The sequence below is a fragment of the Callorhinus ursinus genome, unplaced genomic scaffold (assembly GCF_003265705.2).
Source record: "Callorhinus ursinus isolate GAN/ISIS: 27379988/994484 unplaced genomic scaffold, GSC_fseal_2.0 scaffold23, whole genome shotgun sequence".
Taxonomy (NCBI): Eukaryota; Metazoa; Chordata; class Mammalia; order Carnivora; family Otariidae; genus Callorhinus; species Callorhinus ursinus.
The window spans coordinates 453,521-525,609 of NW_027397085.1; the positions used below are offsets into that span (position 1 = coordinate 453,521).

General features: G+C 41.4%; 1 protein-coding gene across 7 annotated transcripts; it reads left to right on the plus strand.

The window, feature by feature from the left end:
* Positions 1 to 23,486: 23,486 nt before the first annotated feature.
* MTX3 (metaxin 3) lies at positions 23,487 to 37,887 on the plus strand. Of its 7 annotated transcripts, XM_073905282.1 has the most exons (10): positions 23,487 to 23,582; positions 24,091 to 24,160; positions 24,531 to 24,607; positions 25,572 to 25,664; positions 26,223 to 26,405; positions 26,549 to 26,625; positions 27,118 to 27,275; positions 28,548 to 28,636; positions 30,409 to 30,619; positions 31,273 to 37,887. In XM_073905282.1, exons 1-10 carry the CDS (start codon positions 23,502 to 23,504, stop codon positions 31,278 to 31,280), a joined length of 1,047 nt encoding a protein of 348 aa, XP_073761383.1. In that variant the 5' UTR covers positions 23,487 to 23,501; the 3' UTR covers positions 31,281 to 37,887. The 7 variants fall into 7 exon arrangements, 6 of the variants coding, with proteins under 6 accessions (XP_073761383.1, XP_025748338.1, XP_073761381.1 ...); XR_012382008.1 differs by lacking the exon at positions 30,409 to 30,619 and having other exon boundaries at positions 27,654 to 28,636; positions 31,273 to 31,332; XM_025892553.2 differs by lacking the exon at positions 30,409 to 30,619.
* The last annotated feature ends 34,202 nt before the right edge of the window (positions 37,888 to 72,089 follow it).

Consider the following 72,089-nt stretch of genomic DNA (forward strand, 5'->3'; position numbering starts at 1 on the left):
GGAATTAGGCTCTGAAAGGAAATAGCCTTTGCCAGCTGAGCATGTGTAATGGGTCAACCCAGTGTACAGCCATATCTTGGAATGTGACCTGTCCTGATGAAAGATTTTAACACATTTAAGGAAAGACTGTGTCAGTCAGAAAGGGAATCGGTCAGACATTGCAGTTTGGAAATGGGTGGCATGGGAAGAGTCAGTGAGAAAAGGTTGGCAGTGGACATGTGAGTACTGTCCATGGAAGGGTTGTCCTGGCCCCAAACACAACCCTTCTGGTCCAAGAAGCAGGCAGGCCACACGGTGGAAATGGACGCATCAGGTTAATTACAGGCTGACCCCATTCAGCAGCACCTTTGCTGCTTGCCAGGCAAGTTGCTGTTAAATTGGCTTCCTTGCAGTTTGTCTAAGGATGTACTTGCCAGGCTGATGTGAATGTCAACCTCCTAAAAGACACCTTGACTTTTAATGGCAATACTGGCCATCTGCTGATTATTCTCCAGCCTCCCTCACACACTGACAAGAGAAGAGTTTCTATATGTCTAAGACTGAATCCTGGACGCTGGGCTCTGGCAGTTTCACCATGGAAAGGAACACTGCTCTTGGGGGCCAGTCTTCCAGTCTTCCCTGGGACACCTATCCTCCCCAGGGACCTTCTCCATGAATGTCCACAATCAGCAACCATTTTACTAATGATGAGGTTAGAGTTGTTACAATGAAACGCACGATTAGCAGAGGTTCCTTATCAGAGGGAGATATGTGCCCGAAGGCATAGGGATAAGCTCCCGAACATGAGTTCACCTTTCCTGGTACATCTCATAGAGGTACTGGTTGCCTACCCCCAACTCCCAAATGAGTCCAGCTTTAGGCCTTTAGAATGTGCCCCCCTACCTCCCCAGGGACTTGTAGGCCTCTATAGGAGTTTTCTTACTTGTGACCAAGCATGCCAGCCCCAGAAGGGCATCATTTGCCTTGGTGGCAAGGAAGTGGCCTAGATACCTGAATCACCTCAGGGAAGTCCATACCTGACATAGTCAACTCCTACTTAGCTTTTGGGGCCACCAACCTGGAGCTAAAGAAACTAAAACTTTCCCCATCCCCTAATTGAGTATTTGAATGCCCAAAAGAAAACATATAATACAGTAACACCTTTTTCCTTGTTTCATCTTTTCTCATCTAAATTTGGATAATGTTCTAAGGTTGAATACTGAATGTTAATTATTTTAAAGGATGTACTATTTCCATGAAAAGATTACTTACCAGAATGGTGACATTTCCAAATTCTTGGGAGTTACATATTTCAACTGGAAAAGAATGTTAGAGGGACCTTGGCTTTGTCTGAATCTGTTAGTGATGAAATAAAACCATTACAGAGTTCATTACCAGTTACTGAGTATGACTTTCTTCCCTCCTTTCTGTACATGGGTAAGCTGAGGTTCAAACAGGTGAAGGTGCTTCTCCAGAGAGTCAGTGGCAGGCTGGGATGAAAACCTAGTGTTGGGGGCTCCTGGTGCAGTGCTCATTCCACTTCCTCACTGAAATACGGTGCTGTAAACAAAGCTTTTCATTTGGCTCTTACAGGGATCCCAGATAATAGAAGCATACGCCATACCTCCTTGCCTATCTTCTTCACTCCAGCTCACCTCAGAGTCTCTTCTCCACTTGCCTCATACCCACATTTCTATGCCTTGGGCTATACCTGCATATGTTTCTGAGTGAATACTAGCAACTACTCCCTGGTGTCAGCCATTTTCTTCCTCTCTTCCCCCAACCACTGGCCAATACCACAGCCTTGGTCCCCAGCACCACTCGGTCTCAACCAGTCTCACACTGTTGTGGCTTCCCAGGGTCCTGCTGCATCCACAGAGCACCATTTATGCTTCTTTCAGAGATACCACCATGTCTGCTAGGAACCATTGTCATGTCTGTTGGAGATCATTGTTACATCTGTTGGGAACCATATTGATGCCTACTAGGTACTGTCATCATATCAGCTTGGGGACCACAGTCATGTCTGCTGGAAAAACCTGTCATCTTTGCTGGGTATCACCTCTGATGCTTTGGATCCTGTGAGATTCCAAAGCTGGCAGCATATTGAAGGGAAGGGTGAGGGATTACCTCTCCCCCAGTCAGGTGGAACATATATATATTGTAGGAATTTGTGGTGGTGCCAAAGCAACACTGCCTTGTACCCCAAAACCTTAATGAGTTTTTAATGAAATAGCTCTTTTCATAACTTACTTATAATCCCACCTCCACATGGAATTTGATGATGAATGGCTGGGGAGGTAGGTCAGGAAATGGAGCTAAGAGCTGGGCCCCACCAAACTGTATTCAGATTCTCTCCTTTTGAGTTTTTTTTTTTTTAACTGGGTCGAATCGACTTTTTTCTTACCTTTTAGTAAATTTCTGCCAAGGAGTCTTATTTATGGGGTAGCTACTATTACAGCTGTCATTTTGTGAGTACTTACTACATTCTAGACCCTGTGCCAAGAGCTAATTTTGCCCCACTTAATTCTTAGAATGGCCCTGTGAAGCAGATACTATCCTTATGTCCTTATTTTACAAATGAGGAGATGGAGGCTTAAAGAGGATACATGACTTTCCCAAGGCCACATAGCTAATACGTGGCAAAGCTAAAGTTTAAACCCAGATCTGTGGAATTCTGGAGACTGCTTTCTTAATCTTTATCCTATACTGCCTGGTACAAATACATTTAGGGCCAGCCATCACTACCTCCTACCACATGTACTTGGCTATGGCTAAATCCCAGAGATGGACATAGATGGGGCTCAAAGTAGTCCCTTCATGGCAACATCACTTTATTCTTAAAATATCAGTATGCAGAATCCTGGCAAAACTCCTCTGGAGTCAAGAAATGAAACATTTTTTTGGTGGGGGAGGGAAGAAATGTGGCCCATTTTGAGGATCCGTATGGACCTGCCTGTATGCAGCTAAGAAGTGCCCTGAATTCCAGCCCCGGGTGTGTGGGAGAGGATGGGAATCATAGCAGAGGGGAGAGGAGAGAGGAACACTTCTAGGAGTCCATCAGCCATTTTGAAGTCAGACTTATGGTACCCCATACTCCCTCTGTTTTGGTCTCTATAGTTTCACTATGATTTTCCTGTGACCGCATACTGGCTCCGCCTCTGTCTTGTTCCAACTGCACAAGAGGGTCACTTGTTTGGTTAGTCCCATGCTAGCTAATACAGTTCTGTTATTGGTAAGAGTTCATTACCAGACTTCTTTAGAGGTTGCTGATCTCCCTATGTTCAGACTATAGTGGTGGCTTTAATTTTAGATTCCAATCCCTGGTCCCCTCAGGAACAGGAAGCAGTGTGGCTGCTTTGTTCAGAAAGAGGGGGTGACAGGCGCTTAAGATTTTCTTAGTCTCCTTCCTTTCCACACCATTATGTTGAAAATCCAAGTACCTTTAGCAGAAAATGGTAAATTTGTATTAGTGCAATCTGATTTGCCTGATTTGGGTCAGAACAATTACTATATTCTTTATAGAATCAGAATCATATTTCAATGTACTTTTTCCACTACATTAAGTGACTTGTTCTGATATATAGCAGGTCTTAGAAAAGCATCTAGTCCCATAGTTGGCTATAGATAGAGCCCAAAGTAGGGCCCTTCATGGAGATACTGCTTTATTTGGTTTTCCTTGTAGCTTGGGGTTTGGAGAAGTAGATTGGAATTGAACCTCCAGGAACTTCTTCCTGCAGAGCTCTGGGGATATCAGTCTCTAGCTCATTCCAAAACCTAGCTAAGGTATGTGTAGTCATCACTATTCAAAGGACATCACTGGGTATAAGCAACCTCTGTTTTTCTTGCCCCATTTTTAGCTCTCTTTCTGCCTCTGTACTTTGCAGGTAGCTTCCTCAATGAAATAATTTTTGATCTAAAGTAGTCAATAAGCAGAATAAACTCAAGCAATGATTTCCTTCCCCCTTGTGATTGTTCCCCAATATCCATTCTTCCGTTCTTCCTTTTAGTCATAGCTAGGCACATGGCCTCTTAGCCAAAGGCTATATTTCCCAGTCTCTTTTGCAACTCCGGTGGCCATTCTAGACATTCTAGATAAGAAGCTGTAAGTAGAAGGGATTTGTGCAACTTCCAGGTCACGTCGTGTCCTGGCTGCTGGGCTGCACTGCCATGTAGCCATCCAGATGGTTGTTGGATGACAGCCCTCTTTAGGAATTGCCTCAGCTGAAAAGAGCCATCCCATCCAAGGTCATGTCCCATGCATGAAGCAGTTCACAGCTGATAACTGGTCAAGGGATATAAAGGCCCAACTTTCCATCCCACCTTTGAAGGGCCATCTCAGCTTCAGGACTCTCTAGAAGGTTGGCTGAAGCTTTGTCATGACTATCCTGCAGCCTAATTTCTCTTTTCTCAATTCTGCTTCCTCCTCTCCTCCTACAGCTGTTGATCTAAGGAGCACTCCCTAACCAACCTCCTGCATGCTGATCCCCATCTCAGAATCCGTTGCCTAGGAAACCAACCTGCAACACATCTTTAAAAGAGAGCTTTTGGCCTGACACTCTGCCCATCTCTCTATGGCTGGAGCACAGAGAGAGTGCCGGTGAGTGAGCTTTGAGCATATGGATGAGGGGAATGCCTTAGAAGGTGGAGGAGCAACAAGATAAAGAGTCTCTGAGCACTGGATCACCTCATGGATCAAGCTTCCCATGAACCCTGGGCCACTGAACACCTGCATAATTCTAATCTGTTATGTGAGAAAATAATTTATTCTTATTTGAGCCACTCTACTTTGGGGTCTCTATATTAGAGCAGCTTAGCCTATACCTTAGGAGCTGGAGAAAATGTGATCAACTCCAGTCAGATAATTTACGACCTTGTAGACCGCAGGAAGGATTCAAGACTTTATCTTAAGGGCAATGGGTCTTTGCTGCATCTTCAGACATTGTGTATGTTGTTTTTCTAAAGAAAGATCTGTAGACCAGAACTGAGGGGCTTCACACTTAGAGCAGAATTGCTTTGACACAACTTTTTAAAAAAAGAACATTGATACAGATGTAGTGAAAAGAAAGGGTACCTGCACCCCAATGTTCTTGGGAGCTATGTCCATAATAGCCAAACTGTGGAAAGAACTCAGATGTCCTTCAACAGATGAATGGACAAAGAAGATGTGATTCATATATACAATAGAATATTACTCAGTCATCAGAAAAGGTGAATATCTACCATTTACAGTGACATGGATGGAACTGGAGGGTATCATGCTAAGTGCAATAAGTCAGTCAGAGAAAGACAATTATCATATGGTTTCACTCCTATGTGGAACATAAGGAATACTGCAGAGGACAATAGGGGACAATAGAGGGAAAACTGAAGGGGAAGAAATCAGAGAGGAAGACAAACCATATGAGACTCTTGACTCCAGGAAACAAACTGAGGGTTGCGGAAGGGGAGGTGGGTGGGGGAGATGGGATAAGTGGGTGATGGGCATTAAGGAGGGCACATGATGTGATAAGCACAGGGTGTTATACGCAACTAATGAATCATTGAACATTATATCAAAAACTAATGATGTACTATATGTTGGCTAATTGAATTTTAAAAAAAGAACAGTAATAGGGATATTTGTCCCCTAAATTTAGTTAGAATGACTCCATCAAAAGACATCTTTTGCACTATCCTCACAAAATACGAAATTGTAGATTTCAAATTAATAAAGGCAGAATAAGAAGTTCATGTATTCTCTTTGGAATTTTGTTTGAACCACTGTTCTCTGAGTCTCTCTCCACTGGAAGTTGATTTGATTTTTCACTCCAATCTGGCAATCCTGTAGAACTTGAGTGGAAAATAGGATTATGCTGAAAATTCTTTGGAGGAAGGAATGATTAGTGACTCCCTATGTACGACCAAAGAACAGTAATTAGAGCCACAAAGGCTCGAGAGGTTAATTCTTTAAAAAATTCTCTGTAATATGTGTACCACATTACTTTCTTGATTTAGACAGCAAACTAAATTCATATGTTTTCTAGGGGAAAACAGAAGTAACGACACCATAGCAAAGTTTCCTCTCAAATTGTTTTCCAGAGATCAAACAGTAAACAGTTTTCCCCACTCTGGTTCTCAACAATCTCTCAGCAATTTGGTTTTTTTTGGATGCACACAAGATTATTCAGCTAGGTGGTCTAGGTTGGAATTTCAGTTATTGCTATCCAAATACAACACTCCTTTTCCAGAATCGGAAACTCAGGACTAACTGTTCTTTCAGAGCCTGGATGAAGGCTATGTTGGGAAACTGAGCCTTCTCATAAGTCCTTTCTGCTGCCCTTTTCTCTCAAAGAGGAAATCGAAGCTTCTCTCACAGAGCCTCAGATTGCAAAACAATCCCATGTCTACCAACTCCTCAACCACTTTCCATCAGTTCTCCATTGGTGTGTCTCCCAAGGTGCTTTAAAATGAAAACTGTATAAAATATGGCTTTCCCCTTCTTTCTTCAAGACCAGGACAGGAGGGTGCCTGCGTGGCTCAGTTGGTTAAGCGACTGCCTTCAGCTCAGGTCATGATCCTGGAGTCCCAGGCTTCCCCCATCGGGCTCCCTGCTCAGTAGGGGGTCTGCTTCTCCCTCTGACCCTCCCCCCTTTCATGCTCTCTCTCTCTCTCTCTCTCAAATAAATAAATAAAATCTTAAAAAAACAAAAACCACCAGGACAGGCTAGTTTTCTACCAGAAAACACACACACCATACTTACTTATAAATAAGCTTCTTCCCTCAGAGACAATTTTGTGTCCCAGGGAACATTTAGCAATGTCTGGAAATATTTCTAGTTGTTGCAACTAGGGGATGTTATTGGCACCCAGTGGATAGAGGCCAGGGATGCTGCTAACCATCCTGCAATGCACAGGACAGCCCCCATGACAAAGAATTATCCAGTCTAAAATGTCAGTAGTGCCAATGTTGGGAAACCCTGCCTTCAGTAAGATTTGAAATTGTATTTAATTACTTTCCAAATTAATTTGCCATCATATCCTTTGGTTTTATACAGGAACAGTGTTTGGAAACAAAATTGGCCCTTCAGATTATGGTTTCCATATTTATCAAATAAAAATACAGGAAGCTGAGTTAAAGTTTTTACTAATATAAAAATTATTTGTTATTCACATGAAATTCAAATTTAACTGGGCATCTTGTATTTTGCCTGGCAACCTTACCTTAGATGGAAACATTTGCCTTAGTTTTTCACTGGGAGAACCATTTTTATGTCTTAACTTAAATCATTGATTTTAGTTAGAAGATGCTCACTGGTCTTTAAAATAATTTTTTAATATAGTACATAAACAAGCTAATTATCTTTCACAAAGACTATATTACTCTGAACACAGCTTGAGTGTGTGTATCTTTATTTTCTTCTCTGAAGTTTATACCAATCTGATTTTTGTTAGCATAGTTGTGATGTGATAATAAACATTTTAATACTACTAAGCTCTGCTAGGATGGTCCACATGTATTTTGGACCTGGGTTCAGTTTGTAATAAGATCTTACCCCAAATATACAAATCAGGGTCTTACATTTTCTTTTCTTGCGGGGGCATCTATGGCCCTCTTCACTCTCAAAATAAAATGAAGTAGTTATGATTTGAAAAGAATATGAATAATTGATAGTGTTAATCTCAGACTCAACATACCATCCACATCACCGGAAGAAAAGTGACAGTAAGACCCGAAACAATAATATTTGTCTTTCATTAAATATGTGATACGTGTATGGGCCCAGGCCTGGTATCAGAAGACCTGCATTCTGGATGAGGTTCTGCTAGTGGGCTCACTCTGGGCCTCTCACCAATTCTTGGGCTTCAGTTTGATTCATAGACAAGTTGGGACCCTGAAGCAAATGGACCCCAAGAGCTATGTCAATTGACAGGATTCCAGTCTTGAGGTAGAATCAGAATGAGAACCAGGATCTGGGTAACACGTGTGTCCTACAGATAGGGCACACATAGTGGACGGAGGAGGGATGCCTGATTCTTGGGGGGGCTGACCTTGAACACTAGCCACCTGGCTTCATGGTACAAACTAATTTCAGGAAGTGCAGGATGCCCCTGCACTCAGCTCTGCTTTTGTTGACTCAGAGCAGCATGAACACTGTCCTTTCAATGTCCACAAACCTACCAGTGGGCATGGCTGGGACAAGTAAGAACTGACGCTAAATACTGGAAAGTTTAAAAAATTACTAGCATTAAATTAATTTAGTCCTTTTTAACCATGTTATTTTATAATGCCTGGGAAATTCATAAGAAAAAATAAGCTTAATTACTCCCTGTTCGTATCCAGTCACATTATGGTAAAGTCTGGGTCTGTGTATGTTTACGGGCTATGAAGTTATGAAAGAGGATGAACATCTCCTGGGCACGGGGCATCAGCCACTCGCCCTCCTATCTGATCCTTCTGGGACTTTGATGTCTTTGGACTCATATTCAGGAATGTAAGCACCACGGGAGAAGGAATTTTTGTCCATTTTAATTATTTATGCACCCCAAGCATGCTGAAGAGTACCTGGCACATAGTTGGTGCCCACTAAATGTTTACTGAATGAATGATTGGCCTGCCTCTTTTATTCTAAGCCAGCTCTTGTGACAATAGTGAAAACTCCTTCCTTGGCCATTCCCACTTCAGACTTTTGCACTCCTGGGGGCTCTGCCAGCAGGTCCAGTGAGGGGAGCAGCGTCCAATCTGACCAGGAGTGGCAAGAGCATTTGAGGGGAGAGGTCTTGTTCCAAAAAGAACTAGAGCAGAGGGACTGACCAACTTGCGGAAGTGATATTTTATAGCTATGAGGAAAAAAAAGTTGCCCCAATTCCTTCTCTGAAAACCGTTGCTTTCCAGGAAAACCAAAACATATACAAAACCCTTTACTTTAGAACAATGCCACAAACACAACATATACTTGTGCCCTTGTTCCAGGTTACAAACATCTCTAACATGCACTGTCTCTCTGGATTCTTACGACACTCCCCCAGCCAAGTAGAAGGATGACCAGTGCACCCTCTACACAAATCAGGACTCTAGAACTCAGAGAAGTAAGGTGAACTGCTCGGGCCAACATGTGGCCATCTCCAACTCACTAGAATTCACATCTAGTATTCATCCCCCAGGCCAGGCTCTCTCTATACCAAGTTTAAGGTACTTTGTGATTTAGGTACATTAAAATATATTAGGAATGACTTCATTTAATCACAAAATTGTCATGTCTGGTAAATTAAATTTTAAACAATAGTTAATTGAGATAACTGCAAATTTACTAATTAACTTTTAACTATACTTATTTTTATTACACATGGAACTCTAAGCCGCTAAACTTCGAGAAATCTGTAATCCATTACTTTTGCCAATAGTGGGGAAGCTGAAGAAGATGACAGTAAAAGTGAAGACATTTACAATACTTTGTGGATTTTCTAAAATAAATGTATGCAAAAGGAGCTAAGAAAAAGAACAAGGAAAACCTACCTTATTCCAAAATATATCGAGTGCTACTGTCCCACATGAACTTTGTCTAATTACTGTCATTTCTGTGCTCTAATCATTATTCTAATTTTAAACTGGTTCTTACCTTTTTTTATTTTTTCATTTCCCACAGTTACAGAATGCTAAAAGTTGAAGCTTTGCCCTAATGGGCAAATGCTTCTCTAAACGTTCATCTATTTGTTTATTTCTAGATTTTTCTGAATTTCTAAATCAAATCTACAGCCCACAGAGAAGGGAAGGCTCTCATAGGTGAGAAGGAAGAAGGGTTCAACCCAGTGTCCTGCAGAGATCTAGCCTGCATGATGTATCTGGCAGGATCTCAGATTCACCCCTGGAGAATGAACACTGAGAGATTATTTTCCATCACAAACATTTGGAAGCACCTGCACAGAAGGCAGAGTGCTGACTCCCCCAGGCCAGTTGAAGGCAGTGCTGATCCCATGTAATGAATTTGAACAATATCATTTACACATCTTAGTTGTCACTTTAAAATGGATAATCTAATAAAACCTTTCCATTTTCTCCATTTGGGGGGAAAAAAAACCAAACCTTAAGTCAGCCCTGAACGACACTTCAGAAAACCTAGCTTCTAGTTCTAGCTCAGCCACTGTGGCTAGTATTCCTTGTGAAAGCTACCTGCCATATGCTGAAAATCAGGGAGCTGAACTAGAAGATTTTCAAAGTCTTTTAGCTGTAAAATTTAGTTCCCTTTATCTTCACCTCTCTAGTAATGTGTCCCCTATTTCCTATTACATATTTCCCTGTACTCAGCTGCACTCTCAACTCTTAAAGAAATAGACTTGCAGAGAAATGTATAAAACCCACAATAGATGAAGAGCTTCTCCAGAATCTCCCCTCAAATCTGTTTCTGATGATAAATACCATATGCTACAGGAGAAGATTAACTATGCAGACAACTTGCATGTAAATTACACAGTAAAGGCAAAGAAAGGGTCTGGAGGGATATGGGATTTCATTTTGAACTTGGCTGAGGCATCTGCTTCTGTCCCCAAAGGGGAGTAGTTAGAGTGGCTTTAGGCTCATTTATACATATGTGTTCATTGTTTTTTCTTTTCTTCTCGAAGGAGCTGCATCTGCTGTCCTTTTTTTTTTTTTCCTCTCTTTTTGCCTTTGGAAGAACTGCTTTTGTGTCTGGGTTGTCGCAATCAGAATGCCAAGGGCAGCGGCTTGAGCCCCATGTGGGATGGGAAACGGTTAGAGAGCTTACTCTATCAGGGCAGTAGTTAATAGAGCAAACCACTAGCAGACAGCATGGAGTCAAAAAGCTCTTGTAGGTTCAAAAACCATCCCTTCTTGTCTTTTTCTATCTCTTCCTTATTTCTTCTCTTCATCTCATCCCCTGCCCTTTTGATCTCTTTCTTGCTCCCTCTGTCCTTTCTCTAAATATTGCCTGAAGCTCCAATTCACTTTTTAAACATATATAAAATGCTTCAGGCACAGACAGAGGTATAAGGAATAATACAACAAACCGTCGGTCCCACTGCTCAGCTAAGTCGATTATTGCAAATTACTGAAGCCCCTTCCATATCCCTCTCCTGGTAATAGCCACCCTGCATTCTCCATCCCAGGAGTTAAACACAATACTTAACATGCATGCATCTGCAACAGACTGTAATATGGACATTTAAAACAACAAACTTGTTCTTACTGAAAAGAATTACGTTCTTTGTTCTTATGATAAGAATTGGAGCATTTCATCAAAACTTTTAAAGAGAAAGATGAAACAAGGTGTTTCACATGAACTTCCATTGCAATAATAGCTCCTCCACGCACCCTCTGTGGTAGGGGTATGTACTGGTTCAGCTTTTCAGCACCATCGATGCAATTTTGTTCAGAAGTCTTTTTCTGCATCTGTATAATCTTAATGCTCTTTCATCTAGTTCTTGAGCTTTCTTTTCTCTCCTGGAGTTTCCTCAACTGTCTGAGGTTTCTCTCCTGTCTCGTTACAGGACTCACCCGAATGACATTCACTGCTTGGACAATTTATTCTTGAATATAAAATGTGCTCTCTCTGCTCTCTGCTATGCACCAAGTGATTATAGCTGACTTTCTCTGTACCCTCTCTATTTAAATGATTTGGTGAAAATGGATGAAGACCATTCACATCAGGATGGAGCATGAGGTCACTGAGGGGGTTCTTCCTAGACTCTTCCTGAGGCGGTACAACTGTTAAATATGACAGGGGGCATGGTCCGGGGTCTCTGTTCCTCTTTGGAAAACGCTAATGGTTTAGGGGCAGCAGGGTCATCCTTAGCAACTAGGTTTCCCCTGACCTCCACTGAGGGGATGTCAGTCCCCTATGCCAGGACTGGGAGGGACCTCTGCTCCCATCATGCCCAGCAGATGTACCTTGGTAGAAATGCCCTTGACGCGAAGGTCTGGTCTCAGATCCAAACTATGTCAGGTAGCTACTGAAGGCAGCAGCTGGAGGCTCAAAAAGCAGAGTGCCTGTTTTGGAGTACCCACCAACTGTTATCCTAGTATTAGATGCCGATCAGTTTGCTATTTTAATAGTAATGACAGTTAACAAAAACAAATAGAGTGCATGGCATGGTATAAAATAGCAGAGTGTAAGATGTCTAAGTTCAAAGACTATTGAAAGTATGATTATAACATGCATTTTCCAAATAATGTTATTCAAGTATTTTCCAAATCAAAGTTACTTTTTTTCTACTTACAATATGATTTATTTACATCTTTGGTAAATAGTTAACCTTAAGAACGCCTGTGGAGTAAATATCTAATAGTGTAAAAAGCACAGGCTTTGGAGACAAATGGAACTGGGTAAGAATCCTCATGTAATCACTTTTCAGGACGAGATACTTACCCTTGGTGCCTCCAAGTGCAAATTCCTTAGTGTGGCTACATAAGCTTCTGACTATGCCTATAGCCTTGTTTCTCATCATTATCTACTGCTCACTTTACCCTCCTGAAAAATTAACTTATACATAGTTCTCAGGCCTCAACATACTATTTCCTTACTCCATGTCTTTTTACTTTATTTTATTTTTTAATTTGAATTCAAGTGTAGTTAGCATCCAGTGTTATGTTCATTTCAGGTGTACAATATAGTGATTCAACAATTCCATATATAATTCAGAGCTCATCGTGATAAGAGTGCTCTTGATCCCCTCCACCTCTTTCACCCAGCCCCCCTCACCTCCTCTCTGATAACCCTCTGTTTATTCTCTATAGTTAAGAGTCCATTTTTCGGGTTGTCTCTTTTTTTTCTACCTTTGTTTGTTTGTTTTGTTTCTTAAATTCCACAAATGAGTGAGATCATATGATATCTGTCTTTCTCTGATACATTTTGCTTAGCATTATACGCTCTAGCTCTGCCCATGTTGTTGCAAATGTCAAGATTTCTTTCTTTTTTATGGCTGAATATATCCATTGAAATGTTTTCTGTGTGTGTGTGTATACAGAAAACATTACAATGGATATATGTATATCTCACATCTTCTTTATCCATTTATCTATCAATGTATACTTAGGTTGCTTCCATAATTTGGTTATTGTAAATAAGGCTGCAATGTACAATGGGGTGTATATATCCCTTTGAATTAGTGTTTTCATATTCTTTGGATAAATACTGAGTAGTGTAATTACTGGATCATAGGATAGCTTGATTTTTAGGTTTCTGAGGCAGCTCCATACTATTTTCCACAGTGGCTGCACCAGTTTGCATTCCCACCAACAATGCACGAGGGTTCCTATTTCTCCACATCCTCACCAACACTTGTTTCTTGTGTTTTTTATTTTAGCCATTCTGACAGGTGTGAGGTGATATCTCATTGTAGTTTTGATTTGCATTTCCCTGATGATGAGCGATGTTGAACATCTTTTCATGTGTCTGTTGGCAATCTCTCTGTCTTCTTTGGAGAAATGTCTGTTTGTGTCTTCTGCCCACTTTTATTTGGATTGTTGGTTTTTTGGGTGTTGAGCTGTATAAGTTCTTTATATATTTTTGATACTAACCCTTTATCAGATATGTCATTTGCAAGTATCTTCTCCCATTCAGTGGGTTCTACTCCATGTCTTTACTGGAGTTGTTATCTCTGCTGGGAACTCCTTCCTGGCCATCTGCTTCCAAGGGGTGTCTGCCTGAGACTGCTTCATCTCTAAGCCTTTGCAGATGGGTGACTTATCCTTCCCCTATAGTCTCATAATATCTTGAATTTATCTCAGTGAGCACAAACTGCACAGAATGTATATTATATGCTTATCTGCTCTGATGTAAACCACTCAGTGATAAGAACCACATCTTATTTACCTTGGTATTACCTATGCCAGCATTTAGTGGACTCAATAAATGTTTGTTGGATTGAAAGGGATATATCTATAAAATGAGTATAATTCTATGCCTAGGGTTATTGTGAGGAGAAATTTAAGAATGCTATTGCTAATTCTGTTACCCAACCTTCTCCTAGGGTATTTCTAAAATACAGAAACAAATATATAGTACTTGCAAGGAAAATATGTATTGACAGTCACCTCTAAGATGTTTTTTTTTGTACTCATAACATTTTCCATGAAAAAATATGTTCAACAGAATTGCAACTGTATTTGCCTATTTGAAGACACCATTTGGCTTATGAATCCAAATAGAGGGAAGATACTTATGGATCAGATGAGCAGTTTAATTGAGAGTCAACTGGTTTCTTCTAATTTTTATAAACTGTTGGCCATATCTGCAAATACAGATTATTTTAAAGAAGAATGAGTTTAAAAATACACTATTTTAAAAATAAGTCCATATACATAATGAATACATCTACACATAAAAAGATCAGAGAAAAGAGAATTTTTTCTTCAAAGTGGAGATCCTCTGGGAATATTTCTTTTGCCTGAGGAAGCTTCTACTGCAATTCCTGCCTTGTAACCCTTCCTTCACCCACTACTGCACACATACATGTTCTTGGAAGCACCACCCTGGTTATTCATGTTGAGTCACTGTTCTACACTGGAAAATACACCCAAGAGATTCCTCTCTGGACTTGCCTTGCTCACTTTCCTTTATCCTGTTGGTCTTCAGTATTTAGTTAGTCTTGCATGAGAGTTCAAGGTCACTTAATTATCTACTCCAGCAAAGAGGGGGAAAGGCACAAAAACTGTATTTATTCACATAGTAGTCTTACTGCCTCATTCTCATGAGGGAAGCAGAGCTGCAGAGTGGAAGGCTGTGATGGCATTAGTAGAAGGCATGAAGTATTGGGAAGCTGACAGATGGATATGCTTTGTAGAGACAGGGACCAGCAAAAGGAAGAAGTTTCCGGAAGTGGAGAGAAGATGCAATGGAAAGACAGAACTACAAGAAGAGGTGGATATTGGGGTGCCTGGACTCTTGGTGACTCCTGGTTTCAGTTCAGGTCATGATTTCAGGGTGGTGAGATCAAGCCCTGCATTGAGCCCCACACCAGCCTCCACACTCAGCACGAAGTCTGCTTAGGACTCTCCCTCCCTCTTCCACTCTCCTCCCACCACAAAATCAATCAATCAATCAATCAATCAATCAATCTTAAAAAAATAACCCAAAAAACAAAGAAGGGGTGGACATTGTGATGAAATGCAATGAGTAAGTTTGAGACACTGGAAACCAAAGAAACAATGTCTGCTCTTTTAAAAGATTTGTTCTTTTAATAGTTGAACATGTTTTGTGTCCCTCTCTCCCCTTTTAGGGGACTCCATCAACTATGATCTATGATGTGCTTGTTGGGCATGGGGGATATAAGACTTAGGCCCTGCATTTGAAGTAGAAAATCAGTGCAACTTTATGTGTACACAACCATTTGGTGCGAGTAGATACAATAATACAAAGTTATGAAAAATTCACAATTATTCACATAGAGACATTTTGTCAAGTAGTCAACATATATTCCATTCTTTGATATACCTACTCAATATACCTTTTGGCTTGGTTGTAATGTTGTCACCCCAACCCCTTGATGAATATGGGGAACAAAAAAGAGTTCAAGAGCTGTGGACAATACACACATGTAAAACTGTCCTGTGATGCCATTTCAAATTCGTTGTACTCTGTCTTTTCCTCCTTCTAATTCACTTCCATCACTCAGAATATGCACTAATTCCTTTTAGTGCCTACAAAGATAACATTTAAAACACTGATGTAATTAATGGTTATTTCAAGAGGAGATTCCATGAAGTAGGGTATCAGACCAGATATGTGTCATTTTACACAACTGATATGATTGTGTATAGATAGAATTTATATACATGGACTTTTTTTAAATGCTAGTGGCCTTTGCTGTTTAAAACTACTTATGTATAAAGCAAAGAATCCCTCAAATGAACCCCTACTTATCCACATGGCAAGATTTCGTAAGGTAGGTTTGTTTGTCCTTCACAATTAAGGATAACCTATTAATCTGGAAAAGTTAATGCAGCTCCCTAAAAACTTAACAATGTCATGAGTGACTTAAGTTCTGGAAATAACGAAGATTATTTTATACATTCATTTAAAATATTTATGAAGATGGTACTTTACAACTTTTTAATTACTACCATAAAAATTAGGCATTTGAATTTAATGTTTTTTCCCCTAGTAAATTGGGCTAATTCAATGGAGGAAACATAAAAGAATTTGTATACATATAAAATTATAAATATGATTATATGTAATATAATCACATTAAATATATAATATAATCATATTAACTATAATTTTATTATTGTAATAGTTATATTTAATATAACTATATATAACATACATAATGTATGTATACTTATATGTACATATATAATTTTATATACATATATAAATTACTTTATATTTCCTCCATTGGATTGAATATATGCAATTTTATACATTGCTTTTAAAAAAAAACTCTAAAATATATCTTTAGCCAAAATAGAGGTTGCTGGATTATTTGAAGGTCATGTAGAAATTCCAATGATTTCCAAGGTTGACTCAATCCCAGTGCTACAGAGGAGTACATCTGGTGCTGAGATTGTGTCCTGCAAAATTCCTTAATCCCAGCTGCCCATCCTTATTCATCATTATTGATTATGGAGAACCATGTGGTCGGCTGAACATAGCTCAACAGCACTTCTGGGAAAACATTTAAATGGCACGGCCCTGCTGATGAATAAATGTCCTAAATATAAAGGTCCATGAAGGCAGATGGTCCACATTTTTAGTTGCCATTTGGTTGAGGGTTCTGGATAGTTTATGTACTAATTTTTTGCATCACACACCATTACATCATAATTCTTTAAAAAAACTTTTTATTTTCAGATAAGTAAAGACCCATAGGAAATTCCAAGACAAGTGTACAGGGAGCTTCTGTATACTCTTCATACTGTTTTCCCCAATGGTAACATCTTGCATAACTGTAATACAATATAAAACTCAGGAAGTTAACATTGGTATAATCCATGAAGCCTTTCAGATGTCACTAGTTGCACGTGTGCTCATTTGCAAGTGCCTGTGTGTATATAGTTCTATGTAATTTTATCACATGCAGATTTGAATAACCACTACCACAATCAAAGTACAAAATCATTTCATCACTACAAGGCTTTTGAGCTATCCTCTTGTGGTCACACCCACCTGATTACCCTCAGCCCTGGTAACCACTGCTAACCAACCTCTAGTAACCACTAATCTGTTTTTCATCTCTTGTTATTTCAAGAATATTATTTAAATGGAATCATACCCTATTTAATACTTTGAAGGTTTTTTTTCACTCAGCATAATTGCCTGTGGATTCATTCAAGTTGTATGTATCAATAGTTCATTCTTTTTTATTGCTGAGTAAGGATGAGCCAGTTGTTTAACCATCTACCTTTTGAAGGACATTTGGTTTTTTTCTAGTTTTTGGCAATCATGAGTAAAGCTCCGATGAACTTTTGTGCACAGTTTTTTGTCTTAACATTTCTTAGATTTCTATTTCGGTTTATTTAGTGTTTTTGAGTATATCTCTTTGTATACTCTTCTTAGTAGCTGCTCAGTATTACAATATACGGTCTCCTGGTATATGATGCTTTATCACTTTGAGTGAAGTATAAAGACCTTATTTCCTTTTAGGACCCTTTACCATCTTCACTTTTAAAATAGAATTTTCCAGAGGCGCCTGGGTGGTTCATTCGGTTAAGCATGTGCCTTCAGCTCAGGTCATAATGTCAGTGTCCTGGATCAAGCCCCCCCTTGGGCTCCCTGCTCAGTGGAGAGTCTGCTTCTCCCTCTCCTTCGGCCCTCCCCTTTCTTGTGCTCTCTCTCGCTCTCTGTCTCTCAGATGAATAAATTTTTTAAATATCAAAAAACTTTTAAAAATGGAGTTTTCCTGTGACATTACTGTTTTTGTTTCATTTAATTCTTTTTCATACAAAACACAGACATCAGGCTTACTATGCTGGAAGAACAAAATGAATCCCTTTCAATATATACCACTTGCCTGATGACTTCTATACCAAATGAATAAATGAAGCTGGCCCCCTATTTAAACTTCTGGGCAACAAAGTACCATTGGAGGAAGCCACACAACGGTGCTAACCTAGTTAGACTTAAAGCTGGCTGAACCCCACTGCTGAAGCTATAGTTTCCATCTTCTTACAATTCATAAGATTTTCTCCCTCTTCTCTGTTATCCTCAGGACCAAACTTCAAGTGGTATTAGAACCCAGGTCTCCACATAGGACTTCTAACAGAAGGAACTGGTAAAATTCAAATTGATCCAGTTATGTTCTCTAGCTAACTTCTTTTCAATTTTAAAGAAGTTTGAATAAATATTTAAAGAATAACTGAAAGGGCACCTAATGATTAGCCTGTCCATGGCTCTCATTTGATTTGTCTCCATCATACTAATTTAAATTTGACCTTTGTCACTGTCAGCAATGCTTCCATTCACTTTTTTTAAGATTATTTATTTATTTATTTGAGAGAGAGTGAGCATGTGCATACTTGTGCATGCAGCTTGCTCATGAGTGGGGGAGGGGGAGGAGGGGCAGAGGGGGAGGGAGAGGGAGAGGGAGATGGAAACAATCCCAGGTAAACTCTGAGCTGAGTACAGAGGCAGATGTAGGATTCTATCTCAAGACTGAGATCATGATCTGAGCTGAAATCATGAGTTGGTCACTTAACCGACTGAGCCACCCAGGTGCCCCTCCATTCAATTTTTACTAACTCCCTGGTACATTTTCTAAATTAGTTCCTTTCTGTTTAAAGCCCCAATCTCTCTCTCAGACTCTTTTGATTTGTTTTCTAATGTAACAGAGAAATTTGAAGGTAACTGGTTTGGGCTAACTCAGCACCCCATGCTCTCTTTGAACCTTCCTTTAGTGTCAGAGAGAAAGCCTTTCTCATTTTCACTGCCAACTTCCCTTCTCCTGATCTCCGCCTCTCAAATCTTAGGGTAATTCTGAGGACCCTAGGAATAAGATACTAGGCATTTTTCTCTGTGGCATCTTCAGACTTTGCTCACTAGCAGCCACTTTTTTCTTCATATATATGTAGATTCACCTTGTCATCTCCTTCAAAATGTTTTTCTTGAGTTTTCTGCTCCTGTCCCGTTCCTTTCCTTTCTTTATCTGCCTCATGCCTCATGATCTTATACTTGTCCCTGTTCCTAATACCATGTTCTTCAGCAATCCCTTGCAATTTGATTTCTAACAACCTATTCAATGAAAAATGCTCAGTACAAGGGTGCCAGGGATTTTCTTCTAATATTCACCAGCATCTCCTCACTTCATTTTCCACAACATTTTGTTTCATTTAATACAATTGATGGGCTCGTAAAACCCTTCTTCCTATGGTGTCCATGTACCTCCCATTCCTGTCTATGTGCATCTGTTGATATTGTATTTAGACTTCTACTCTTCTTTTTTACCTTCTCAAAACTATATATCTCCATGCCTTCCAATATCACCAAATCTGGTTCTCAAGTTGGTCAATCAACAGTCTTCCTTATCAGTCTCCAGCTTATTATCAAATTCAGCATCCATTTATTTAGGATTCTTTGCCACATTCATTCCCATCTCTATGACTTAACTAATGTAGCATAACCCATGTGGAATCCCTTCCCTTTGCCAATCTAAATCCAATGTACTCACCCAGCCTTCCTGCAAGGTCAGCTAACGTCCTACCTCTTCCATTAGACCTTTGCCAAACAGTGCAGTACATTAAGGTCCTTTGTCTAAAACTACATTAGACTTGGGGTTTCTTGACAAGATGGTACCCCTAATTACCTCTAGTTACCTCAAATATGTAGGCCTTGTCAACTATCTCTCTGAAATCATGAACAATGAACCTAAGTTTTTATTATCTGATAGCCCAGGAGTGTGTGCTGGGCAGACAGAAGTTGCTTAAGGAACTTATTTAATGCCTTAATACTAAATAAATATTATTGGAACAGGTCATGATAGTACTATCATGGCATTGATAACTTCACTTTGAATGAAACTAGGATTTTTAATGGACTACTTAGAAAGCTACCAGCAGTATGACATAGTGGTTAAGAGTACAAGCCCAGACGGCCTGGGTTCAAATCCTGCTTCTATCATCTATTGGCTAGGTGAGCTTGGGAAGATTAATTAACATCTTTGTGCCTTGATTTCCCTCCCTGAAAACAGGGGAACATAACAGTACCTACCTAATGGAGTCATTATGAAGATCAAATGAGTTATGTCAGATACATAAGACAGTTTTTTGTGTGTTTTTTTTAAGATTTTGTTTATTTAATAGGGAGAGAGAGAGGAAGCACAAGCAGGGGGAGTGGCAGGCAGAAGGAGAAGCAGGCTCCTCGCTGAGCAGGGAGCCCAATGTGGAACTTGATCCCAGGACCCTGAGATCATGACCTGAGCTGAAGGCAGATGCTTAACCGACTGAGCCACCCAGGCGTCCCAAGACAGTTTTTGACATGTAGAAATTGCTCCGTGAATGTTAACTATTATTAAATGCTTATTACACATAGCATGATAGTATTGCAGAGCTAAAAGAACCCTCACTTCATAAGTGAATGAGTTGAGACATAAAGGTAAAATGATTGGCTCAAGGTCTCATGGTTAATTAGAGGCAAACTCAGAAACCACCTTTTCTGACTTCTATTCAGTGTTTGCTTTTCCTCCCCGAGGATTTTACATCTGAACACGGAACAAAATTATAGAAGTTTAGAGTTGAAAGGGACATTCAAGCATCTTTAGTTCAACTTTCTTACACATTATCATACCGCACAATCACTTGTCACAAACCTTTCATCTTTGTTGACAGTACCATTTCACAGATATCTTAATCACCCAGACAAAAAGATCCTAATAGAACTTGCACCATGGCTTTCAAGTTAGGAAACATAGGAGGGATAGAAATTGATGCCAAGGTCAGGTCCCCTGAGTTCACATGATTATCACTAGATGAGGCCATTTTTGATGTCCATCTCTTGAAAAATAATATTTCTTTTTAAGAGAAAATATTGTCTGGAATACTCATTATAAAGCTGTGATTCAAGTCATCCCACACATATGTGAATGTTTTGCAGATAATATGCTTCCTGGTAGGAATCTGAAATTATGATTTTGATGAACTCTGAACAACACACTTTAGCAGCCAGAAAAAAGGCACAGGGGCCAACTATCCATACCAGGCATAATTTCTGAAGGTTTCAACTTTCTGTGTGGTTCTCTGGAACAACATTCAGCCTGGTTGTGCAATCAGCTGTGCTAGGATTTTAAAATTCAATCTAGCAAATACAGACTCTCAGGAGGAATTGCACCAATAAAAGATTGTTATTAAATAGACACAAATAAACCTGTGTCTAAGGATTCTCTCATCAGAAGCAATAGCCTATTTTCTGTCTCAATTCAATGCTAAGAGGAGAGATTTCATTTCCCTTTAATGCAAATGAAATTGTCATATTTAACAGCAGCAATAAGGGAGAAGGCTGAACTGACTAATTATATTATGTGTCCACAAAAAATAACCACCCCCCTCCACCCTGCAAACAAGACTCAGGTAATCCACTTTCTCTGTGTATAATTATTTTAAAGGTTTTATTTATTTGAGAGAAAGTGAGCGAGCAGGGGGGAAAGCAGAGGGAGAGGGACAAGCAGACTGTGCTGAGCGCAGAGCCCCATGTGGGGCTTGATGTGGGACTCAATCTCATCACCCTGAGATCATGACCTGAGCCAAAATCAAGAGTCGGATGCTTAACTGACTGAGCCACCCAGGTGCCCCAAGCTGTATATGATTACTTTAAATGCCTGATTGCAGTATATGGACTCTGAGCTTTATGGCTTAGGATTTTAGCCCTCAAAACAGGGAGGTCCTATTTCTTGAATTTGAAAGTTGAATTACTTTCTTTACACTGAAGCCTGAACAGACAGCCTCTGCTGATCCTAGAGAGGATGCATCATTCCTGATTTATGCTTCCATAGTATTTTATTTATGTCTCTAACTTTACCCATGATAATCTGACTTGTTACACTTAGTTATATGTTTCCTTGGTAGACTATAAACTCCTGAGGATAGAGTTCAGGTCTTATTTATCTCTATATTCTCCCAGAGCCTTACGGTGTCTTGCATACAGTAGTTGCTCAATGGATGTTTTCATATTTGGCTTCAATGGTACATATATTAAGCATTTTTCATTTATAAAGTATTATCAATGGATTCCCACCTTTGATATACTTTATCCTTCCCATTTCTGAGAACTCTTGCCTTTGGAACATGAAAAAAAAAAGCTTTGGCAGATTAATGTTGTAATTTAGATGGCTATACAAACCATCTAATCCTAGGGAATGCCTATCAATTCTTTGTTAAATTGTAATTTTATGAAAATTTGCAGAGGTTTCTTTTGAGCTTACAGTTGTTTAAGGGGACCCAACTACCTCAGTGCGGCAGAGTTAAGGAAAGAACTCAGAGAAATCCCAGAAAGACTGTTGTACGTTCTAGAAGGACCCAGCACCCAAGTCCTAACTCCAGGACCCTGTAAGCATGATAAGATCGTGGCATTTTGAAGGCCTATTTTCCCTCCTTGACAGTTTCTCTGAGAACAGTTTCTCTGAGAAACTGTCAGTGTGATGTCCAAAAACATTTGGTTCATGACCACAGATTGGCTGGCTGTATAATATGTAGGGCCTAGTAGAAAAAAAAAAGGGAAGCCCCCTTGTTCAAAAGTTAAGAATTTCAAGACAATGGCAGCAGAACATTAAGGCAATTCTGAGCCCTTCTATGCACAGGGCCCTGTGTGACTACACAGGTTTCACATCTACAAAGCCAGCCCTGTTCTGTCTTCAGAGAGTTTTCAGTACAGCGAAAGGCAAAAAGTCTGTATGGAATAGAAGCTACAATTTAAGTGTGTACAAGGGTCTGCAGGAACCCTGAAGTTCCTAACTTTGTAAAATCATCCCAGAGAAGGTGGCAGTTAAGCTCACTTTTGAGGGAGCAGTGGAAGGGAAAGGAGATATTCCAGACTGAAGAAAGGTGGAATTCATTTGACAAATTTCAGTAATAGGGTTACCTTTAAGGAGAGTGGAGCAAGTGAACATGAGGGTGACATAAGATTGAGAGTGGAAAGAAGCAAAAGCCAAATATATGGGGTAAGGGGTTGAACAATTATTGAGTGCCTATTGTATGTCAAGTTATTTCTCCCTGTGTCATAATTTCAAACACAATAATCCTGCCTATTTTACACATGGGCTAATTTAGGCCCAAGGTAGTAACGTTCAAAGGGTTTGGAGGACACTAGGCATCCAATATTTAAGGACTACCTGGAGGATGTATCTTAAGGGCCAGGACTCTTAACGATTAGGCCAGGCTGATTCTAAGTGGGCTTTTATTTTTTACTTATTTTATTATTTTTTTAAATTAAATTCGATTAGCCAAGGTAAGTGGGCTTTTAACCCCTCCACTGATCCTTGCCGCATCTCTTCACAGTCCAAAGGTACTCTTCCCTCCCCCTCGCCCCGCCCCGTGTTTCAATGTGCCGGAAATTGGGCAGTTAAGTACTTCCGGTGTAGCAAAGGTCGGCCCCGGCAAGATGGCGGCCCCCTTGGAACTCAGTTGCTGGGGAGGTGGCTGGGGGCTCCCATCGGTGCACAGCGAGTCCCTGGTGGTGATGGTGAGGCCGCCCCGCGGGCCAGGGCACAGAAAAGATGGGCGGGGCCAGAGGCGCGAGGCTGGCTGGGCCTGGTGTCAGCCGCTCGCCGCGGTTCCCTGCGGCGCTGCAGGGCCCAGAGTGGCCGGGGCGCTTCTCGCTGCACCGCACTGGGTTCCTTCTCCTGGAGTTACAGCCTGGCCTGTGACCCCGCCGAGGTCTGGCGGGAGAGTCAAGGCTTTCCCGCTGGGCTCCGAGTCTTCTCAGCCTTGCAGAGCTTTTTGGGCGGTGGAATGAAAAGCCAAAGCTGGGTGCGCGCACGCCCCGCTCTGCATCCCCCAGACCTTTGGGGAAACAAAGTCCCCGAAAGATGGGTATCTGGCGCGCGGGTCCTCGGCTAGACAGCCGGAGAGGGACACAGCCCGCGTGTCAGGCGTTTCTGCTTTCGGGGGACCAGGCTGTAAAGTAAAGCTGCTCTGCAGATTTGCACTACGTACTCAGTCTGAGTGTTTTATTGCAAACTTTGTTTCAGGCTTACGCCAAATTTTCTGGTGCACCCTTGAAAGTCAAAGTCATAGATAACACCTGGAGAGGTTCAAGAGGTACAGTGTAAACATTTAATACACCTTTCTGCTCTTTTTTTAAGTGACCCCCCCCCCCCCGAATTTAAAGCTGTGAGGTATATAGCCATGGAGTACCTTGGGATTTTAGTTTCTTCTTACCATGACCTTGGCTGTATGTTGCTTATAGTTTGATCATTATGAGTAATACTTTAAAATACAAGCCAGATCGATGGAAATTACGAGAAATGACAATGTTCTCCAGAACTGCTTTGTGAAATTGCAAAAAGCTAAGATGAGCTTAACTCATTTTCCCCCTCCAAATGTGCAATTGGTATAGTTTTTAGGGGATCGGAATCTCTTCAGAGGAAATAGAAACGTTTCCTAGTATGTAAACTGTTTTTGATTATAGGAGATGTACCAATTTTGACAACTGAAGACAACATCGTTTCTCAGCCTGCAAAAATACTAAACTTTTTAAGAAAACAGGTGGGTGCTTCCTTTTTAACATGTTCCCTGCATGTTACTTAAAAACAACAGAAACAAAAACATTGTAAAGTTTGGTTTTTAATTTTTTTTAAACCAAATCAGATAATTGGAGATACCTCAGGTTTGATATAAAACTAGACTTGAGAATTACTACTCTGACTCATGAGTTGTATTGTGATTTGAAAGTCATATAATGAGGTATACTCAATTTATACTTTCATGTATTTTTTTGGATTTGATTGAAGTTTAGACATAAGCAGATTCAACGAAGCCATCTTCACTCTTATGCTTATTGATATGATTGTCAATTTAGTCACAAAGCTGCTACACACTTTCTGCTGCAGATGACATCTGAGTTCCCACCAACTAGCAACTATTTTATTTTTAAAAAACACTTTAACTGGAGAGTTGCAATTACATGTTTCATGAAGTAATGTATCTAAAATGTGTGAGCATGTAAAGATTTGTATAATGTATCCAGAATATTTAAACATGTAAAGATTTTTATAAAAGCAAAGTTATAATTGGTTTTGCCAATACTTTTCTTAAAAAAATAAGTCCTCTGTCAACAAAATTTAGAACTGTTTTAAATTGGGGGTTTTTCTTTCTTTTCTCATGGGGAAAAATGTAACCAATTAGAACTTCTTCCTTATTGTTAAAAATAGTAACTTCTGTTTATTAAGTTTGTACTATATGCCATGCACTAAACTAAACTAGCTCATAAACAATCACTGAATAATAGCAGTTAACAAAAAGAGCACAATATTTATTGACCTTACTGTGTGTGCGATGTTGTGCTAAGAGCTTTATTTGCATTAAGCAGCATTTGTCACTGAATTTGTATGTATCGTTCTGCTTTTTAATATCATATTTGCCATTTTTGAGGAAGAATAGGAATCTTTAGCCTCACTGTTTTGGGATGCCCTTGACTTCTCAAGTTTCTTGGTTTTATATTTTTTAATAGAAATATAATGCTGATTATGAGCTCTCAGCAAAACAGGGGGCAGATACACTGGCTTACATTGCTCTCATCGAAGAGAAGCTTCTTCCTGCAGTGGTGAGCATTGGTATTATAGTGACCTACAAAAAATATACTTCAGTCTGTTTATAAGGAACATAATGAAAAAGGCTTAAGAGAGGAAATTTCATTTATGTATTAATCTTGATTCTTTTGTGTTACTGTGAAACTGGATTGTTAGACATTCAACTAAGACATGAAACAATGAAGTGAAAGATAATGTCATTTTGGAAATAAAAATTATTTATGGAAGATGGAGTTTGTTGCTCCCATGTATAGAATTTAGCTAACTATAATTCATTCATTCAGTAAATATTCATTGAGTGCATATGTGCCAGGCCTTGTTTTGGGTGCCTGGTATATAGCAATCAACAAATTCATGTATTTAAAATCTTGTTGTATCCTTGAGTCGTTCTAATTGGGAAAGTTGTATGAAGCCACTTTATACAAAGATATTTATCAAAAAACTTTCACATTGATTGGATGACCTTTCTTTTAATAAAAGAACATGCTTGTGGTGGGTTTGATTTTTTTTGTTTTTTTGTTTGTTTTTGTTTTGTTTGGTTTGGTTTTTAGTTGTTTTTGTTTGTTTTGCAGCTTCACACATTCTGGGTTGAGAGTGACAATTACTTTAGTGTGACAAGGCCGTGGTTTGCTTCACGAATTCCTTTTCCCTTGAGTTTGATCCTGCCTGGAAGGATGTCTAAGGGAGCACTAAATAGAATTCTTCTGACCAGAGGAGAGCCTCCCCTTTACCACCTCCGAGAAGTGGAAGCTCAGGTATGGTTGGGATTACTTTCAAAGCAAGGGCCCTCCAGAGGAGGGACAAGAGAGACAGCAGAGATGAACATACCTAAATGCCTGCCTAAAAGGAGTTCTAGAGCATCCTTCCTACTTTTGAGTTGTAATTTCATCCTTATTAGATATACAGAGATGCCAAGGAGTGCCTAAATCTTCTGTCGAACAGATTGGGAACATCTCAGTTTTTCTTTGGAGATACGTGAGTGCATTCCCTTACAAATCATTTTGATGTTTTGTATGCATATAGTCAATGAACAGTTACCTAAAGCAAGTCCTCTTGCCCCCCCTTATGAGTTTTTTACTTTAAAAAAAGATTTAATGGATTACTCTAGTAAACTTTTTCTATCCATGGTAATCAAACATGGACTCAGTGTGCTATCTCTGTGAATTTAAAATATCTAAGGCTATTCCCACCCTGTCTCCTATTTGTATGTAACACTTGTGAGTAAAAATGCATCTTTAATTTATAACTTTTCTTCTAAATAAAATAAATGGTTAGAATATTAAAAAGAACTACTGAACAAAACCTTCATTACATCCTTTTTATAAGCTAAAATGTGTAGTAGATCTTTTAAAAGGCTATATCGTATACTCCAGAATTGGCAAACGTATTTGAGAAAAAATATTTTTAACATAATCCCAAGTTAATATTTCCTTATGTGTTTTTAAAAAATCCTTAATTTATTTTTAGGCCGTCTACCTTGGATGCATATGTGTTTGGTTTCCTCGCGCCCCTTTATAAAGTACGCTTTCCTAAAGGTCAGTTACAAGGACATTTGCAACGGCTCTCCAACCTGTGCCGCTTCTGTGACGACATCCTGCACAGTTATTTTAGGCTTAGTCTTGGAGGTAAAGTGGCTTCTCTTCAGCTAATCTGTGTTTGCCTAGAATATCTGCATATTCTCATATGGACGTAGAAGCAAAATTAATGACTTATTGAATACGTGTGTGTATTATCTTTAAATGTTGAGTTATAGCACTTGAAACAGTTGCATTTTTCCAAATTTATTCCCATGTGTTATACTTTAAACAGAGAAATAGATATTTGCCTTTGGTCTATTCTTCTAGATTTTATACATTTCTTTCCTCTTGTTCTTCTTTAAATATTGCCCCTCTAAAGTGGATCATTTTCTTCTAAAAGTTAACCACAGGTATTTATTGAGTCCCTGTTGAAAGATAGCATTTATCCTAATGCAAATGGGCAATTATTTTAAATGTTGCTTCTAGCATTTTCCTGCATGAACAGAAATCAGCAGCAGATTGATTTGGGTGAGGTACACTCCCATGATTCCACTACTTGAAAACTGATTGCATCAGACTGGAGGTATTGTAAATAGAGGGTACCCGTTACTTAGGATATGATTCCTTGGGAGTGTGGGGCCTTGTGCTTTAGTGATCGGGATACGAAAGCTGTATTGGGAGAGTTGGCAGAAATTGTCCTTTTAACAGACAGAAGTTACAAGGATAACTGGTTTAGGGACAGTTTATTTTTCAGGGTGGGTTATGTGTTTTAGAGAGAGAGGGGGGTTAGCAGTTTGAGAGTCATGAAACTAAGTAACTTTCAACCTTGTTACTCTGGAACAGTGATTAGCAAGCCTGGCTAGAGGACGAATACAGAATCTTGGCTCTTATTTCTGATTTACTGAATTAGAATCTCATAGGGATGGAGCCCAGGAATCTGTATTTTTTAAGTCCCTCCAAATACTGTTGATGCCTGGTTGATAGCTGTTTGGGAGTCGCTGCCTTAGAAAGCTATCCCAGTTGTTGTGACTAAGGGCCTATTTGGTATGAGTGGGGAGAAGGAACAACTCTAATTGGAGAAGGAAATGAGGACTGCTGTGCTCATTTACTAATTACTTTGGCTAACTGTGTAACACTTGGCTGTCTGCTTAATAGACAAATTTAATCTTTTGGTTTAGGGTTTTAGTTTTGGAGCATTACCATCCCTCTTAACTTTGCCTTTGAACCCATAATGGTTTTTCACTTTGCCTGGTTTTATTTATTTATTTTTGGTGGGTGGCGTACTTGGGAGGGTGGATAGACTCAAAATTCTTTCAGTCTAAACAGCTTTAAAGACTTTCAAAATTTTCTGTCTTTCTGATTTCTGTCCTGGCTTCTTAGGCATCTCTCCTGCTGGACAAGAAACAGTAGACGCAAATCTGCAGAAACTCACCCAACTTGTAAATAAGGAATCCAACTTGATTGAAAAGGTCAAGTTTATTTCAATCATTATTTTATAGTAGTTTAGTATTTTCCTTTCTGAAATTAATATTATACCTTTAATTGTAAAGTTAATATGCATTAACTTTACCCTCTTAGCTTTTTTTAAGAGTTTATTTTTTCATTAAGCTGCTCAAATATACATTTATTAAAGTTGTACATAATATAGTGTTTCAAAGCCAGTAGTGGCCTGATTACTTTGATAGTGGTATTGGGTTTACTTTTACCACATAAGTAGTAATTTTTCAAATTAGGAGACCCAAAAGTCTGGCCTTAAAAAAAGAAGACAAAACCAAAACACTTCTTACTTGTCTCTTCTGTCTCTGAAGGTTAATAATGTCTTGAGATCACAAGTACCTGTGCTTGTCCTTTCTTATTAGCACTATGATGTCTTTTTCTTTCTTCTACTTAAACTGTGTTATTTTTTCTCCTTCCTTTCCTTCTCTGTTCTAAATGTTGCCTATGGGTTTTCATCAGTGGGGGTATTTTGCCACTTTGGGGTTGCTTATTTGATGAGAGAGAGATATTGAGGAAGTAGTAGGGGAGATAGCCAGTAACGGAAATTTTAAAGGTGATTCTAATTGAAAAAAAATACAAGAGAGTTAGGCATTTTTCCACCAAGTGTCTGATAAACTTGCTTTTTTTCTTATACCAGTGAATGATACTTTATTCTTTTACTAACTAATGAGGCACTGTGGCCTAATAATACTGGTTCGCAGTTTCTGAGGTCTCTGTAACCGGCACCGAGTTGTGTGAGCTTTATGAGTTGTCTCATTGAATCCTCACAATAGCTCTGTGTGCACAGCTACTCTCTCAGCCCTGTTTTACAGATGAGGATACTGAAGCTTCAAGAGTAGTGTACGTCCCCTACCCAGGGTCATTCAGGGGGCTAGAGGCAGAGAGGGGATTTGAACCCTGGAGATTGGATTCCAGCATGGGCTCTGCAGTTAGTCAGTTGCAAATGAAGGAAATACATGGAATTCTGAATCCAGTACTAGTAGTATTAGTAGCCAGAAACCTCTGCCACTCTCTGGAATGACCCTTCTGTTTCTTGTTATAATATTTCATGTATTGTTAGAACATGAAAAGTGAGTAGGACTGAGCAGTAAAGCTGTAAAAGACCAGTACTAAAGTTTAGGTGGGCTGACTGCATGCCAAGTTTATCTTCTTAGCCCAACTCAGTCAATCCCTTGAGAGGAAATATATTGAGTGTTAAGTGTAGGTAGTGGAAAGATTATTCGGATTGTTTTAGACACTTAACCGCTAGATGAGGGCCATCCAGTAGAGTTTTCATTTTCTCTGCGTGGCAATTTCATGACAGCCATGTAGAGGGAACCACGAGATACCTGCCTGTGCAGAAAGGGGACCCAAGAGGCCCTGTGACCACTCTGTACACTTCCATCTTGGGTCATCATCAGTATATGAAGGTTCCCTAACTCTAAATCGGGCACTCTCCTTTCCACCCCTGTTTCATATCTGCTCTTCAGTATGGTTCACTGTTGGCTATAAGATGTTAGAGCAACAAATCCTATTGGCTACTACAGTTCACCATTTGGACAGAAAATCTAGAGCTTAAAAAAAGAAAGAGTAATATTTGAGGAACTTAGTTCTTGCAAGAAAAAAGCATGACAACACAACTGATTCAAGTTGTTCACTGGGAATACTTTTTTCCATTGGCAAATTAAAAGTTAATCTTATATTCTCTTTGTTTTCCTGTAAGTTGCATGTACCTCTGCTGAGACATTTCCTCTCTGCTATATAGGAGCATCTGGAGAAGATAAGAGAGAGTTTTGCTCTGTACATGCTCAAAACTCTAGAAAAGTCTACTTTTAAAGTGGGTAATCAGATGCTATATGCTGTTGGTTTGGTATCCTTGGCGGTGGCTGCTTTCCAGTCTCCTGAAGTTGAGCTGACAGAGAGCTCAACACCAGGCTCTGAACCTTGCACTCTATTTGTGGCGCCCCTGCTTAAAGGTAGCTTCCTAAGGTCTGACTCGGGTTCTAAATAATCCCTCTTCTAGAGTTTCCAGGGATGCTAATGTCCTCCTGAGGGGAGTGAAGGTCATTTTCACTGAGGCACTGAGGTCTAATTGAAAGGACAATAGTATTGGAATAAGAAGACCCGGGCTCTAATTTCAACTCATGATACTAGCTTTGCAACCTAATGCAAATTTCTTAACCGTGCTGAGCTCCGTTTTGCTAATATGTAAGATAGGGAATGGTCATCTTCCATTTTGCCTTCACAATCGTGTTGGGAAGATCAAAAGAGGTATTGTACATGAACATAATTTGTACACTGGGGAGCTCAGTGTGTCAGAAGTATTGCTTTTACACTTACTATTGGAAGACCTCTTAAATCAAGTTGTGATCTGGTTGAGTTCAGTAGAATATTCATTTTATGGAATTACAATAATTTGTGAAGTCATCAAAGATGAGCAGTATTGCTTTTATACATATACTGAGTTAGCTGGTATTTGAGGTACAACATTTCGAGTTCAACAATCGAGAGATTACTTGTGAGAAAAAGGTTTCTCGAGCAGTCCTGGAACCACAGGGTTCTTTACTCTTCTAGGCTGTAGTTTGAACGGGGAGACCACCGTCAAATGTACCTTTTGTACATTCCACAGATGGATGACAATCTTCGCCAAAGCCCTCAACTTCCTCCCCGGAAACTGCCAACACTTAAATTGACTCCAGCAGAAGAAGAAAGTAATTCCTTACAACGGCTATCACCCTGACAGTCATCACGCTTTGTGTCCGAAGTCATGATTGTTGCAGTCATCTCTTATACTACGTGTGTGAAGGCAAAAAGAAAACGCCATTAGTAGGTATAAGGAAGGCTCTAAAAAGAAACTTTCTATGACATCTAGGTTCTCTTAATTAGCAAGCTTGTATTTTAGCTTGGCAGGGCACTTTAGATCACATCAGAGTGAATGCTAAATGAACTTGGGGGTAAAAAACCACATTGTACTGTATATTTAAAAGAAAAAAACAAAAAAACAAAGAACCCTGCCTTAATCTCGGCAGATTTTTGCCTTTAGTTCACATGTTGCTGACCAAAAGCTACAATTCTGTTCTGAATGTGCACTCTTATTTATTCAAGTTAATTTATTTAGTTTTCTTAGAACAGTTTGAATATCTAATATGTGGCTCTTTGAGGCTTTTTTTCTTCTGTTTAGAAATTTGATGCCAATTTTAGACATTAGGAAAAATGTAATATTTTAGTATTCTATTTACTTCAGTAGAAAAGCCTGTATTTAAACAGCAACGAGGAGTGTGCTTAATTATGCTCTCAGAAGTGTAATCTTTTGGAGGATCAGTACTATATATATATATATGTCTGAGATATATATATGTATCAAAGGTGGTTACATATAATATTCATCTGACTATATGCACTTCACTAGAACATTGGTATTTGCTGATGTGTTCAATATAAGGCTAGCAAGGACTCTTAGTTTATCGGACCAATGGCAGCTTTAGACCTATGTATTTGTATTACATTTTTAACTCTAGTCCTCTCTTTCTTGGATTAATTTCAGGAGAACTGAGTATGTTGTTCATCACTTATTATGCCAGGCTGTAAAGTCTTACTGAAATTTGCCCAATTGTCAGACACTACTCGGCTACAGTAATAGAAATACCTACTATGTGCCTGGACCAAGTTCATCATGCTTGGACCAGTGTTCTTTCTTAAGAAGACTGTCACATAGTCAAAAGCTTTATGGCAACTTATTATTTTCCATATAGTTTAACTACAGTTTAAGGATCTAATGGAATATTCAGAAATAGTGGTAGTTTTTAAAGAATATTTTCTATTTATTGGTTGCCGACCTGTTAAAGGATTTGCTGTGCAGGTGATTTTACTTAAAACAGAATCTCTCTAATTTTAGTGGCTGAGGTGCTTCTGTTGTCCTAAAACCACTTCTGGGGTTTTTAAAATATAGGATCATGTTTTTGATTAGTGTCTCAAAAGATTACTATGGTGCTCAGCAAATCTTATCACGTCGTGCAGAAACCCCCATGTTAAGAAAACAGCTTTGTAGTCAAGAGACTCACCTAATTTGAGCTCAGTGGAGCTCAGCTGTGTTTGACCTAAATCCTCCCAATTTGTTCTGTATTTAGGTAGCTGTGGATGCAGGAGTCTTTAAGTCATTGTAAATATTTTTTCTTGGAAGTTTTAATTAAATGAGAAACAAGGTAGTCTTCAAAATCTTGTTCATCTGTTTGGATGTATTTAGGGAAAGTAACTAATGAGTTTCACATTATGTCTGCAGTGGGTTTGTGTGTTTTATATTAATATCCTATTAGATTCCAGCAATCCAAAATCTGTATGAATATTCTATACTGAAAATCATGACCATAGGACTTTATCGTCCTCTGGGTTTGATATATATTGGAGAAGGGTGGTCAACACATTAATCAGACATCTGTTTATGCTTTAGTTAGGGTTGGTCATTTTCAATTATGACTTATATTAAGCCTTCCAAGAAGGATTTGAAGTGGTTTAAAATTGTCAAACATAAATAAAACAGGACAATTAAAATTAGTTTTGGGAAAAATAAAAAATGGGGGAGAAAGAGCTATACCAACCCTAACAGATTCTAAAATCAAACGGTAAATTTAACTCCCAGGTTTCTCCATGGGCACAAAAATAATACTGGCTTATGTAAAGTTTTCTGTCAATAAAATGACTAATATCCATGCTAAGGAAAATGTGTTTAAATTTTTATAAGAATGTAGAGATCGTGTTCTTATGACACAGAATTCAGCCAGTAAGTGTACTGTAAACGTTTCACGTGTTGAAAGTTTAATCAAAAGATAACATTTTAGAATAACAGATTTGTCATTTTTTAGTAGAAAAGACAGCTGTAAATATGACTTCCTTCCTTTTGGTCATTCCTGCTTTGAATTGCCTTTAGCCTTGCACTACAGACGCTAGGATGTTTCCAGACTACCTTTCCTAAGATGCAAAATGTGATTTAGGTAAAGTGAGTGTTTATACGTTGGGCTACTTAGTTGAGCATTTTTGGGATAAGCCAACAAGATGCCAGGAAACTATAACTGAGCTTAAAGCACTCCAGGGATGACACACAGCTAGGAAGCTCTTAGAAAGGAACAACTTTCCAGATTGGGCAGTGAGCTTGTGATCAGCCTGTCAGGATATGCTTTGGGTAAAGTTTGAGTTTCTGAGATAAATGGTCCACAGTGTTTAACAAAATACTGTGAGCTACTTTCTTTAGGACGTGATGGTGGAATATGACCAAAGGGACTATGTTTGTGTTTATATTTGTTGCTAGTATAAGATTAGAAAATCGGTCAGATAATTCCCATAAGATAAAGATCCTCCATCAACAAACTGCCATCAGTCATCCATAAGACTGACCATTTCTTTGAACACTAAAGACACTGTAAAGAGCATTGAGGAGAGTCATTCCTTCACAGTGGTTTTTTTTCCCCTACAAAGATTGGCACTGACAAATTTCACCGTAGGTATGTTTGTATTATTTTGGGGGTACTAGAGAATTCAAGATTTTTACAATAAATCCAAAGCATTTTGATTTGCATTTGCAATTTCCATTCATTTAATATTGCTAGATTTATTAACATGAAGGAATAAGGGAGCTTATTTCAATCACATCTAAGTTACAATTTTCAGAAGTCTATAAAAACTAGACGTCAAAAGAGGCAGAAATTGGTAACAGTGATAGAATCTCAGAAAACCAATTTTTTAAGCTGCCTTCATGTGATAAAAATGGTTTTTGAAGTCAGCAGTATGTTTTCCTAGAGCCTCTTCCAAGAATATACATTCATCAGGCCTATTAGATTTTTTGACAGTTTTCCATAAACTGTCAAAAGTGTTAACCCTTTAAAACCAAAATATAAATACTTAAAGACAAGAAGCTGAGTGATAGATATACAGTCTCTGTATGATTTTTGGAACTTCTTGTGAGTCTATATTTCAAAATAAAAGGGTTTTAAAAAATAAATTTATTATCTACATAAACTGATTTAAATCTAATGATTCATAGTATTTAGTATTCAATTCCAAATACATAATATAAATTAAATATAATTTACTTCCTTACGTTTAAAGAACACCTCAGGTTTGTAATGAATGATTATCTAAAGATTTGTTTTGCCTTACCAGAAAAGAAAAAACAACAACCTAAAACCAAGAACTCCATTTCCTTATAAAATATCCTATGATTTTATATTTGCAGTAGTATCTTCTTCCAATGGTACCTGGGTTTACTTTTTAGGATAAAATACGTTAAAAAAAGTTCTTCTGTGTCTTCATGTGGTGGTAGTTCTTTGCTTTGCCTTGTTCTCTCTAATTATACAGGGTGACAAGACGTACGCTAGGACTGGTTTAATGAAGAAAGTGCAGCATGTGTCTGTTTTTTGTTCTAAGCTCATAGGGATTTAGTAATTGACTTTGTCTTGGTTTGGTTATTTATATAATTGAAATCCTGAGCAGAGCCACTGAGTATAATTTGGGTTTTGATTATGGTCTTTTGTATATGTTGTTGGCATTAAGAATTATCTTTTGCCTTTTTTTTCTTGTCCAGCTCTGTGGAATTTACATTTGCTCTTCAATGTTTTCATATTTCCTGAATAGAATATTAAGAAATTTGTTGTTAATTACATGAACTAAAGGTTTGTAATCCTCTTACCCTCAAAGGTTTAACTGAAGTGTCATTAGATCTTCAAAGGGCTGATTTTCACAGAGTAAAGATGAAGTTTTGGGTTTTTTTAAGGGCTTGCAAAATATTTTAGCCCCTGTTGGGATATAGTTAGGGTTTGCTAGGAAGCCCCAAATCTTGTTGGGATGTTGTGTTTGCCAGAAGCCCAGGTTACCAGCCCTAGACTTAAAACCACAGCGATTGAAGTGGAGAGGTATTCTCAGAATCAAAAAGCATACAGAAATTATTTGTTCCAGATGAGGAGGCCCATGATTACTAATGAGAATTAACATTCTTGAATAATGATATAAGAAAGGGTAACTTTGAGCTGGGGGAATGTTGCGAGAGCAACATTCTTAGCAAAACAAAGTAGTTTCTTTAAAAAAAAAAAATGACAGGAAAACAAGTCTTTGTATCCTGATTTTATTAATTTGAAATTATACTGTAAGATTTTTTAAAAACCATCTTTTAGTTCCTTGGAAAGGAGGTGTGTTTGGCAGATTGTATTGTTATGTGAATAGAGGGTTCTATGGCCAAATGAGTTTGGGAAATGCTCGGTTAAGTTACTATAGGCTGGGGCGCCTGGGTGGCTCAGTCGTTGAGCGGCTTGCCTTCGGCTCAGGTCATGATCCCAGGGTCCTGGGATCGAGCCCCGCGTCGGGCTCCCTGCTCTGCGAAGAGCCTGCTTCTCCCTCTCCTGCTCCCCCTGCTTGTGGTCCCTCTCTCGCTGTGTCTCTCACTGTCGGATAAATAAAATCTTAAAAAAAAAAAAAAGTTACTATAGGCTTTTCTGAACCTTTGTGTGGTTTCACTCTCTGAGAAGGGCCTGTATTGTATACACTATTTCCCTGATTTATTGTATTTGGTTTTGGGGTTTTTTTTGTTTTTGTTTTTTTTAAAGTAGGTATCTTCTGGGATTTGTATTCTGAGGAATATACTTAGGGAAATGCTGCCCTGGAGTGTTTTTGCTTGTTGGTGCTAATTGCAAAGGTTTGCTGTTGTCAGGTGCCCCTCTAGTGAGTGATGATAAAAAAATGGGAAGATAGGTTAGGACTTCCTTGCACCCTGCAGTTGGTGGGAGGGGCGTGGGTTTAAACAGTTGGGTTACTTAGGCACGTGTGAGGCCCCTGGTCAGCCCCAGGCCCCAGCCCCTTTCTCTAGAATCCCAGCTGGCTTGGAACAGCTGTACAGGGGCATGACCTGGTGGCTCCAGAGAACTCAGCAGCTCTTAGGCGTCTCCGAATAGAGGGAGCCAACTTGGAATTCCAGAACAAATTTCCAAATCATTTTTGGCTATGCTTTAAAAGTGCCAAAAAGGTGATGGGATTCATAGCATTAAAGTCACAAGCTGCTTATTTTATACCTATATAAATATTCATACATATATATATGTGCATATAGACACACACTGTTGTAGAAAGTTTATACAGTTGCTTCAATGACAAAGCAAAAGAAATTTAATGTTTTCAAGCTCTATTCTAGTACTGAAGCCACGTTCTAAACAAGGATTGTATGTTTGTGTGTAGATTTTCTAGGATGAGGGTTTACAGTTTTCATTAAATTCTAGTGGTTTCTATGTCCTAAAAAATTTAAACATCACTAGGCCTCCAAATTTCAGAGGACTAAGTTTATTTGATTTCATTTCAAAGTATAAAACGGGATCACTAATCAGGTGTAAGGATGCTCTTTGTTTCTTCTCTGCAGTGTGTACGGTTGCATATGTGGAGCTTCACACTTTGGATATATATTTGATAGAAAGCTTGCCTTTGGTCTTGAGTTGTGTAATGGTGAACATCTAGCCATGTGAAAAGCGGTTGGATCTTTGTTCTGATTCTTTAGTTTTCCTCATGCAGATTCAGAGAAATGCCTTTGCATCATTTACTTTACGTATCCCAGATTCTTGGAAATCAAGAAAAATGACTTGCGAGAGTTTGCATCAGTCCTCAGCAAGTCACGCACTATAGAGAGGGTTGTGCTGACCACTCGTTCTTTGGACTGCAGGCTATTTCTCTTGCAGTGCTGGTGTCTCTTTCTCAGAGAAGGAAGGCTATACCCAGGCTTTTATGTTAATTGCATAAAGATGAGCTTTATTCTGCTTTTGACTCGATGTTTTAGTCTGTATAATAGGAAATAACATGTTTCCATTTTTCTATTCATCTTGAAATGGAAATTTGAGGTGTTTGTAATGTAACTTTGGCTTTCTAGAAGATTGATAGCAAAGAAGATTAAGAAATATCTGTGTACACATACTGGTTTTGTTCCACCAAGCCTATCTTTGGTAAATATTTTAAACATCTGTACTGGTATACAAATACTATAGTTTTGTTGTAAAGTAAACATCTTAAAATAAGCAATGTTGGTCATTATTTAAGTACTCTAGTCATGCCTAGTGTGAATATATTTTACTCAGAGATTATGTATAAATACCCAGAAGTGGTAATGATGATCAATGTTGTAAAGAACTTATTCTAATAAATGAGAAACTGGATACCATGTCAAAATAGCTATTTTCACAATAAAAATCTCAAATTGCCTGAATGTTTATTTCTCATTTAAGGTTATTTATTCCTTGAGGTAAATATTTTCACTGGAAAGAATATTTGAGTGGTTGAAAGTGGTTATTCAGTGCTAGGAGTGAACTCAATAGGAGGCTGTTCTTTATAAGATGTTTATTCTTTCTCTGATGAGTTGAGATCACTTGTGCTCTTTTTACCCCATGCTGAGGCAGGTTAGAGGCTGCTCGCTCAGCCACCGGTATGCAAATGACTCAGCTCACACAATTTTTCAGGGCTACAGTTAGCTCATCCCTTTGGCCCTGTAAGTTTCTCTTAAATTTTCCCTTTTGCCCACCTATACAGTCCAGCGATGTTCCATGTAACTGAATGGAAGACATACACTGAGGGAAAATGCAGTTTGGGTGAGGGGTTGGGGTACGTGTGAGGGGGAAGAGATTCATGTTTCTTTGCTGCCCCTCCCTTTATAAATGGGGTAGGGTATATGGGTATAGAGAACCCCATTAGAACTTTAGTCAAGTAAGGGCAGCTTCGCTGAGGGGGTGAGTGTCTTTGTTAGTAGAATTAATTTTTTTTTAATTGAGTATAACTTACATATAGAAAAATGCGTCGATCTTCCAAATAGAGGTGTCAGCTAAGTAAGTATTTCTCTCACACGAAAAGCTGGCTACATCATTTTTGATACTTCTCTCCCCAAAGAATACAAATCTTAACTGCGTATGAACTTTAGGTTCTAGGTGGAAAATTCCTGGGTAAATTGAGGTGGTTAGTAATGCTTTCTGCAAGAGAGCGGGAAAGAAGAGTTGCTACTGTGGAAAAATGGAGGAACGTGAACTCTTCGGAGTTCTAAAGCTGAGAACCACACAACAAAGATCTCCAGAAATTTTGCTTCTTAATTGCTCAGCTCAGAGGTTTGGCTTTGGTCTAGGGCTGTTTGGGGACTCAGTATGATGGCCTTCAGTGGATGGTAGGCTATGACATAAACCATGCCCTCTCTCTCCTTTGCCACTAATCGCAGCTACCTGCAGGAAAACTTTTAAGCTTCACCATCTTGGGATCTTTTCTAAGTGCATCTCCATAGGAGAAACACTGAGATAAAAGGGAACCAGTAAGATCACTAAGTGTGGCAGAACATGTTTGAGACAAGCATATATGACAACAAGAAGGAAAGCATTGGGGAGGAATATAAGGATTTGTCTTACTCAAAAGCATCTTGTAATTAAGTTCCTAGGTGTAGAGAAAGGAGAAACTAGTCCCTTCTTGGCCAGACGAGAGCTTCAGGGGAAAGAATGAGAAACCATGCTTCATTCCTCCAGGTACCTTAGTCAGCCTCCCGGAATGTGTGAGACATCTGTGATGAAGACATGAAGACAGCTGTGCCTATCAAAGACATTTCTAAGCAACTTGAGGCTCCAAAAGTTGTTCTTTTCCAAGTGAGACAGAGGCTATTCTCTTTATCCTACTTTTTGAGTAAGCCAAGTGAAAACAAAAGGAGAAATTTAATGTTTATAAATACAATGAAGGATTGGTTCCTCAGCTCCTACTTCAGGGAAGGTGGTGCTTTTAAGAATTCACATTTTGAAAAAGGCAATCTTTTGGTATAGAAGAAAGTATGACATTGTCCAAATATCACAGTTAAGACCAAACAGACTTCAGTTTTAAGTTAAATGCATAAAGCTAACCGACTTATCTGAAGACTCCCAGCTTGTGCCTATTCTGATATGTGTCCCAGTTTTCTCTGGGGGGAGGGGGATTGCCTTTTTCATTTAGTGAACATGATTTAGTTTGTATTACATATAACAGCCAATTTACAGGGTGACTACTGCTAAAACAGGTCAGTAAAGGTTAGAAAAAAGTGTGAAGGGATATAGTCGGTGCAGAAATGAGGAGGAAAAAGAACCCAAGAGAAGGAAACTCTAGATATGATGTCACTGGGGCTCTGGGGATGAAGCTGGAGGGAATGTAGAAAGACGATGTTAAGAGTTAGAAAGCCCAGCTTAACACAATATACCAGTTGGTGATTTTGAGCAAGTTATTTGATTCTTAGCCTGCATTGCCGTTTATGCAATGCAGCGGAATAACCAGATCTGAGCGTATGAACAGTTTTATGTGTGTTTTTTTTTAAGTATGTATTTGTCAGAGAGAGAGCACAAGCAGGGGAAGTGGCAGAGGGAGAGGGAGAAGCAGGCTTCCCGCTGAGCAGGGAGTCCAATGCAGGGCTCGATCCCAGGACCCTGAGATCATGACCTGAGCCGAAGGCAGACGCTTAACCTACTGAGCCACCCAGGCGTCCCGAGTTTGTTTTTTTGTTTTAATTATTAAAATTTAAAAGCTACCCCCAAAACCCCACCTCTTATGAATAACCTGTGTTAACATATTGGCATCTGTTTTTTCAGTCTTCTATTGTCTATACACTCACATACACAATCCTGTATATATTGTAATCCCATAACATGTACCATTCTGTAATATGCTTTCTCATTTAATAGAAAATCTTGTAGGTCATTCCATATTCTATACGATTTTTTAAAGGCTGTGTGCAATTTCATTGTATGGATGGAGCACTGTTTATTTCATTCCCTGGTGATGGAGGTGAAGGTAAATTTCTCTGTTAATGGTCCTTGTTACATATTATCAAATTGTTTCTCAGGAAGCCTGCACCACTTCATCTTCTGTGCCACCCCAGGTAGGGGAGCCTGCATTCTTGCAACCTTGCGGGTTTCCACGGTTTTCTCTGCCTTCACCACGTGAGAGGTAAAAAATAACCTGTTTATCTATTTAACATGTATTTCTTTGATCACTGGTAAAGTTGAGTATTTCCCCATATGTCTATAGTCCATTTGTACTTCTCCTGTGAGTTGTCTATTCATCCTCTGCATAAAAGGCAAATTATTGAACTTCCCTGAAGCCCTGTTTTCTTAGCTGTAAGATGGGGTTTCCATGTGGTCTAAATGGGATAATGTTGCACATCCAGACCATGCAGTTGCTCAACAGTGTTATTTCCTTTCATGTTCTTTCCTGGATTAAGAGCTCCTGGAGGATGTGTTTCAACTGTACATTCTCCACAGATCAGATTAAGGAGTTTGTAGGTGAAGTTTATCTGTGCATAGTGGGAAGACACATGGATAAGGTAAAGGGGAGGAAGAAGAAGGAAAAAAAAAAGGTCACAGGGAAATAGAAAAAAATACACCACGGGTTACCAGAACCTTCCGACTAAAATAAAATAAAAAGAATGAAAGGAAAAGGAAGAACAGAAGAAAAAGAAAAAACTGTGAGCATCACCAACTGTACAAGCATCACAAAGACTCAGGTGAAGGAAACAAAATCTCCAAAGCTTTCCACGGTGTCTACAGAGCATTTCATGTACAACGTGGAGCATCCTCCTTGCACGTAAAAGCCAGCCCCCCACCTCTCTCCTGGGTGCGTGGCACCCCCTACTGCGGTCTTCTCTGAGCAGTTGAGGGGGCGGGCAGGGAAGTCAGGGTACAAAGGGGAGGGAGGAGGGTCAGTGCTGGGGCGGGGGGGGGTGTCCAAAGAGGAAAAGACAGTACATGTAGACATGACTGGAAAGTGAAGTGAGCAGTAAAATGCTACAGTAAGTCAACGGCAGACAGTGGAAGGACATCCTATATAAACTACAGGCTAATTTCTGTGGAAGAACTGGATTTAGAAGGAAAGCAGGAGTGGCTGCCCTAATCTGTATACGGTAGGCTTGCTAAAAGCTGCTGAACTCAAATGCTTTCAGCCTCCTGGGTGACACCAAGGTGCCCAGCACTGGGAACACCAGACTTCCAAGAAACGTCCTTTAACATGATTCTGCGAGGGTCTCATTATGTGCTTGAGTGGTCAATGAGGGTTCCCTATTACGTTTAGTTTCTAGGCAACTTTCTGAAAGCTAGCTCATTTCTGAAGACTTTTCTTTATTTTACCTTAGCTTACCTTAGCACAGCGCTTGGAACATAGAAGGAGCGCAAAAAGTTTTTGAGGAAGGAAGAATAGATAGAATTTGAAAACATTTCGAGTATATCAGGAAAAGAAGTGAGAAAAGTTGAAGCCAAGATCCAGTGAATCAGCAGTGAGAAAACTTGTGGGTTCCTCAGAAGCTTACTATTAAAATGGAAGAGCTTAAATTTTATTCTTAAAACTCTACTAAGAAACAATTTTTTATAGACTGAAATGGTGAAAGGACACTAAATACCTATATTCAAGGCTATAAGTAGCCTTGAAAAGTTGACTGATGTTTTTTTCTTTTTGTAAGCAAAAGGATATTTTAAGTAGGCTAGGGAAGGTGACTAAGGGGATTAATAATTAATTTTTTTATACAGTGAATAGTAAATTTAAAAAAATGACTAATCCTGATTTTCACATATTTGCCTAGACTGGGAGTAACGTGTAATAATAATGTAATTGTATTTCAAAATGGTTACAATTTAAAGTAACCCAGAGTGGTGGTGCCTCAAATGGAAGGAGGAAGATCGGTGTTAGGTCTTCTTTTATTCAACATGTCCTGTGACTGTGGGGGAGAAGGAGTCAGTGGTTTGTTAATGAGATTTGCAGATGGCTTTAAATTGAGAGGTATTGTAAACAGCAGGAATGACAGAGAAATGATACAAAAGGAGCTGGAAAGGTTAGGAACATGGACAGGAAATCAAATGATTCAGGCTGTAGTAACGCAAGCCAATCTGACATGTGGGGCCAAATAAGAAGAAATACAGATACACCATGAGAGAGACAAACATGGAAAATAGTCATCTCAAAGGAGGCTGGGGGGTGGTACCAGAGGAGAACAAGAGAGCGGGGAAGCAGAAGCCAGTGTTTGTTGAATGCCTGCTGTGTGCCCGACACTACGATTTGGTACTTTCTGTGTTAATTCCTTCCATCCCCCACTTTCCTACTCTATATGTTACTCCGTGCTCATGTTACTCAGTGCTCATCACCATAAGGGTAAGTGTGCTCTCAATCCCTTTTACCTCTTTCCCCCATCCCCCACCCACCACCCCTCTGGCAACCACCAGCTGTTCTCTGAATTTTGAGTCTGTGTTTTGGTTTGTCTCTCTTTTTCTTTGTTCATTTGTTTTCTTAAATTCCACATGAATGAAATCATATGGTATTTGTCTTTCTCTGCCTGATTTTACTTAGCAGTATACCCTCTAGGTCTATCCACGTTGCAAATGGCAAGAATCTCATTTTTTTTTAATGGCTGAGTAGTATTTTGTTATATCTCTATCTATCTATCTATCTATCTATCTATCTATCATCTATCTATCTATCTATCATCATTTATCTATCTCTCATCTTCTTTATCCATTCATTTATGGATGGACACTTGAGTTGCTTCCATAATTTGGCTATTGTAAATAATGCTGCAATAATCATAGGGGAGCATATATCTTTTCAAGTTAGTGTTTTTGGGGGCGTCTGGGTGGCTCAGATGGTTAAGCATCTGCCTTTGGCTCGGGTCATGATCCCAGGGTCCTGGGATCGAGCCCCACATCTGGCTCTTGGCTCGGCGGGGAGCCTGCCTCTCCCTCTGTCTCTCCCCTGCTCATGCTCTCTTTCTCTGTATCTCTCTGTCTCAAATAAATAAATAAAATCTCTTTTAAAAAATTAGTGTTGGGATGCCTGGGTGAAAAAAAAATTAGTGTTTTTGTTTTCTTTGGAAATGCTAATTGGTATAGCCAGTGTAGAAAACAGTCCTATGGAGGTTCCTCAAAAAATTAAAAATAGAAGTACCATATGATCCAGTAATTCCACTACTGTGTATTTACCCAAAGAAAATGAAAACATGAATGTGTTGATTTCTTTTTGATCAAGGTTAAGCAATTCAGTGCTATGTGAGCAAAAGAGTTTTTGAGGATGAATTATGTACAAAAGTTCAGTACTTAAACAAAAGCTCAGCCTAACTCTGTTGATCCTATTGTTAGTATTACCAGTATTGGAGAGCACTGTGGAAATGGCCTGGAATCTTCAAAAAAGCTCTGGTAGGAAAGGTCAGTCTCCACATTCCTACCCCAGGCATTTCTTACTCAGTGGGTGTTTCTGAGAATCCTTGACGCAGTTTTCTCCAGGCTGTCCTAGTTGCCAGCAGCATGATGGGGGCACCACAGAACCTTTGGAGAGTTAGCACTGGAGTCCAACTTAAGCAAAAATAAGATGTGTGTCTCATAGTGGCTACCCATGAGGTAGTCTGTTCTTACCAGCCCTACCCCTCTCCTTCTCTTTTCCAGTGCCCTTGTGTTGAGCTCTAATAACGTACAGCTCCCATCCCAGCCCTTGGCTCGGATTTCCTACTATTCCTTATCCTTCTCTCTTGCATAAAAGTCTAGCAACCATTTGTATTTCCTCTAGATGTCAATAAACTAAATCAGATTTATTGGTGGATTGGCTTAATTTAAGAATCTCCTTTGTTTTTTTGTGTGGTTTTTTTTTTTTTAATGGGGCCACTACTCATGTTTTTCAGTTACAAGGGCTTGAGGAATTAGGTCACAGTAAGGATCCCATGGAGATGAGGAGGAAAAGAACCAAAATATTCTAGGGAGGACAACGTTAAATGTATTCATCCCCCATCCTGAGGACAAGACAAGACAACACTGTGCAAAGTTTACGTTGAAGGTGTAAGCTGGAAAGGAAAGGTGTCCAGGACTTACTGATTCGTTTGTTTATTCACCAAGTATTTACTGAGTGTCTCCTTTGTTCCAGGCACTGTTCCTGGTACTGATGATCTATCAGTGAAACACTGCCCTTGTGTTACTTACATTCTAGCAGAGGAGACAATTAACAATGAACATAATGAATAAGCAGATTACATAATATAGTAGAGAGTGACAAGTGCTGTGGAAAAAGAAAAAAGTAAAGCAGGACAAAGGGGCTGGGCGTGCTGGGGTTGGGGGCACATGACAGTATTAAATATGTCAGGGTAGGCTTCATTGTGAAGATGACATCTGAATAAAGACTTGAAAGAGTGTTGGGTTGGTCTTCCAGATACCTGACAAGGAGCATTTGGGATACAGGTGGAGTAACAATCCTAAGGTAGGGCTTGTCTAGCATATCTGAGAAACAGCAAAGAGGCCAGGGTCTCTGGAGTAGAGTGAGCAAGGGGGAAAGTAAAAGAAATGAGGTCAGTGAACTAAGGGGTGGGAGCAGACTAGGTAAGAGTTTACAGGCATTTGCAAGCCTCTGGCTTTTACTCCGAGCCATTTCGAGATTTTGAATTAATGGGGCACCTGGGTGGCTCAGTCATTAAGCGTCTGCCTTCGGCTCAGGTCATGATCCCAGGGTCCTGGGATGGAGCCCTGCACCGGGCTCCCTGCTCTGTGGAGAGCCTGCTTTTCCCTCTCCCACTCCCCCTGCTTGGGTTCCCTCTCTTGCTGTCTCTCTCTCTGTCAAATAAATAAAATCTTTAATAAAAAAAAAAGATTTTGAATAAAGAAGTGATATCACTGATTAGTTTTCAAAAGGATTATTTGAGCTATGGTACTGAGGATGGACAAGTGTGTAAGCAGGAAGACAAGTTGGGAGTATGTTATAGTAACTTAGCCAAGAGGTGATGGTAGCTCAGATGGGTTAGGATGGTAACAGTGGAAGTAGGAAGAAGAGACTGGATTCTGAATGTAATCTGTGGATACTACCAACAAGATTTCTTGGCTGATTAGATATGGGCTGTAAGAGAAAGAGAGAAGGACAACTTTGAGATTTTTGGCATGAGCACTGGATGGACTGAGTCGCCATCAACTGAGTGGGGAAGGCTATGAGTAGAACAGCTTTTGAGGGGAGTTTAGGAGTTCTGTTTTTGACATGTTGAGTTTGTGATGTCTGTTAAACACCCAAATGGAGACGTTGAGTAAGCACCTGGGTAGATATAAGTCTGGAGTTCAGGAGCTACAAATTGAAGAGTCATAAAGAGGATAGAGATGTTATTTATAACCATATGACTGAATGAAATCATCATGAGTTTAAGTTATAGAGAAAAGGACTAAGAACAGAACCCAAGGACATTCTGAACACTACAAGATCATGGAGAGAAACAGCAAGGAAGCAACAAGAGGAAAATCAAAAGAATGTGGCATCCTTGAAGCCAAATGAAAAATAGTGTGTGTATCAAGGAAGAGGGAGTCATTGCAATGAATGTGGCTGATGGGTCATAAAAGATGGGGACTGAGACTTGACCATCAAATTAAGCAAAATCATTGGTGATCTTGACGAGTAGTTTGGGTGGAGTGGTGGATAGGAGTAGGTTTAAGAGAGACTAGAAGGAAAGGTACTGGGAAGAGTGAGAAGAAGCAAATGATGAATATAATCATTGTAAAAAGTGTGACATGACAAGGCTGGGAAAGATATCTAGAGGTAAAAATGCTTTCCCCTGGGTGCTTGAGGTCCCATCAAGGATGAGGCTACCTCTTTATTTATGTATATTTATGTATAGCTGCAAATCAAGTCAGCATGCAGCCGGCAGCGTTGAGCGAGGTTATTAGGAAATCTTCCCCATTAACAGAGATCCAAATGGGGTTTATAGAGTTTGTCAAGGAACTTCTTATTTATTACAAAAATATTGCTATTTGAAACATGGGCTCTTTCTCACAATGATGAGCTAAATTATTTTCTTTTGTAAATAAGGTCTAGCATATTAATACATCAAGTATTAGTTAAGCCAGATGATACAGAGACCAAGTCAGTCACTGGAGTATTTTCTTTATTTGGAGGATTTCAGCTTCTGCAGTTTAGGTTAATAGAATTTGTTTCTTCTACCTAGGCCTGGGGCCTGGAGAACTGAGCCCAAATGAAGCAAATCTGCATCTTTATTTTCCACGTGAGCTACTTAATGACCGTGCGCATTCATCAGGGGACAGGATGAGAACATAGTCGAAAATTAAAGGGTTATCGCTATAGAAAGCACTGAGAATGCTGTGTGAAGCATAAGTACATATTAGGAAGAATGTAATGTTTTAAAGGCATTTCAGACATATCTATGTCTGAAAACAACCCAGAAGCCTGGGTGTCATTTTCTCTCTCACCCGCTCTATCTAGTCAAGCACCTACTCCCCTCCGTTCCTCATTCTGATCATCATTCCAGTCAGAGTGGTTCTGCTCCCCCATGGCCTTTCTGTCCTGGGTCACTGCTGCAGGTACACCATTGGTCTCTGGGCTTCTGTGTTTGCTCCCTTCCAAACCATTTTCCATATTGTTTGAGAGTGATCTTTCTAAAATGCAAAATGATCATGCATCATTTTTGCTTAATACCTTTTAGTGGCTCCTTATTATCAAGCCCAAGCTTCTTAACTTATAAGACATTGAATTATGTGGTTCATGTTCAACTATGCCTCACTTTCTGTCCTCACCATTGAAGATCCAGCAACCAAAACTAGAGAAATCTCCAAAATTATCCCATCCCCATACTTTCTTTAAAATCTTGGGATGAGGAGGCGCCAAAGAGTAATAGAAGGCACAAAATCAACCGAACAAGACTAAACAGAATTAAATCTTCAGGCTCCATTAAAATAGAAATGGAAAGGAAGTCCTTTGTTTCAGTATTCATTATATTCAGATTATACTAGATGTTTCTATTTCTGCTAGTCTAACGCACACGTATAACAGCACTGAAAATCAATCGTTTGTTGGTTTCTTTTCTCCTTGGCTTTGCGAACTCTCATGGTTCAATCCTTGGCCCAGTTTTTACACTTTACTCACTTACTTTGCACACCACCTTACACACTTTTCCTTGTGTGTCTTTTCCATTCCCCAGTCTATAAATACTGCCTATATTTTGAAGTTTCGCAGATTGACATCTCCAGCCCAGGCATCTCTTCTGAGATCAGATTTCTATCCAAAGATGTCCAAAGGGTATGCAGCAATCTCAAAATTTTATCTAAAGCTCAACTCTGATCCTCGCTCTGCCACGATTGCTTCCTCTGCTAGTTTTACCCACCTCAATGTCACCTAAATTACTCCATTGCTGAAATCAGAAACCTGGAAATTTACCTCTTTTTCCTTAATAAGAAAACCTACTAATATGCCAGGCATTGTCTGAAATGTTTGCATTTAGTAACCTATTTAGTCCTTTTAACAAATCTGTTAGGTAGCTACTGTTACTGTCATCCACTTTATAGATGAGGAAACCAAGGCACAGAAAGGTGAAATAATTTGCCCAAGGTCACACAATGGTGTAATGGTGAAATTGAGATTTAAACTCAGACATCTGCCATCAGAGTCCATGTGCTTAACCTTTAGACCAACTATTATTCTAGGCACCTTCCTCTGATTCACCCCTACATCCAGCTTATCAGAAGTCCGAGTAGTTCCATCTGCAAAACTATCCTGAATCCATCTACCTCTTCCCATCACAGGTGCCCTAGCCTTTGGCCAAGACTATCATAACGATTCCTTGGAGATTCTCCAATTCCACTCTTGTCCTCTGGTCTACTCTGCCTCAAGCCAGCCACCCCATCATTCTTCCCCAAGAAGCCAGGTCTTAAATTAAAGGTTGTTGTCTTTTTCTGAGAAGCCTTCCTTGACCTCCATAGCAGAATCACCCCCCCTCAATAACTCCTTCTCAAATCTTTTCTATTATAGTATATTTCATAATTGATAATTACACATTTGAGTCTATGCTTTTTTAAAAAAAACTTTTTATTTATTTATTCATGAGAGACAGAGACAGAGAGAGAGAGAGAGAGGCAGAGGGAGAAGCAGGCTCCCAAGGAGCAGGGAGCCTGATGGCGGGACTCGATCCCAAGACCCTGGGATCATGACCTGAGCCGAAGGCAGACGCTTAACCATCTGAGCCACCCAGGCGCCCTGTGCTTTTTTTTTAAAGGAAGCACCATGAAAACAAGGATTTATTTTCTACTGTCTACTCAGTACCTAGCACAGAGCCTAGCCCTTAGTAGGCAGTTAGTAGTATTTTTGAAGGGATGGATGGATGGATGAGTGAGTGACTAACACTAAATAAAAGTGATTATATTATTTTTATTTTATGTGTTATAATGAAAGTACAGGTTCACTTCTTTACAGTGGGCTAATGGAGGAAGCCTTATAAATAAGTGAAAAATGTATGATTTTTAAAATAAAATGCAGTTTTATTGTTTCAATGAAGGACACTGTATCATTCTAGTAAGCATGCTACCCATTGCTTCCAACCCTACACTCCCTTCTAAGAGAGTCCGTCCCTACCCTCATACCCCTAACTCAGCTCATTGGACCAGGGGTAGAAACTGGCCCGAGATTCTCCCTGTTCAGAATTTAGAATCAGGAAACTGAGAAACAGATCTTTAAGGTAGGGCTGCATTCATTCATCCTTCAAATACTCATTGAGCATCTGGAATGAACTGATCACGGGGCGACAATGACCAGGACACATCTCTCCTCGAAGGGCATTGATAGTTCATTGGAGAAAACTGATGAGTCAACCTGCTATCACAATTCAGCATGTTCAGTGTTGTGACGTGGAAATTACCAGGGAGTACCTAGCAGCACACAGCACAGGGAAGTCCTGGGAAGGCAAAGAAAGCTTCCTAGTAGAAGTGATGTCTTGGCCAAAAGAGAGCTTAACGGACTGAGGCGACAGTAGGAGTGAGGGGCAAGGGTATTCTAAACACAGGGAACAGAAAATGCAAATGTAGTACATTTCATCTGTGTACCTGGGGAGGGGAGATTATGCTGAGGGGTGAACGTGGTCTCCATCATGAAGGCCCTTGTCAGCCTACAGAGTTTGGATCAAGGGATTTTAGCAGAGGATGACATGTTCCGATCTGTACTCTGGAAAGGTCCCAGTGGCCTCAGTGCGGGGAACATACTGGAGGCAGAAGTCCCAGTTAATAGATCGTTCTAGAAATCCAGGCAAGAAATGCTGACAGCAGGGATAAGCTGGCAACTGTGGGAAGAGACAGAGTGGATGGCAAAAGTGATATTTAGGATCAGGACGGGAGAGGGAGAGAGGAATGAAGGACTTTGAGGCTTAGGCAAGCAGTAGATTGTGAGGTCACCTGCTAAGGCAGGAGGCACATGAGGGAGCCCAAGGAAGAAGTCAGGGCTGAAGACACAAATGTAAGCATTAGCTCCCTAGAATTAAGGAAAGCTTTTAGGGTTATTACCCAGTCAGTTTACAGAGAGTGAGAAAAAAGAGGTCCATGGATGGAATCCTAAGTAACTCCACCATTTAAGTGGGTGGGTGAGGAAGAGGAGCCAACAAAAAATGATTTGAGAAGTTGTGTCCCAACAGCCATTTGGAAACCCTAGGAAGAGTGATGTCAGGGACACCAACGGATGAGACCCTTTGCAGAGAGTTCTAATGACTGTCAGTGCTCTAACAAAAAGACCCAAACAAGGAGAACTTCAAGGTAACCCATTGCCTGAGATAAGATAAGACGCAGGAAAATTCCTCTTAATTAAGTAAACATTATTCTTCATTATCTTATTTACAGTATTCATCTGTCTGTCCTTAAGAATGCTAAGATAAGCTCCCTTCTATACCCCTAGCCTAAAACCTTAGAAATTCTCCAAGAGTGGAGTCTGGATTCATGAGGGTTTTCTGAATTTGGTTTTCAAATGTTATTACACATCAGTTTGTGAAGTGCACTTGAATGTCAGAGTTGAGAATGTGGAAAAAAGACATAAGGAAAATTTATTTTAAAAATGTTTTTCAACTTTAAGAAAAGCATCTAACAACTCACTAAGTTTAGCATTTCATGTGTGTTTATGACCTGTCAAAAACTGCCAGAAATTTACTTGTGAGCAAGAAGAAAAAGATATTGCCTGTTTGTCATCTCTCAGAGCATCCAACTTCTGAAGGCCACTTTGCAACCAAAAAAAAAAGAACTTTCCTTCATCAGTGGACGTACGCTGAAGAAGACAAACATTAGTAACAGGATCCGGGCCATGTAATGTTCATGAAACAATTAGATGCTGATGCCAGCGGGTAATCGCTTTTTTCCATTTTATTTTCAACAGTTTGAGTGTTCCTAAGAGACTTGCATGGGGCTGGATCTGGTATTTTAATCAGAATTTTAGTGTATTTTCAGTATTGGTAACATCTCCCTCCCTCCTACTTTCACTAAAGCAATACACTCTCCCGGGTCTGATTTGTGCTCCTTCTTCTGAATGTTTAGTCAATTTAATATACACAGTGGACATATTCTGGGGGAAAAGGTGCTAGGCTTCTCAGCAGAGTCATTTTAAAGATTAGGTGTTGTTTAAAAACAAAGGCATACCATTCGTCACAATTACAAGGCAGGAAATATAGTGCTCTGCTCTGTATAATTAGAACTTTTCTTGAAGGACTCTTGTTTTTTGACCTTACAAGCACTCAACTTCTCTGCAGATGATTTTGTGACATCCCTCTAAATTTTTAGGTCCTGGAAAAACTCAGCACCATTTATTGAATGCTTTCCATTTAAAACTGTTTCGCTGAATGATTGTTGGAATGGAAAAGAAAGCACCATATGAAGTCAGTCGTGGTCGAGGCTACCCACTCTGGGGTTCAGGACAAAAGGTCTGAGTCTTGCCAGATACCCAGCCAGAGCACCAGCCCAGCCTTTCCCCTCCTGGGGGGAATGGAAAAGGGTAGCAATGGGCGAGTTGGCACGGGTCCCAGTCTGCAAGCTCAAGGTTTAGTAATAACTGCCTTCTCTTTCTACAATAACTTATTTCCCAATGCCAGGGTCTCATTTCTCCTGCTAACAGAAAACACAACAAAGAAACAAAAAACGCATAACCCCAGTCCTTCCTGGGGACACCGCCCCCCCATTGGCTGTGTAGGCCAGTGTTTCTGGAGCTTATGGAGCGCTGCAGTGAGGCAGAAGCAGAGTTAGCTATTATATGCTTGAATGCAAAGAAAGGAGGAGAAAGGAATAAAATCATGATAGATATATAGCTCAAAATCTTATCCAGCTTGAACACACACCTCTCCTGACTTGCTCTAATGAGACCTGGACACCCCGTGTTTGTTAGGAAATACTACCTCACTCCCTTCAGCCACGTTTACTGATTTTCAGGGACCTACAAACCTATGACTTCACACACAAACATGCATACCAATTACAGGGAAGGACCGGGGCCCTGGGAGAAAAATTTTCCTTTAACTGGGGAAGGAGCCCTGGCCCAATCAGCTGAGCACAACACCCACTAGGTGAACCATTCTGATGCAGCCCCGGGGTACTTAGAGGCCCTGGGTGGGAAGGCTGTTTGGAGAAATGGGCCCAGGTGCTAGTGGTCTCCATCTTCCCACCCCTTCCCTAAACACGCAGAATGAAATGCACAAAAGAGCAGGACACAGAAGGTAGAGTCCTTCCCCCTCTGCTAGAGAGAGGCCCCGGGGATCACAGAGACACCAACGGCCCCAGGACCACCTGGAGAGAGGACGGGAGATGGCCCAAAGTCTATGAGAGGTCACAGGAGCTTTGGCAGGTCATGGGCATCACATGGCCGATTAAGAGGCCTGCAGAAAGGAACAAGACAGGAGCCAGCAGTGGCTGGGTTTTGTGGGCTACAGCCTCCTGCGCTGCTGCTTGCATATTCCTGGGACACAGAGGGAAGGCTTGGGGAGAAGGTGCTGTCATTCTGCAGGCGGGAGCCGGCTGGGGAGGTGGCTCCTACTGCAGCAGAATTAAGGGCAAGATGTTAAAGAAACTTAACAAGGATCTGGAAGCTAGAAGGAGCCAAGCAGCTACAGATATCCACGCCCATGTCTCTAGATCACCATTTTAATGCATGCACCACAGTAGAATAAGATGAACATCCCTCCTAGGTGGACCTGGGTTTAAGTTCCAGGCTATTTCTGAGCTATCGAGTTCTTTGCAAACTACATCTCTTTCCCCACATCTGTAACTGGGCCGAACAGTTTTTGGAAAGTACCTGGCATATCACCTGCCGGGCAATGCGGACCAAATCAATGGGAGTAGCTACTGTGGCTGTTTGTGTTATTATTATGATTACTAGCGCTATTATCACCCAATCCTTTCATTTCACTAAGCAAAAAACCGGGGCAGGAACCAGAAGGTTTTAGACTCTCTTTGGCTTTTTGCATTTCAGGGCCTGCATTAGGCCAGCAAAGAGAAGAAAGAACATAATCAAATGTCCAATGGGTGACTTCTGTGAGACCTCGGACACGTGGTCACTCTTTGTTCACGCATCGAAGTCACACCCTTGGGTTGTCATCATTTCTCTGGGGGTACTGGGACTGAGTCTGCAAAAACAATGCCATTTGCTGAACCCAAGCCGTGAACAGCTGTGCTGGGTTAGAAATAGCTTTTCAAACGATGACTTTCTTTGCCAAGTCAAAGGCACATCCCTCCGTGGGCTTGGAACCACAGAAACATCTAAGAGAAAAGCTCTCTTTTTCTGGGGGACACACAGCAATCTTTCACCTTCAAAACAGGGAAATGGCCAATGTCTAGAGCACATTCTTTGGCCTGTTTTGGAACAAAGACACAAGTAATGATTCCGGGGAAGGAGAAGCCTCAGCAACTTATTAAGATGAAGCAGGTTCATCAAATCAAAAAAAAACCCCAGCAGGAACTGTCAGTTACAGAACTTCCAAAGCTCCCAGCTCCTACATCCTCTGTGGCCTGTTGTCAAGAGCATTTGTGGACATAATAGCCAAGTCTATGTCCCCAAAACCCAGACCAATGAAAGAAAGCAATGTATTTGGTGGAAAAGTCGTAAAAATAAAGACATCCTAATAAAGCTGTTGGACTATTCTCACTGCAATCTGACCAGAAAAGGGAGCTATGGAAAGATTCTGTCACCATCTATGATCTACTTGCCATAAAATCATAAATCACAGAATGTTGGATGGAAGGACCTTAAAGGTACACAGCCCAGTCCCTCGCCCTTTCCCAAAGGCTTCAAGCTAATGTGAGACCTCTTCAGTAGTAGAACTCGGGCTCCTCGCTCCCAGCTGGAGTCCTCTCCACCATGCAAGCGAATGTCCCAGAGGTGCCAGGAGCACACATTTCCAGAAAGTCCTCTAAGCACATTAACGAAGAGGTGCCATCGAAACACCAATCAAGACCAGCATCTGGGGACCAGGGACAAGACTGACACTGCGTGTTGAATCCAAAGGGACCTGGAAGCCAATAAGAATATAGGCTGCCTCTAGCTTTGATCAGACAGTGCTTCAAGTTCACTTTCAAGTCCTTAGTTTGGAAACCATATATACTTCCAGGCAGAAACAATGAAACAACTGGTTAAATTCCCAGGTCCATCTAGGCCAGCTTATTTAATACATAACTTTACCTGAAGTACCTGACAATTCCTGATATTCCAACTGTTACAAGACACCATTTATAAGTCTGTTTCGAAGAAAAGCAAAGCTGGTGGCATCACAATTCTGGACTTCAAGCTCTATTACAAAGCTGTAATCATCAAGACAGTATGGTACTGGCACAAAAACAGACACATAGATCAATGGAACAGAATAGAGAGCCCAGAAACAGACCCTCAACTCTATGGTCAACTAGTCTTTGACAAAGCAGGAAGGAATGTCCAATGGAAAAAAGACAGTCTCTTCAACAAATGGTGTTGGGAAAATTGGACAGCCACGTGCAGAAGAATGAAACTGGATCATTTCTTTACACCACACACAAAAATAGACTCAAAATGGATGAAGGACCTAAATGTGAGACAGGAATCCATCAAAATCCTTGAGGACAACACAGGCAGCAACCTCTTCGACCTCGGCCGCAGCAACTTCTTCCTAGAAACATCGCAGAAGGCAAGGGAAGCAAGGGCAACAACGAACTATTGGAACTTCATCAAGATAAAAAGCTTTTGCACAGCAAAGGAAACAGTCAACAAAACCAAAAGACAACCGACAGAATGGGTGAAGATATTTGCAAATGACATTTGGATAAAGGGCTAGTATCCAAAATCTATAAAGAACTTATCAAACTCAACACCCAAAGAACAAATGATCCAATCAAGAAATGGGCAGAAGACATGAACAGACATTTTTGCAAAGAAGACATCCAAATGGCCAAGAGACACATGAAAAAGTGTTCAACATCGCTCGGCATCAGGGAAATCCAAATCAAAACCTCAATGAGATACCACCTCATAGCAGTCGGAATGGCTAAAATTAACAAGTGAGGAAACGACAGATGTTGGCGAGGATGCGGAGAAAGGGGAACCCTCCTACACTGTTGGTGGGAATGCAAGCTGGTGCAGCCACTCTGGAAAACAGTATGGAGGTTCCTCAAAAAGTTGAAAATAGAGCTACCCTACGACCCAGAAATTGCACTACTGGGTATTTACCCCAAAGATACAAATGTAGTGATCCGAAGGGGTACATGCACCTCAATGTTTATAGCAACAGTGTCCACAAAAGCCAAACTATGAAAAGAGCCTAGATGTCCATCAACAGATGAATGGATAAAGAAGATTTGGTATATATATATACAATGGAATATTATGCAGCCATCAAAAAAACCCCCGAAATCTTGCCATTTGCAACAACGTGGATGGAACTAGAGGGTATTATGCTAAGTGAAATAAGTCAATCAGAGAAAGACAAGTATCATATGATCTCCCTGATACGAGGAAGTTGAGAAATAAGACAGAGGATCATAGGGGAAGGGAGGGAAAAATTAAACAAGGTGAAACCAGAGGGGGAGACAAACCATAAGAGACTCTTAATCTCAGGAAACAAACTGAGGGTTGCTGGAATGGTGGGGGGTGGGAGGGATGGGGTGGCTGGGTGATAGACATTGGGGAGGGTCGATACTATGGTGAGCGCTGTGCATTGTGTAAGACCGATGAATCACAGACCTGTAACCCTGAAACAAATAATACATTATATGTTAATAAAAAAAATTTTTTTTAAATATATAAGTCTGTTTTGTTCATAGAAAAAAAAATTCCAGGCTCCAGCTCGGGAGGCAGCCACACATCTTCCTCTTTTTCCCATGGTGGTGGTTTCCCATGCAGTTGCCTGGGACTCCTGGGTCTTGGGGTCAGGGGAAGAGGCAGGAACTCTCCCCCAAACTCTGGGAAGTTGCTAAGTGCTGACTGTCATATCTGGCCCTTGGAAGGTGCTGGTCACTGGCAGAGGTCTGACTGATCTAAAGTGAAATATGACATGTACACCCAATGCAGAAAGTTTCCCACAAAGCAAAGTGTTTTCAATTTAAAGAACCACCCTTTAGTCCTGAGATGACTTTTCTTGCCTTTGGGGCTAAACTGTCTTTTTGGAAGTGATTGTAGTCAATGGTACAGGTTTTCTTAATATTCTGTTTTGGAAAAGTAACATATTGGCAGTCCTACGTTGTCAGTGCTCAGAACTACATTCTATAGCTTTGGGAACTCCAATTCTGAGAACTGCTGCTCAATACATCCCCATTTCTCTGGTTGGTAGGGGAAGGCTTTTTGCTGTAGTGTTCATTCCTCAGGACTTTGCAAGAGGTGAACCAAAGGTGAATCATAAGACCAGATGGGAATTAGGGGTCCCTAGTTTTTTTGTTTGTTTTTTTACCATTGGTGCCTAGGAGCACGTGGCTCACTCATTCAAAATATTTCTTTAATGGTTTATAAGAAAAATTCTGGGTGAGCCAAGGGCACCTCAAACTTTATTAATAGGATGAATTAGAAATGCATGATATTTCAGGTAGAGACTAATCATTCAGTTAGGACCTACTACTCATGAAGTGTGTCGGGGGGAGGGAAGGAGAGGTAACTAAGCAAATCAAACAAATTTACAGGGAAACATTTGATCTACCTAGGAATAGGATCTTTAAAATAATGTTAAAATACAAAATTTCATTAAAAACACAAATATTTTGGAGACAGATTTGGCTAGACCTTGTTTGGCATCCTGTCGGTGTGTTATTCTGTTCTTGAAAGCAAACCAAAACAAAACCAAAACCATATTCATATCCTGTTGGTCACCAACTCCTTCCTGTGCACTTGGAAATCTCTCTTCAACTGCCTTTTATTTCTCTTCTCTCATGGATGCTGCCTTAATTCAGGCCCTCACTACCTCCTGCCCTCAGCATGGTTTTCAGGCTTAAAAAACAAACAAACAGAAAACAAAAAAGAGAGCGGGAGCAGGGGTGGGGCTGAATCCCTGCTCCTTCACCCCATGCCTCCATCAGTCACTCATTGATTTATTCAGTAAGTATTAACTGAAAGCCACTGGCCTAGTCTGTCAACTTAATTTCATGACCGGGCCTCCTGATTCCAGTCACACATCTTCACCATCTACTGTCCGTCCTGGAAGCAGAACTCATTTTCTAAAACTCAGATCTGATCTTATCACTACCCTCTTTAGAAACCTTCAGTTGTCTCCTCATTGTCCTCTAACTGACATTCAATCTCCTTAGGCCCTTCAAAGTTTGGCTTCAACCTACTTCTCCCTCCTTCTCTTCTGTGTACTATAATCCATCCCCTAAGATATTCCCCAACACACTGTGGACATTCATGCCCACTTGTCTTTGATGGTGCTGCTCCATCTGCCTGGGATGCCCTACTTCTTCCTTCCACTGTGATGTTTTCCTGTTGGTTATGTGAATATCACCTCCTCAGTTGAGCCTTCCCTAATTACCACAGCCCTCCTCCCTCAAAGTCCATATTGATAGATGCCACATGTCGGGCCACCCAGCTGTTGCTCAAAGGCAAGCATCTTATTTTTTATTCACTTTGATATCTGTAGGATCTAATGTTACCAATGTGCAGTTGATTAGAAATAGCAAATTGGTTTTATTTCACAGGCCAATTCCTATTGATTGGTAATGGTTTCCTGGAGTGCAGTTTTGAGGAAGATACTGCTTCATCGAGATTCTCTGGCAAAGTACTTAATTGACTAGCAATATCTGCCATGGGTTAGGGTGCAGGGCGTGAAGGCATGCTTGTTATATATCTGGTCTCCTGCCAGTAAATGCACAATAAATGTTTGCTGGTGAATAGATGAGCAAATAGATTTCTTTAGAATTATGAAATGTAGGCTTTTTCATAGTTCAAACTTTCCCTTCAGTCCAGTAAGTTGTTTTTTTAAAAAAAGATTTATGTATTTTATTTTAGAGAGAGAGTATACTGGAAGGAGGGGCAGAGGGAGAATCTCAAGCAGACTCCCCGGTGAGTGTGGAGCCCAACGCAGGGCTCGACTCAGGACCCCAAGATCATGACCTGAGCTGAAACCAAGAGTCAGACCCTCAACCGACTGAGCCACCCAGGAGCCCCCAGTGAGCTTTTGCTGTGTTTCATTTCCTTAAGTGAAGAGGGTCTTCAACCTTGAACTCAAATTGATGTTCTCCCATATCGGGGTCTATCTTTGAGCTTGAAGACAGCCGTGGGTGGTGTCATTTCATGTGAGGTGGTTTGCCGGGAGGGCTTCTGCCATTGGCCTCGGGGTAGGTTGGGGAGCCGATGGAGGGTACAAGGAGGGAGGGGATGGAAAAGATGGTGTGATGCCTTGGCCCGATGGTGTCAAGGGCAGCTGAGCTTTTACTGAGAAAAAGGCTCCAGACAGAAGCTGCAAGCGTTGATTTTATGAAGGGCTCAGTGAGACATGGGGGTGCAAGTGGAAGTGCTTCAGTGCAGGTAGCAAAGGGAGACACAGAGTCAGAGAATGGGCCAGTCGCTCCCCCCCCACGAAGGAGCAGGCACTGCTCGGGACTAGGTAGGGTCCAGGCAGGTGTTTATGGGCATGCGCACCCCCGGCAGATTCAGCAGGGGGCCACTGCCGCCCAGGGGTCCCAGCAGAATGGGTGGGAGCGCGTGGACCTACAGCCGAGTGGGGACAATTCCTGGCAGCCCCGGCAGTTGCACCGGTAGTGGGAGAGGCCTTGTTTGGGAGTAGGAGTGAGTGGCCTCTGGAGTGTCACTTAGCCATTTAAATGGACAAGAGCCTGTACCCTCCACGTCACTAGTGGTACTTTCAAACCTTTATTCCTACAGTCTCATGGGATCGGAGGCCCACCTTGGGTCGCTTTAAGAAAACAGTTTCTGAGAAAGCCAGTTGTTGAGAAATAGGTATCAGGACTGAAATGTACCCTTCTCTTGCCCTTTCTCCGAGAACTGCATTGGTATCATCCCGAAGGTGTTCTGCAGCAGGGACATTTTGACTGGAGTACTAATTGTGGAATCTGACCTAACACAGAGAGCTGGAGTCCTGGGCCAGTCACGAGCCTCCCCAAAGCCTCTGCTGTGGTGTCAGCAGATGTATGCTTTTCACGCTTTTTGCTCCCCCACTTGGTTTGCAGGCAGGGGATGGGGTGCTGACCATCCTTCAGTGATGACTTCTGGAATGGAATATGGTTTGGGGATCTTTGGGGAAACAGGGGTGGTCTATGTTCATATCTATCTGGTGTTTGCTACGTAGGCCTTTCTATGCCACTGAGTTGGCTGTGGCCCAGAGCATCTGCCATGTCATCCGGCTAAGAGCTGTTTGACATTTGACATGATGAAGGCTTCAAAGCATCCTGATGGGTTAGAGCAGGGCTACCATTGCCTTAACTGGTGAGACAGGCCTGCGTTTCAAAGCCCTGTTCCCTGGGGTCCTTCCCTGACTGGTACCATCATATCAGGGTCCCCGCTGTGCGGGGGCAGGGGTGAGGGCAGGGTATAATTTCCTCCATTAGTGTGTCACAGGCAGAAATTCAGTTCCTCACAGCTCTGCTTGTTAAACCCTGCCCTTGAACCATCTGTTCCCAGTGTTTTCCCAGGTTGCAAACTGAATCCAGGGAAGATGGAGAGTTTTGCAAACTCTGCACCTATTAGTTTCCCTGCTGATCACACTTCAGGGTAGTGGGACGTTGTTCTAATGGCAAACTCTCGTTAAGCTTGAGTCACTTAAAATGTATGATATCAGCAATGTTCAGAGGAAACATATGACAGCTGACCCAGCAGAACGGCCTCTGGGAAGCTCTTTGCCTCTGCTATTATCCCATTGTCCGATTCTCCTTTCACAAAGAAAAGAATTTACCCTTCGGGAAGGATGGTCTGGAAATTATCTCTGTCTCTCATCTGTGATTTCACTGGAGCACTTCTTGCCTCCACCACTTGCTGAATGGCAGAGGGACATATTTCACATGCATCTGAGGGTGCCAAGGAGGGTCCTGGATCCTGTGTCTGTATATAAAGGACAGGGCCCCCCCCCCCCCATTCTGGGTGGGGACAGCTGTCTTGGGATGCTCTCATCACCGGGTTCATTTGCACAGCTGCCTCCTGCTGTCCTAGGAGAAGGACCTGAAGGCTCTCCGGGGCTGTGTCAGGGGCGGAATTTGATCACAAGCTTTCTGGTGACTTGAGATGGAACTCTTTGTATATTCATTGGCCATGTGCACATTATCTTCTGTAGATCGCCTGTTCAGACCTTGCCTGTCTTTCTACTGCTTTGTGTCTTTCAGAGAGTGTCTTCTTGAACAAGGGTCAGAAAAATGCAGCCTACTGGCTGGCTGCCTAGTTTTGTGAATATGTTTAATTGGAACATGCACATGAGCTTATGAGTGAACATCTGTGGCTGCTTTCTATGCCACTAGGGGCAGGGTTAAGTATTGCAATAAAGGATGAACGGCCTAAAGTATTTACTATCCTGCCCTTTAGAGAAAAAGTTTATAGATGCCTGACTCAGTAGTTGGATTCCATCTAGTAACAAAACAATACCACTTGTAACCACAAGGAGCTAGCACTTCACATACCCCCATCAGACTGTCATAAAGTGAGAAAAGAAGAAACACACATAGTAACAAAGTCACACATACAAGTATGTTCACTGCAGCATTGTTTGTCAGAATTTTAAATTTGGATAGTTTTTCACCAGGAAAAAGAAGATACAAATTTTGCTATTTGCATACTTTTTTTTGAGATTTAATGTTGTTATAAACCTTCAAAACATAAGGCTGAGCAAAAAAACAAAAACAAAACAAAAGGCAATTCGCAGAATGATATAAATGACAATAGCACATTACTTATATGAAATTTGAAACTATGCAAACTTAATCTGCCATTGTGGATGAAGGATAAGGAACTAGACCAGTTTACAAAGGCTCAGGGTTGGGGGGCTGGCAGGTGGAGAGCTAGGCTGGGATGACCCCCATGGTGGTTTACTCTCAAGATTGTGTGGAGGTGAGAGGGGGTCCTCTCCCCAGGCCCTTGAGGACATGGTCTCCACAGCCCTCAGAGAGTGAAGAAATCCCTGGGCCCACTGCCTTGAACACCCTTTTAATCTGGGGGTCAGCGTATGGTCATATAGAAATTTCTTGCCCCACCACACTTACAGATGCCCACATTTTATTTATTTGCTGAATCATCAGGTCTCTTCTAGGTTTCAAGGTTCCAGTTCAATGGCCTGACCATGTACAGGATAAATCCATGTAAAGCCCATAAATACCAACTTCAGGAAAGTGGTCGCCTTTGGGGGGAGTGTGGGGGGAAAGAAGAGAAGGGGGTTCAGAAGACATTCGATGCTAATTAAACTTAGTGTGGTTATCATTTCACAATATATGCAAGTCAAAGCATGCTGGTTTGCAGTGGTGGTATGCAGTGATGTATGCCAATTATTTCCCAATAAAACTGGAAAAAAAGAAGACATCCTAGTAGATGTAATGTGTCTATAATGTTTTATTTCTTTCTGGCACAGAAAACAAGCGTGACAAAATGTTATCATTTGATTTGGCTGGAAAAGGGCAATGTGTAAATCTATAGGGTGGAAGGAAGTTGGGATAGAGGAGAACCAGAGCCTCTTGGTAGAAAATGAGAAAAATCTATTTTGAGGGAGAAGAAGTTGGTCAGATCTGGCCTCCAATCAAGGCTGAAATGCCTCCTGTTCTACATTCAATGAATATTTTTTGAATGAACAAATCCAACGCATTCTTATTGAGCGGTATGTGCTGGGCACTGTGGGTGGGATCCTTAGTTCCTGCCTTGGAGGCACTTACAATCCAGTGAGCGAGTTTATGCCGACGACGGATGCTCCTACAAAGCAGACTGGAAATGCACAATAGAAGCGGCAGCAGACTGCTGTGGGGGGCACTCGGGGAGGACATCAATCTGGGGAGAGGAGCGGGGGCAGGGAGTTCTTTAAGCAAGAAGTGTGAGCATAAAAGAATTTTGAAGGACCAGCTGAGGGGAGGCCAGGAAGCACAGCTGGAGAGAGAACGCGCGCGCGCGTGCGTGCGTGCGTGCCTGCGGCCTCATCGAGTAAAAATTAAGTCCAATATAAGGGGTTGGGAAGTCTCTGGCTGCTATTCTAACCTTTCTGTTCTTCCATAGGTATGGGAAGTTACAAAGGTTGGTAAGGGCAGTGTGACCCGATAGACCCTTACAGTTATCTCCCAAAATGGGATAGAGAGAGGCAGGTAGGCCTGGTAGAAGGCTGTTGACACACACCCAGGTGAGAAATGACAGGAGCCTGACTCAGAGAGTGGCTTTGGGAGTGGAGAGGCGGGGACAAGTGAGGACCATGTGGAGGTGAGGGGAGAGGGATGTCACAATCTGAAAGGATCACTTCCTGAGATGCCAGCCATCATGGCAGCTGGACTCCCACAACAGCATACCCTTGGGCAGAGGTTGAGGGCCAAGAGTTGGTCCTATGTCTCTGGTGTTGAGATAGCATTTTCCCCTGTAGTATAACCCTCTCATTTCCCCCTTCCCAAGTCTGGTATAGAGCTATTTTCTTAGTAAGTACACAGCAACTCAGGCCCAAAGAACAGCAAGAAGACAATGGATCATATCAGAGACACTAAAGATTCTTCTTAGCTTTCAGCACCTGAGGTGCAGGGAACACAAGTTTCCAGAACTGTGGGGCCAGCAACCCCCAGTCACAGAGGGGCAGAGCTCCTGCGTCCTGCATGCTGCCTAAGTTACTGAAGACACACAATCAGCCTGTGGCGTCGGAAGAGCCCAGAGAGGGACGAAGGGGACCTGAGCTCTCTGTCTAGCTTCTGCGGTGTGACTTTAGACAAGACTCACTCTGGTCCCCACTTTCTTCATGAAATAAAGAATTGGAATCACATAAATCCTTTGTCAAGATGTTTTGAATTGCAAACAACAAAAATTGGCTTTAGTAAACTTAAGCAAAAAAAGAAGAGAAGAGAAAGAAAAGGAAAGGAAAGGAAAGGAATGGAAAGGAAAATCTATTATGGGGAGAGCTAATAGTTTATAGAATTGAAGGGAAGACTAGAGAACCAGGTTTGAAAAATGATAGGAACCAGGACAGCTTTGGGGGCTAACTGGCAGGATTTAATCACTGGCCTCGACAGGCAGTGGGTGTGGGGTGCCTCTCAGGTGCCTGAGTTCTGACTGCCTCCTCCAATCCTTATTTCCCTTATTAATATTCACACTCTAAGTGGCTTCATTCAGTTCACTGCCCAACCCCTCAAAAAGGCTAATAAGGGTATACTGACTGACATTTTTTCCAAACCACATACTGTGGGGGAAACATAGTTCCATAAAGAAAATTGAGGTGTTGTAGCCAGAAGGAGTTAAGATGGATGCCAACTGGCCAAAAGTGATTTCCAAGGAGATCTAAAATTCAATAACCTGTAGCAGGCAGTGGGGCATGGCTCATGAGCAGAACCTCAGAAATGTGGGGCCATAGACCCTTCTCCTCTCCGATGGGATAAAGGGGTGGTAAATGGTGAGGGTGGGTAGGAGTGGGTAGAGGGGCTACAAGAGGAATGGCCACAGCATGGGAGGTTCTAGGGGCTCTTCTCTGCCTCTCCCGAAGGCACCTTTCTTTAATCAAGGCTGTAGCCTCCCTGGCGGCACTGTGAAATTGCTTGCTGGATCCTTCTTCTTCGGAGATCAGAGGATTAGGGGAAATTCCAAAAAGTTTCCAGGAAGTCCATGCATCTGACAGCCTCGACTCGGACTTTATAGGGAAAGGGGGCCAAGGAGCTCATGTTTTCAGAGGACTCTGGGAGAGATTCCCCTAGAAAATTTTTTTAAAAATCTGGAAAAAAGTATTTTAAAAAATACTGAAGATTGGAGCCTATGACACATCAAGAAATGGTAGCTGAGTTCTTGTGAGAACAACCATGAAATCAGGAATTATTCATTATGAAAGGAAGAGCCTTTGTAAAAGATTTCCAGAGGAGCTTCAAGTCCAGGACTGAAAGGCAGGTTGTGGTGTCAGGTGCAGCTGGGGTCATGGAGAGGGTCATTTTAATCGCCACATGTCACTTGACCCAGGGCTACAGGTCCAAGGCCATGAGGCAGCACAGTACCATAACCTGCGTCCTCCCAAACTCTGTTTCTGAGGGGGCTCTGAAGGATGTAGACAGTCCAGGGCTACTTAAAACTAAAAGCGGACTCAAACAAAGGCATAAACTGGGAAATATGGGAGGAGAGGCATCTAGGCGGTGGTGACCAAGTTCGCTAGGAAGAAGGGGGGCAGGATGGGACTGAAGAGTTTTAGTGCACCTACCCTTGACCACCCCTACTCACCAGGAGCAACATGTGGAGCTGCCATGTGAGATTAGCTTGGGTAAAAGACTCCATGTGCAAGTTCTTTTCACCAGGTAAGAGGGAGACCTTCTCTACCCTCAACTGATAATCCTTACCCATCCTTTTATCTGACTTGGTCTACAGACATTTTAATTTGACCTAATGCCCAAGGATGGTCCTAGGATGAAGAGAAAGATTAAAATAGGTGGGGCTTGAAACTTGATTCAGAGGAGGGAAGTGGAAGGAAACCAGAGGTTAGGTTAATGGTGTGGAACAGGGAATACACCCCGAATGTGTAACAGCTTGGCTGAGAGCAAGAGTCCCACATGGTTAATGTTACTAATATCACTCATACATTAATGCTACTAAGTAAGTCTATTGATGTGAAAGCATGTTACAAAGTGGCAGGCTCACTGTAAGCCTCTCTTCTTTCTTTTTTCTCCTACTATTTAGTCATAATTTATTTACATCCTTCCATCAGTATTAGTGTCTGGGCCACTAGATTGTAAGCTTCTTGACATCAAGGATGGTGTCTACTTCATTTTGGCATCCCAGAATTGGCACAATCCTTCACATATCATCAGACCTCAGTCATTGTGGTTGTGTTTAATGGAAAGCAGCATGGACATGGGGGCTACTTACAAAAGATCACAAAAAAGCTACAATGACCACCTGAGGTTAACAACCACCAATTCCTTACCTGATCCCCCATCATACAGGTCATCAGAAATGTGGTTGTATCTGAACACAATGACTTGGTTCCATGACCGTCTGGGTGGGTGTCTATCCTTCTGAGGAGGAAGGAAAGGCAGCTGCCCTAACCATAGGCTAGACAGGCAATTCCAGTGTCTGTCTCAATTCTGCCCTAATAATTGCCCATCCTCCTTCTAAGCTACCACACACATTTATCTCTTGTTGACAAGCATCTGGCAGGAGAGAGAGATAGAGATAGAGATAGAGAGAGAGAGAGAGAAAGAAAGGAAGAAAGAAAGAAAAACAAAAGGAAAAAAAAGGCGTAGGAGTTATCAATAGGAATAAAGAAAAGCACTTTCCCATCCAAGTATTTCAAACTCAGTTGCCTTATTCTAATGGCCAAGGTCCTTAGAGAAAACTTTGTGAATAAATCCGGGAGGTCCAGCCTGGGCTCTTCTCCTGGTTAATGATGCTGACAGGGGACTTTTCAGGTGAACTTTTGCTGATTGGCAATACAAACTGGACATTTTAATGGGTCTTACCAATGACCTCTTCTGCTATCTTGGTTTGATAAGGATAAGGTACCAGAAGGAAACTGAGTAAGTGCTCCATTTCCAGGATGAGATGGCAGGTGGAAAGAAACCCTGTCCTGCCTTAAGTGCAAAATTGTGTTTTTCTAAAGCCTGTATGACTCAGAGTATGAGTTTGGGATGGATTTGTGGTTATCAGATAAAGATATCTGTGTGGAAACCTCCAGCTAGTCATTTGAACCGTGTCTTTAAACATGTCTCAATGCTATTTTGAGCTCTTACATCTGAAGATAAAGTTAAAGCCATTTATGTTTTCAACATGAATTCATCAAGCCTTGGGGTTCCAATGGGGTCACCAACACGGCCTGACATCTTATCGTGGTTCAGTCACCTGCCAGATGAGGGACTGCATTTATTTTTACCTTTGCCTCTATTTGGTTTCCTACCACTTCTCTCTTTTCCAAAGGCTTTCAGAATGTTCTGAGAAAAGAGACAAAAAGTTAAAAAAAAAAAGAATCAACTTTCTTTTAGCTTCAGTGTCTCTAGCAGGATCTACGTAGATACTGTTAGTACCTAACAATAGGTATTTTGTGGTATGGCCATGTAATGGGATACTTAAGAGCGGTTATAGATACTAGACCTATATATATTGATGCAGGAAAGGCTAGTAAAAAAACACAGTCAAAAGAATATGTATTGTAGGACTCCATTTTGTAGGAAAAAGCAACGACCCTGAGTCAGTGTGTGTGTGTGTGTGTGTGTGTGTGTCGCATACACAAACACAAGCAAACGTGCATAAAAACCACCGATGAGGATAAATACCAAACTGTAGCAATGTTGTTATTGGGATTTTCAGGGTGTGGAGAGGAGTGGATCATGGGGGATATTTTACTTATTATTGAATATATTTCTATATTATTTGCATGCTTAATAATAAGAATATGCTTTTCTATAATGAGAAAAAAATAAAGATTATTTAAAAATATTTCCTGTAGCTTTGGACCGTCACTGTTTTTGACAATGGCTAGGATCTAGAAATAGTAACTTGCTCCTTGGCATACCCCTGCCTGATCTCAGACCTATCTATTCTTGTACTTTCCATAGTTTCAAAGAAGTATGAGTAAAAGAGCTTATTATGACATTAAATTAATATTATGTAGTGTATTTTAGTCCATGAAAAGGTGTTTCATTTTTGGGAATGTATGGAAATACGCAATTTTCAAAACTCCATTTTACAGGTAGGGGCATAGGCCCTCCCAAGGCTAATCCTTGGCCAGTGTCAGAGGATGCTTGGGGTCACTGCCCTGCTAACAGCAACTCAGCCTTCCTCAGAAGCTCGTTTGGGCCACTGCAGCGTTGCTTGCCCTGTGTTGCTGCCGTCCGGAGCGGGAGTGGAAACCCGGCCCAGGCTAAGCCAATCAGGTGTCATTTCCCAGGAAACTGAATTTGGGACTGATAGTCACAATTCACAGATGGCGGGACCTCCAGTGTGTAAACTCAGAAGCTGTGAGACAGCCAGCTCCTGCCTGCCTCATGGGCGGGAGCTGGTGAAGCAGGCCCAGAGAGAGAGGCAGTGAGGAAAAGCAGACAGTGACCCTGCTCTTTCTTGTCAGCTTCTGATGCATTTCCTTCCTGAGGCTCAGCTGCTGTCCCACTCTTGGATCCCATGCGACAGCTTGAGCTTGGCTTCACTGACTTGAAATCAAGGAGTCCCTAGACCCTGAGCCAGGAAGCGACAGAACTAGAGATCAGACCCAAATCCCCATCGCATAAGTCACTCGCTCTGCATTCGGCCCTGGCCCCTCTGTGCTATCCCCTCCGCACTGTGTTGACATCTCCATTCACAGATGCTGTCACCCAGCCTCAGGGCCCCTAGCTCCTCCTGGGGTGGGGGGCGTGGACGCAGGAGAGGACTGTGCTGCTACTTGAGTACGGCTGTGGAAGGCTCGGACGACACATGGGCTGCTAGAGTTGGATTTATCTGTCTGTCAGCACTTCCCGAGTTTTGGTGTGGGAAGCACACCTTCATTCATATAAACAGCAACAGGAGGCTGCATCACCTCTCCACATCCCGAGGGAATTCCTGAGAGGTGGCTGTTGTTATTTATTAATAATTATCCACCAACACACCCATCACCTTATGCAAGGTTCATGGGTCTGCATGTTGGGGGAACACAGGTGTGTGGAAGTGAAAGAAAGAAAAGTGCTGTTGTTTTTGTTTTTGTTTTTTTAAGATGTATTTATTCATTTGAGAGAGAGAGCATGAGAGGGAGGGGCAGAGGGAGAGGGAGGGAGAATCTCAAGCAGACTCTGCACTGAGCGTGAGCCCAACATGGGGCTCAATCTCGCGACCCTGGTTTTGGACCTGAGCCGAAACCAAGAGTTGGATGCTTAACCGACGGCACCACCCAGGCACCCCAAGAGAAGTGGCATTTTAAGGACACATCCACCTTCCCTTCTCTTCTTTCTCCAACTTCAGAGTCACTGTTAATAGAAACCTGACAGCTGCAGTGTGGTAGGCTAACTGCTTTCAGAGTCCCCATTTGCCACCCCTCCTGTATCCACATCCTTTGGCAGGTAACTTTGCAGTTCCTCTCCCTCTGATTCTGGGCCAGGTGATGTGGCTTGCTTTAGCTAATGGAATGTTGACAAATGTGAGGTCAGCTGAGGTTTGAACAAGCATTTGTGCCTTTCTGCTTACCCCCTTGCTCCTCTGCAGGTGCTCTGAGAACACGCCAGAAGTAAGCTAGGATGACCCAGGGGCAGCAGAACTGAGCGACCTCAGTCTAAGCCATCCTGGATCAGCCACCAGTCAGCTGAGCCCCAGACGTGTGAGTAAGCTTAGCAGAGACCAGAACTGCCCATCTCAGGGCAGCCTAAAGCAACCACCTCCAGACTCTGAGCTAAATAAATGCTTACTGTTGTATGTCCCCTGGGGTTTCATGATTGGTTGTTAGGCAGTATTACTGTGGCAATAGATAATGGATTCATAGCTGTGAGTGTGAGGCATTCTTCGGGCAAGCATCTGGTTGACTTGTAAAACAGTTTAGGTGGCCCACCAAGGAGATCAGATAAAAAAAAGCAATGCCCTGGGCACCTGGGTGGCTCAGTTGGTTAAGCGACTGCCTTCGGCTCAGGTCATGATCCTGAAGTCCCAGGATGGAGTCCCTAATTGGGCTCCCCACTTAGCAGGGAGTCTGCTTCTCCCTCCGACCCTCTCCCCGCTCATGCTCTCTCTAATACATAAATAAAATCTCAAAAAAAAAAAAAAAAAAGCAATTCCCTGATACACCTTATACTCTTATTCACCATCAGTGCTCAAGAAAGGGAAATAGCTGAATCTTCACTTTTCTCTGGATTACGTGCAGCAGAAATGGTCAGCTATGGCTTTGTGGCTGAGGGCTGTCCACTTCCCTAGAGCTCAATTCACCCTTTGCATAAACCGCCATTGTGAAGAATGCCAAATGGCTGCCCTCCTACAAAATAAAGGGAGAGATCGAGTGGCCTTCTGATGAGTGAGTTTACAATTATGCGCTGAAAACTGAATATACATTTTAGGTTGATAAAGGACTCTCTTGAGGGCATGATCATTGAGAGAGTCCTTCTTGTTTAGCCTCAGAGTGCTCAAGGCCACTCTCCCAGTGGCCCTGCGGTGACCATCTGGAGGGCCAATCTTGCCAGGCCTGGCTGTGTGCAGAGGAGACAGTGTAGCTTCCTGGGGAGGGAAGCTCTCTATAGAGAGCAAGGGGAAGGTGGGGGGAACAGAGGAAGGGGCTGGAAGAACAGCTCTCCCAATATGCACCCTTTGCCAAGTCCCCAGGGTAGGGATTTTTAACCTAGACTAGACATTGTGTCAATCTTGAAGAGGGAGGCCTGGAACATGGAAATTTCCCTTGCCCAGAAGGGATCTCCCTGACTTTTTAATGCTTGGGAGGAGACCCTGAAAGAGTTGGAGAGGACCCAAAAGAAGAGGTTCACATGGAGCGAGTAAAGCAGAGAGAGGAAGGGCACTGGACAACATCCCACACTCATTGAATTCTGGCTTTGAACTCAATGGACTGAGCTCAAAGGCAGTGGGGGCGTGCCCTCCAAGCAAGCTGAGAGGGCATCTGGGTGCTGGCACCCATGGCAGGACTCAATACTGGGCCTGGAGCTTGGGACCAGTGGGTTCTCGGAACCGTAATTTCCCAAATTAGTAAAATTTTAAGAGGAAGTGGGAGGGTGGGAGACCTACACAGGCTGGTCAGCTTTTAATTTGGCCAAATGACAGATCAGCCAAAACCAAACGCAAAAACCCTAGCATCTTCTGACACACCTTTTTCATAATAGGACTTTTTCACCCCAATTGAGTGATAAAAGCATAATCTCAGTGTAGTGAATAGTCTTTCCCCCAAAATGAGTTAGTAATCTTACACCATCACATACATATGATTATAATTATATATATGTATATAATTATCCTTGTTTTTCTCATACCACTTTAGACTTGTGAAAACTCGATCACAGATGAGTCACTACTCCCGCCTTCCCTCTTTGCAAGGTGCCTACCTCTGCAGGACTGGTGTTGAAAGGTCTATTATTTCATGAGCTCCTGGAAAGTCAGAAGACAGAGTACCCCCAGCTCCCAAGGAAGTCTGAAATCTCCATGGACTGGTGGGTGTGGTGGTGAGGGGTGTGGGCAAGAGAGAAAAGCTGTCAACACCACTCACTGTGGTGAAAAATCAGGGTGGTTTGAGAGGCACCCCATCCCAGGCGCTTGCCTGAAACAGTCTGGAACAGCCCACACATTCCTTTTTCTCTCCCACCTACTCCCCAGTTTTCTCTTATCCATCCCTCCCTTCTTCCTGCTCCTACTAGCACAGTGATTCACGGAGTGGTACTTACACTAAATACGTTAAGTCATTAAAAAATTCTCCACCATCTTGGTCCTTGCTTTTAAAATTCAGATATTAAAGAATGTATTAACCTGTTTGGAGACAAGGATGAGCCCAAATGATTTTCTGTGGTGGCAAAGCCTACAGCTTCTATTCATTATCTTGATTCATCTGTTGTGTCAGTGGAGTGTAGCCATAATCCCGGAATGGTTCCTGCATACACAAAATCATTTACTTTCTGAAGGGATTATCTCAACCCACTCCCTTCTTATTAGCAGATGGGGGAAGCTGAAAATGCTAATGACCAGATAATTGGAGTGGATTGGGTCTCTCAGGTATTTGCGGGTGTTGAAACATGAACAATGTAATCATTTAAATGTAAAGAAACCACTAAATAACTTCTATCCCCAGTTTGAGTCCAACCCCCCCCTCCCCGCCATGAATAAACCTGGGGAAAGTTGTTGGAAGGTTGAGCAGGGAAGTCTGTGACTTTAGTGGCTGCAGAAAGCAATGGAACACACCTGGGTTTGGCAGCCGGTTAGGGGCTTGGAGTCCAACGCTGATCAGAAAAAACCCTCCCACTAGAGCATCTCTGAGGGCTCCATTTAATACAACTCTTGGTTGAAATCAGAGGAGGAAAGCATCTCTTTTCTATCTCTCTCTCCCCCCCATCAACCCCCCCCCTTTTTAGGTCAGAATTAACATCAAAGTTTCACTTTGTTTAAAAGTGGAAATAGTTCACGCCTTTTTGCTAACAACCTTGAATTAAGAGATGGTAATTGGCGGTCTTCCCACTCCCACGCAAGCCTAGTTCGTCTTATTTTAAAACCTTCATGTGCTTCTTTGGAGGCCAGGAGGCAGGAAATGCAGTGACTTGGTGCTGTTCCCTGTCAGTCTCCCGAGGTGGTATAGAAGGGGCAGCCCACTACAGCCTCACTTGGAACTGGGGTTGGAACAGACAGAGGGGCCACTGGCCGGGATGCTGCTGGTGGGAAGAGTTGCACGGTGGATGAGGGGCTATTGGAGATGACATTTGGGTTCAGGGTGTGGCAGAAATTCATAAGGAAGGCTAAAACATTCCTAGAAATGGAACAGGACAGAAAAAAATTGTATTTACCAGAACTTTTTACAGGAAGAGAATTGGAAGGAATCATTTGATGAGCCGCTTAAGGATAAGTGTTGAGACTATGGGGCTTGTTCAAGTAAGTCATACAGGGCTTTTCTTTACCTGAGCAGAGCATGCAAGTTGGGGTCAGAGCTGAATTGCTGAGACCAATAGAGAAGAGGCTGAACGCTGCCACCAGGAAGCCTCTATATTAACCCTTCTGCCACCTAAAGCTGCTAATTCGGCCTCTTCTCTAAATAGATATTGAATATACCTTTCACCAGTAGGAGGTGATTTCCTACTGTTCCAGACACCACAGGCCTAAGATGGCTGGCCTGGGCTCTGTGTTGGTGGGATGAAAGCAGAGCCTGTTGAATTCCTACAATGGCTGCTAATCCATGGCAGGGTCTGTGGGGAGGGGATGTGACTGTGCCAGGTCAAAATGAGCCACAGAAGATACTGGTCCAGGGGACAGATGAGTAGATCAGAGTCACATGCCAGTGGCCAGACCACATGGGCCTGAAAACTGCCCTCTTTCTAGAGGGGAGAACCTGTGAATGGGCACTCCAGCAGCTTCTCCAAGATTGTGCTATTTGTGTTTGCTCGAGCAGGTTATGATTGGGTTAGTTCAGGGCTCTCCAGAGAAATAGAACCAACAGCAGATTAGATAGGT

Excerpts from the sequence above, each read along its gene's own strand:
- MTX3 (XM_073905282.1), top strand. The coding sequence starts at position 23,502 with ATGGCGGCCCCCTTGGAACTCAGTTGCTGGGGAGGTGGCTGGGGGCTC. Across the intron at positions 25,665-26,222 it reads AGAAGCTTCTTCCTGCAGTG|CTTCACACATTCTGGGTTGA; the intron begins GTGAGCATTGGT and ends TTTGTTTTGCAG. Across the intron at positions 26,406-26,548 it reads TCCGAGAAGTGGAAGCTCAG|ATATACAGAGATGCCAAGGA; the intron begins GTATGGTTGGGA and ends CATCCTTATTAG.